The 72,089-nt window shown below is 34.8% G+C and overlaps 1 protein-coding gene across 1 annotated transcript; it reads right to left on the reverse strand.

The window, feature by feature from the left end:
• Positions 1–20,042: 20,042 nt before the first annotated feature.
• On the reverse strand, positions 20,043–48,202 carry LOC149567620 (RING/FYVE/PHD zinc finger superfamily protein). The gene is made up of 10 exons (XM_089820874.1): positions 47,240–48,202; positions 41,024–41,110; positions 40,772–40,903; positions 38,741–38,878; positions 34,879–34,944; positions 34,575–34,685; positions 34,258–34,350; positions 20,843–20,876; positions 20,643–20,755; positions 20,043–20,360 (listed from the first exon to the last, which is right to left on the reverse strand). The coding sequence occupies exons 1-10, from the start codon at positions 48,089–48,091 to the stop codon at positions 20,283–20,285; spliced, it is 1,704 nt and encodes a 567-aa protein (XP_089677000.1). The 5' UTR covers positions 48,092–48,202; the 3' UTR covers positions 20,043–20,282.
• Positions 48,203–72,089: the final 23,887 nt, after the last annotated feature.

The following is a 72,089-nucleotide window of genomic DNA, read 5'->3' on the forward strand; positions in this document are numbered from 1 at the left end:
CCCAAAACCTGACCTGCAGTCTTTTCAGAATGACTATGAGATCACTTTCTACCTTGATGCCATTGAACTCATGATATCTTCCACCAGCAAACCAATGATTAACATGATAGAAATAGATATCAAGTACCTTAGTCATAAAATCAAAAGAAAAAATAAGCGATCATATGGCAAAAACCAGTTTATGGCAATATCTGAACCCCAAAAAAGTAAAAATAAAGATGTATATAAAGGTGAAAACCTCTTTGAGGTGCCTATACATGAGGTACTTGGTAGTCTACCAAGCTATCTTTGGGATAGATATTCAGTTCTTAGCGAACCCGCCCAGCCTATCAACTTGGATATAGAGGAATCTCCCAAAATCGTTCATGTAGCTCAATCTCTATGAAGTAAAGAAAAGGAGAACTTCACTAAGTTCTTTCAAGAGAATAAAATCAACTTTTCCTAGACTTACTCAAATATGTTTGGTCTTGACACTAATCTGATTATGCATCATCTATATAATTATATTAGTGTCAAGCCTATTAAACAGGAGTTGAGAAAAATACATCCACATGTGGCCCTCTTGGTCAAGGAAGAACTAGAAAAGATGCTAAGTACAAATTTCATCAGAGCTATTGATTATAGAGAGTGGATCTTCAACATTGTAGTTGTTTCTAAACATGAAAAGTCCATTTGAGTGTGCATCGATTTTAGAGACCTAGAGAAAGCATGCCCTAAGGATGATATTCCACTACCAAACATAGACATGATAGTGGACATGACTGCGGGTTATGAAATGTAGCTTTTAATGGATGGATTCTCTGGGTACAACGAAATCAAAATTTCTCCTGTGGATTAAGAAAAAATAGCCTTTACATGTCCATGGGGTACCTTTTATTGGAATTTCATGCCCTTTGGACTAAAAAATGTAGGAGCTACCTACCAACGAGACATGACCACCATCTTCCATGACATGATGCATAGAAATATGGAAGACTATAATGATGACACATTAGCCAAATATTAAAAAAAAAGATACGCATTTGGATGACCTTAGTTTGATATTGGATCATATGGAACAATTTTACATTAGGCTAAATCCCAAAAAGTGTTCATTTGGTATCATGTTAGGAAAAATTTTATGCTATATCATATCATAAAGAGGCATTGAAGTTGATCTTGAAAAGGTGCAAGCCATCATGGACATGCGTCCTCGAAGGAATATCAACCAATTAAGGAGTCTTCAAGGACGTCTGCAATCCATTAGGGGGTTCATATCTCAATTGGTTGATAAAGCTCAAACTTCAATAAGAACTTGCATAAAGGCCTCACCTATCTCTACAACAAGATTTTCAACAAAGCTTAGATCAAATCAAAGGGTATTTGTCCAAACCTCCAGTATTGATGCCACCTATCCCAAGAAAACCTTTGATTCTATACATCTCCACTACAAATTGTTCCCTAAGAGCACTATTAGCACAAAGTGATGAAACTAGAAAAGAGTGTGTTATTTACTACATTAGTTGCACTTTTGTGGCTTATGAGATGAACTATAGAGACATTGAGAAGGCTTTCCTACTGGTCATATTTGCCTCCCAAAATCTTAGACACTATATGCTAGCTCACACAGTGCATCTTATTGCAAAAATGGATCTCCTCAAATATTTATTGAGTAAAGTTGTGCTTATCAGTCATTTGGCTAAATGAATGATGATTCTCTCCAAATTTGACATTCAATACGTCGAATACAAAGCTATCAACGAGAAAGCCATTGCTGATCAACTCGTTGATTTTCCACTACCAAATACAACTCCTATGTAGATCGAGTTTCTGGCTGCTTCCATTATGTATATCACTAAAAGAATGTGAAAGATGTTCTTTGATGGTTCTCACACCCAAAATGAGAATGGTACAGGCATCCTGTTTATCACACCTCATGATTACACAATCCCTAAGTCCTACAAACTTTTTTTTCCTTACACTATAGCAAAGTGTGAGGCCTTAACAAATGGGATTAAAATGGCTTTAGAATGGAGGATCACAGAGCTTCATATCTATGGAGATTTCTAGCTTGCTATTAACCAAGTTAATAATGATTATTAGACCACAGACAACAAGTTAGTACCCTATAAGAAATTGATTGATGCTCTACAGAACTACTTTACATTTTTGACATTTCAACAAATTCCTAGAGCAAAAAACAAGGTTGCAAATGCTATGGCCACCCTAGCATCTATTCTTCAATTACAAGAACATGAATTGTGTTTTGAGTTCTTGGTGGAAGAATTATGTCACCTTGCTTATGACTCTTATGACAATCATCTAATCTACACTTTTGTCAGCCATGACTCCTCATGTTACTCCACCATTTTCTCATATCTGTGTAATCAGATCACTCTTGAAAATCTCACACGAAACCAAAAATGTCAACTCATTCACAATGCCTCACACTAGACCCTAGTCTCTGGTGACTTGTATAAGAAGGGTCTAGATGGAATGCTCCTTACATGTCTAGAACTAGAAGATTTTGAAAAGGCATTAGTCAAAGCCCATGATGGCATTCGTGGGGCCACTCCAATGGCCCTGTACTTGCTTAGAAACTACTTAGGCAGGCTACTATTGGCCAACCATGTATGATAATGTTGTTCGATATGCTAAATCTTGTAAGAAATGTCAGCTTCATAATAACTTGATGCATGCTCTTGGATGAGAGCTCATACCTTATGTTATATATTGGCCATTTCAGAAATGGACCTTTGATTTGCTAGGCAAGATTCACCCAAGTTCATCCAGTGGTCACAAACTTATTATTATAGTGACTAACTTTACAAAATGGATTGAAGTTGTACCTTTATATGTTGCTACAAGAAAACATGTTTCATTATTTATTCTCAACCATATTATTTATCATTATGGCATCCCATCCTCCATCGTCACTGATAATGGAGGATAATTCAAAAATAAGAACCTAAAACAACTGTGTAAGAAATTCAAGATCAAACAACATTGGTCCTCAATTGATTATCCCCAAGGGAACATCCAAGTTGAGACCTCTAATAAGACATTGCTCAAAATCCTACATAGAAAGCTCACATGTCAGGAAGAGATTGGCACCTACAGATCAATCTAGCACTATGGGCCTATAGAACCATTATATGTACTCCTACAGGGGCTACACCTTTTTTTTTAGTCTATGGTTCTAAGGTTGTCTTATCCTTAGAAGTCTAGATTCCCTCACTACAAGTCTCCCTACATGGGTTGATAACTAATGAACACCATAGGGCTATGAGGATATAAGAGCTAGAAACCCTCCATGAGCACTACAAGGATGCTTTTGATCATATGAGGGCTTCTCAAAAATGGATGTCTACTACCTACAACAAAAAGGTTCATCCCTATGAGTTCCAAGTGGGTGAGCTTAGGCTTTGAGAAAATCTCAAAAATCAACAAAACAAAGAGTAGAAAGGGAAAATTTGAACCTAACTAGTTGGATCCTTACATTGTCGCAGTAGCATTTGGATCTGGTTCCTATCAACTTTCTGGTCTGTAAGGGGAACAACTTGTTGAGCCTACCAACATTTTACATCTAAAAAACTTATATGCTTAAGGCTCACAACTCAACTTTCTATATATATCTATTGATACTGAAAAAATCCTAAAAATCAGAAAATATCTTTAAAAAATGAGTATCTTAGTGAAACCCTAGCAATAAGCACTTTGATGTATCACAAAAAAAAATACAAAAAACATTGAAAAAAGTCCTGAAAAAATCTACCAAGTGGTGAAAACTTGGAAACATGCACTACTTGAGACCCTTGCACCTATGTATATCAGTCTCACTTCATGCTCCATTTCCTAGCTTGGAACTGTCTCGTTGTCCTCGTCTCGGGGGCACAACTACTTAGCTTATTAGGGTCTCCTTGTGCATTAAGGTTTCTTTGGAAAATTGCAAAATCGTGTTTCTCAACACTACCCCCCTCCCTTGACATCGAGTGTTTCTCAACACTTCTCAGATACTCTACCTGCATTCTAGGATGTTACGATACTTCTTATTATGCTCAAGTCTTACAAGAAATGGTCGTGTGACTTACACACACACACTTAAACATTAAACTTGTTGAGCTCTGATGAACTTTATCTTCTCTATGTGTTGTCTATGACAATTTTTTAAGTGTTTCCTTCTTAATAGTCTTCTGAGGATGTCATAGACTAGAAGACTAGGGACATGGGGCATATTTACTTGCTTTATGCTTGTGGGTATACTTTGTTAGTCTAAGGTGTTTAGAGCATTCATGCTTGTGCTACTTGAAACTTTGACTTACAATATATCATCCTTACCTATTTTTGGAACATCGCACTCGAAGGTTATCTTGGCACTGATGCCTTAATACAATTGTAATCTTGTTATACTAAAATTAAGGAATCTAACTACATTTTTGTCATCTTGGCGTACATGTCTTTGATGCTTATGTTGGATTCTCACATTGCTATCTGATATAGATCATATTCATATCCTCATAGTCATGCCAGTGATGATTGTATGATCTTACGATGCCCCTAAAAATGCTCAATGATGAAATTAGAGTCTAAATGTTTTGTGTCCCTTGCAAGTAAACCATTTTGCATACTAGTTTGCATCATAGGTACATTCTAACTTGGTTGTGCATTTTTCACATGGGGAGATCTCTCTCATCATCTTCCACGGACATTTCAACTAATTGCTTTCATCATTTCTTTATTTTCTTCTCGATCATGTCATTTCATCTTCTTGATCTTTTGCTTCGCCTCTTTGATATCATGTCATCACAAGGGGTTAATCTTTAAAAAAACACATCTAATCTATCCAACTATCACATTTTCAAAAGATGATTCTACATCATATACATGAGAGAGATCCATGAGCATATAAAAACAAACATAAAACTGAGCATACATAACCAACATAAACTCAAAATGTTGAAATATCCATATACAACATCAAACATAAAACTGAGCATACATAACCAACATAAACTCAGAATGCTGAAATATCCATATAAAACATCAAACGCATAAGCATAAATATGAGACAAATACACAAGTACATCGATTGAATCTAGTATCTCATCTATATCAAATGTGTCAAAGGTACATATACAATATGAGATCCAAAACCTAGAGATGTGTCTAAAAATACATATGGTACAGCAAAAATGCCACAAGGACATCACCCTAAACTACTCTTAACTCTAGGACTGACTCTCGCCCTCCTGGGATGGTGGTGGTCATGGAGGTGGAGCCTGTCTCCTATTTGGTGGTTGTATAGCACACTCTGATCTACCAACTTGCTCTAAATAATCATGCAACCCTTATCCCAACAGCACCTCACCTTTTTATGTCACATACTAGTAAGCATCTCATACTCCATGATGCTCTGACTCTCGCCTAGTAGCATCTCTCTCCCTATGGAGCTCCTCCCCCCATGCTCGTTCATCTATTAGTTGTTGATCTTGCATAGCTAGGGCAATCCGCGTTGTCTGCAACCCTGCCTCCAGGGCCTGAATCCTGGCATCTCAATCATCCTCCTCTTCATCTCCCTCGCAAAGCTACTCATGTCGTACCTCTACCCACTCTACCCTCTTACGTCTTAGTGACGCTCCTCCTCCTCCTCCTCGCTCTTCTCCTCCCTCGGGGCCTAGGCCTGCATTTGCCTCCTCCCACATGCTTGAGAACTACTCCTGACCTCCATGTGTCTACTACCCCTATCTTAGCCTCCTCCACCATCTCCCCCCTATCCTACTACCACATGTGGTGCATATGGCTGTGTGAATCTAGTTGGATTCACCCTTGCATCTGCTATATCTAGACGATAATCCTAAGGCTCCAGCATGAGTATTAATGTTTCTTTCAAGGTAGTCTGATAATCTAACATAGGTAACCAACCCTTCGCTTCCTCATCATGGAATCGAGAATAGAAGATGTAGGGTGTGGTCATGACGAAGCTACATCGCCTCTTGAAGATAAAGTGTCAAACATCTCTGATCTGTGTAACTAAAGGAGGTCAATAAGCTGCACTTTCTAAATAAACAATAAAATCTTCCTCTAATCTCTTAATAAATAGGGCAATGGAAAATGAAGTGTAAGTCAGTCTCAGCCTCAACCAATGTGCATCGCCTACAAATACAGTCCTCTTTATCAATGCAGTGGTTTGTCTGGGCTCGTAGATGGTGGGAACCAACCCTGAAAGATACTAGAGATAATAAGAATATTAGACTCACTATTTGGTGGATGTAGCCAAGAGATTGGGTGAGCCATGTTAAATTTGTGTCTTGTGTTCTGTTTTGTGCAATTTATTACTTTCTAATCTTGGTTATATTTGTATGTAATTGTTATTTATGTGTGGTTATCCTAGCATTAAATGCTTATGCAATTACCCTTAAGCACCACCTCACGAGCCAATGAAAAAATTACAATGCCTTCGTGGGTCAATAAGAAAATTTGAAGCCATAACAACTTGATAAGGACCAATGACACTTGGACCAATGAGAAGAAAGCACTTATAGAAGAAGCCACTGCTTCACAGGCCAATGGGAAAATTTGAAAGAAACCATGGACCAATGAAAATAATGCCATTGCACCATCTCATTATCTTAACCTACAAGGCAAACCACCATTTGTAAATTATTATAAAATTTTAAACAATAATTGCAATAAAATTAGAAAATTGTCACAAGCTTCCATTTTACTTTCTAAAAATATTTTAATGGGGAAATGAAATTTTGATTGGAAAATATTTAGTTTATTACCATTTCTGATTTATTTTTCATTATTTTAATTTTTCATTTATAAATTTAATGTCATTTGGATAATTTTAATGCAACTTGATGAATTAGTTAATTATTTTTTAAAGTCAATTCATATTTTGAAAACTTGAGGTAAATTTAATCTCCACCAAATTCAAAACGCAGCATTTGCAAACTCAAGGTAAATTTAATCTCCACCCAATTCAAAACCCACCATTTGAAAAGTCAAGTCAAATTTTGATCTCATCTTGATTTTATTTTATTTTATTACTTTAATTTTTGTTACTTTTTCTCACAAATTTTTTAAAAATTTTGGTTTTATTCATATCTTCGAAATTTGATCATGTTTCACCATCTCCCACTAAATTTTATAATTTCAAAGCATTTCATTAAACTAAGAATAGGTAAGGTGTTTTTGCAATTGAGATCTCTTATTAATCTTGGACTGGAAACCATCAGCTACTTAGGCAAAACCATCAAACATCAAGTGGAAACCACTACACACTTGAGTAAAACTATTGATCAATAAGTGTAAACTAGTACACACTTAGGAAAAAGCATCAACCATGAAGTGAAAACCACTAGGGACTTAGGTAAGTGCATGGTGGAAATCCAGGGTGATTTAAACAAATTCGTATAGCATGTGGTAGTCACCATGCACTTGGGCAAGTACATGTATAGTGAATAGCACCATGCACTTAGTCAAGTACATGTTAAGTGAAGTGCACACCACCATGTACTTAGGCAAGTACATATATTGTGCGGAAGCAACCACACTTGGACAAGTACGTGTAAATTTTTTTGCCTCTATTTAAATTTTAATTTCTCGTATTTTTATAGATTGGCAAATTCTACCAATTTTTTAGCCAAATTTTACCTTATTTTAAATTTTCTACACGTGTAGATTTTGCCCCTCATACCCCATTTTTGACACTTAGCCAAACTTTGTCAATTCTTTCCTGTTCAACCTGACTCATAGAAGGCTTGCAAAAATTTCTCTACCACCTAAACATAGAACAAAAGAGGGTGTCCTTGTTTGCAATAGGGAAATAGTGTGAAAACCTCCCAATACAACACAAAATAATTGGATTGGATTAAAATTGGTTATGTTAACATTCACTTCAAAAGCACGATAAGATGAACCTTCATTGCAATTTTTATTTTTATTTAATATATTGCATCACAAATTAGGGGGAAAAAATTAAAAAATTGAGCCGTACATTGTGTAGACCTTCACAAATTCATAATCTAGTAGTCCAATACAATAATATTATTTTCCTCTCCATTGTTCTCGTAACCCTAAATCTCTCTTGAATAATTTGGCAAACTTCTACAATGAGCATATCATCTTTAACAATTTGCCTAACTTCATATCCAAAGGAACTTGATGAGCTTCTATCCTAAATTGCCCAAAAAAAAATTGCTCCTTTAAACTTAGTTGTTGTATGCCAATCTTCTTAAGTTCATAGGCCTTGTTTTAAGGAACCAAGATCTAGTACCAATTATTGGACACTTAAAACAACTAAAAGAACAATGCATAAGGAACATTGTAACAACAAAAGATAAAAGATTTCACTTAATTTAAAAATAAGTGAACAACTTTACACAACAATCTCAACAAAGTAAATCTCACAGTAAGATATCTCATACCACAAAATAATTTACACTTGTTTGAAGTTTGCAACCCAAGGAAGTCAATAATCCCAGAAATAACAACCTGATGGTTACACAAGGACATTCAATAATCCTTGATTATGATAACATATAGAGAAGGAAGATGAATATGTATAATCAAAAGCCTTCAACACATTAATTCCAGAATGCTTCAAGCTCATTTGAATGTACCTTCTGTAATCACCTAAAAATGGTCATCTAGACTATTAGCCCCCTTTTCAACATTTTGGCTAAATTAATTTAATCACTTACCTAAGCCAAATTGCTAATAATCAATTTATTTGATTATAGCCTATAGTTTGACTATACTATCCTAAGTTCATTATTTGATTAAAAGAACATGTCCCCTTTTAATTAAATAAAAGACCCCATTCTTCTAACCCACTTAAAGTGCACACATAAAGTCCTTTTTCTATTTTGCAATTAAAAGAAAAGGCTTTGTGACTTTTGTCTTATATGACAAGTAAACTTATATTCTATTGGTTGACTTGTGTGTGCACATGGATCACTCCTATTTTCAAATTCCACCGTTGATCATCCACCATATTCATCTTGATCTCTACCATTCATACATCTTTAAAAGGGAGAGAGCTTTCCCCCTCAATCCATCCTCATTTTGAATATTGTTATACTGCAGGTTTTCTACTAGGTTTCTTTGGACCTTTGTGAAGAACTTCTATTTCTTGTCTACATTCTCTCATACCATAGCATTTTAGCTTAGATTCATGTTGCATGTTAGTTTAGCTTCAATTTTGCAATAATCTATCTCACATAGCTTAATAATGGTATTGTAACACTCTCATCCATGCTTAGAATAGCTACACTTTTCATATTCATTCTAGTTTAATCTTTAGTTGCATTGCATTCTTGGGGAACTCCTTGGGACATTTGCATTCTTGCATCTTGTCTTTGGAACCTCCCATTGCATGGTTTACTAGCAAGAAGAGTATCTCTAAGGCTCATCTAAGAGCCCTTGAACTTGAAATACACTCTCTTGCACTCCATGGATAGGGAGCTCTAAACCAGCATCCAAGCATTCCGAACTCATAGAATCGTTTGGATAGAACGGTTTAGAGTGGGACACTTTCGAGTGTACATTTTTGGCGCCCACCGTGGGGCTTGAATCAAGTTTCTAGCTCCATTTGCTTTTGTTTTTCATCTCTGGTTTTTTACAGCAGCATATTGGATCTAATCAATTACTTTTGTAGAATTATCACTTTGGTTTTAAAGCCAACCCATAAGTAGATTGGTTTGAAGGCCAAAAACTTAGTTGGTTTAAAGATTTGATTATATCTTTTAAACTGCTTGGAGTTTCGTTCTGAAATTTTTTTTGCAGGTTGGGTATGTACTCAAAATGTTTTAGTCTAATTTTTAGAGCATTTTGACATGATTTTCGAGAGTTATGAGTTTTTTTTTATTTTTCATAAATAGTCGTTTCTGATCGCAAATCAGCGCATTTTTCAAAAAAACTTACATTTTCGGAAAGGGTTTTCAATTCTAATGGGGGTTCTTTCTTTGTGTTTTGAATTTTGAGGTAGTATTAAGGATCAAAAACTCGATTTGATAAATTTGGCCTGTTTTGACAAAATCGATCTCTAGAGCGCAAATGAAGAGATTTTTTTAAATTTCTTGCATTTTTTGAAAGCTCTCTGATTTTTAACAGGGGTCTCTTCTTTTCATTTTTATTTTTAGATCCGAAATCATAGCAAACAAGTCCAATCTTGTTGACTAGGACAAAATCAAAGAGTAAAAATGAGAGCATTTGTGATTAACTTGCACTTTCTTTGCATGCACTTGGTTGGAAGATAAATTGGATTTTTGAGTCAACTAAGCACTTTTTATTGCAGTATTTTATGTTATTTTACACTAACTTGTGGTGCTAACAAGTTGTGATTGCAGGTTGCCATCTTTATGAAAAAAATTGAAGCATTGCATAAAAAGAACGCATGTCAAAGCTTCAAATGCGCAAGGGCTACTAAAATTGTTTGCAGGGCTGCCCAAAGCATAAAAACCCAAAATTTCTTGCTTTTTTGTTTTCATGTGTGGCATTGACTAATTGTTCATTTTTCATAAGCACATAAAACTTGTGATTGGAGTCTTTTGGTAATAGGAGAGTATGCTCTTCACCCTTGTGGTGAATCAGAAATCTTGACTTGCCATTTGGTTTCAAAAGCAAGGGGTAACTAAATATTCTTGGCGTGTTTGGGAGAAAATGATTGGAATAGGAGAGTATGCTCTTCACCCTTGTGGTGAACCAGAAATCTTGACTTCCAAAAGTTGATCCACTTTGTGTAGTTAGAATCCTTTAGAGGGTCTGCTCTCGGACAACCTGAGAGGAACAACCCAAGTGGGGACAAACAAATTACCCGGCTCTTCCAACCCACTATAAACTCAAGGCTATCAAGGACACAAAACCTTGGTAAACATAGTGTTTATCTTTGCCTAGTGTGATTGCTTATGGGATTTCGACCATAGGGAGATCACTAGGCAAGAATGCTTAAGGTACTCTTGTGGTCACGAGATCGGTTACTCACCGCAAGGTGAGGTGTCCCGTAATTGGGAGCAAGAGGAACACTATGAACGGAAGCCCTGTCTAAACACCCTAAGTTAGTAACTACCCTTTTTAGCCGCTCAACTTCTTGGTGCAAGGATTGATCCTAGTGGACTAATCGGATCACCCCAAGATTTACACTCACCATATGTGTTCCCTTGGTTATGCTTATGGCATTTCTATGACAAAGCCAATATCTCTTGTGGGCAACCACTTGGTGTGAGGCGAAGGAGCATCAAGCGTGGGCCAAGTTGTTGAGTAATGAACCATGTCCTTTAGGTAGATATTGCTTGATGTGTTCTCGAATGTGCTAGACCTATAAAAATCTTTGGAACATACACATGACGATAGTTCTAGGGATTTCTTTTAAGATGTCACATATGCTTGTATCATGCAAGGTTGCTTTGTCCCTTGCTTGATTGTTTGAATAATACTCCATGTGTCACTATCTTGCTTGGAAAGAAATTGCTTTTGAACATCAAATTTTCTATGCTATCAATTATGGTCAAACTTTGTCAACCAAGTCAAAATGTCAAGTGCAAACATTTTCTTGTGTTACTTACTAAGGGGGGTTTCATCATTTGGCTATGATTTGTTATGTCTCTAGTGCTTAAACATGCTTAAAGTGGTTCTTTGGTCTTAGTGCTCTAGGTCTTTTTGTCTTCATGGTCTATGCATGCTTGCTAGTTATCCTTTTGCTAAAATGGTTGCCTTGATTTCTTGACTACACTCTCGGGTTGGAGAGTTGTTCACTTGTCACCCTGCTTGCTCTATTTATTTGGCTATTTGGGCATCTTGCCTAGCTATTGACTTGAGTCATTCATGTCGTAAGTTTCTTGGACATATTGTTTGACAAGTCGCTTTAATCTCTCTCTACTATCTTGGCAAGTGAACACTCTACCTCCTATAGTTTCAACATCAAGTTATCTTCTAGGCTCTTTTATGCTTGGCTTTGCATCTAAAACTATGGGATCTAAACCTTGTGCTATCAAACCTTGGCCAAATCTAGATGATCATGATATCCTCCATGTCACTAAAGAGTTTCAAGATCTATATGCACAATACAAAGAACTAGAAGAGACAAATGATCTTTCTTACCTTCGTCTCTCTAAGCGCGTGATGGAAATGAAGTCTAAACTTGAGAAAAGGTTAGAGGAGAAGATTGCGTCATTAAATGAATCTTCCTTAAGGTCTTTACATGCATGTGAGTCACCTTCTTGGAGGTCATCCTCTTCTTCTAGGTCTACATGCTCTACTTCCAGACATCAAATGTCTTCATCTTCTAGATCTAAAGACCTCTTTAGAGAACAAGCAAGTGATACCTCCTTTGAGCCTATGCTAAAATTTCATGATGGAACTATCTTTGACCAAGCTAATGATGAAGACATGGATGCAAACCATTCACTTGAGAAACAACAAAAGGACTGTAGACATACTTTTGAGAGAAATTTTACTCCCTTGTGGAATTCTTATGATGATATTTTGAGAACACTTCTTGGCACCAAGCTCATCATGTTGCCTAAGTCTAGCTCCTATGGAAATCCATTCTTGGATACCTATTGTGCCTATCATCAATCTAATGACCATGCTACTTCTAATTGTATAGAGTTGAAACATAAAATCCAAGATCTCATTGATGATGAGATTGTTGATCTTGGAACCTCTAGTGACTCATGTGCTGAGGATACTTCTCTTGAACAAGATTACATTGATGAACCTATGTCTAGTAGTGGCTCCATTACATCTTCCACTTCCTCCAACACTCATGCATCTCCCAACACTTCAAAGCTTTCCAACATGCCTCTATCAAAAAAGGAACCTAATGCTTTCCACATCAACTACGTGTATCCTCAAGGGCTACCTCTAAAAGAAACTCAAGCTAACCTTCACTTGGTTGCAAACCTTTTCCATGCTACTAATCCTAAACATCCTCAACCTTCATGTAGTACTATGCCTAATCTAAACACTACTCCATTCACTTTTGATTCTCCCTTGTCCTTGGAAGTGGCTCCATGTCAAGAGGACTCTCAAAAAGAAAAAGCTATAAATGTCAAGAAAGATCAAGATCAAGCACCCTTTCATCTCTTTCAAGATATTTCCATTCCATATCCTATATCTTGTCCACCTCCTAAGTATGATGAAGATATCACTTCCACTATCTCCCTTGAGCTTACTAAAAATTATGAGAAAAGTTCTCTTCCTATGCTATCCAAAGCTACTTTTCAAGATCAAAGCATCCCCTCATGTTCTACTTCTCCACATCCACTTCAAAATTGTGCTCAAGCTTCAAGTGCTACTATTAAAAATGTTGTTCCTATCAAAGGTACTCATGAGTCTATTGATGGCTTTGACCATGTTGCTCATTCTAAAGATGTTGATATCCCTTCCCACTATCCCTTTGCATCTTCTAAATCTATCCTTGGTCCTTGTCTATCTAAGCTAAAGCATTCAAACCTTCCATCCATATTGGGGCCTTATGTTCCTCCATCTCCTACATTCACTCATAGCTCATTCCCTAACTCTCCTATATTACCTCAAGATCAACAAAGACACTCATCCTTGATGACTTTTCACCCATCTATACATCTAAACCAGTCATATCATCCTTATTCATCCACAAATCCCAAGTCCTTTGGAAGTGAGAATAAACATAAGAATCCATTGAAAAAGAAATATCACTATGTCCCATCTAATCGACATGTGAATGCTAAGAAGGAAAATGCACAAAAGAGACCACAAAGGTCCACTATTAAGAGAGCTAAATCAAAGCAAATGTGGGTTCCTAAATCCATCATTGAAGAAATGCACTCTCAAGCACCCAAAGAACAAGGAAAATCTAAAGCTATGTGGATTCCCAAGTCTCTTTTAAAAGACTTGAATATTAAAAATACTTCAAAGTTGACATTCAAGCTTCCAAAGGCTTCCATTCCATCTTCTTTCAAAAATCTTTCTAAAAATATTCCAAAGCCTTCCACTCCACTTTTTTCCAAATCTCTTCTACCACCTTATACATCTAAACCTCAAGCTACTTCATCCATGATTCCTCCATCATTCCAATACCCTTCAAGGTGTGTGTCAATGTTGATCTTGTCCAATATTTCAACTACCCTCATGAAATCCTCTAAACCTTACACCTCCTTTCTATACATGAACTCTTATCCTCCATATATTCTTCCTACTACCATTTCCCTTTCATCACCCTATCAACATCTTGAGCATACCAGTCTATGGTCTCGGCTTATCATGACTTATCTTTTCTATAGGAGCACTATCTACAAACAGCGTGAGCTCTTTCTAAAAATTCAAAAAAAAAATGAAAATGTACCTTGGTGAAAACCACTTCTTGTGGCACTTTGGTAGCAAAAGTAAACAGAAATAAATTTAACGTATGGTGAAAACTACTTCTTGTGGCACCTTGGATAAGTACCATGATGAAAACCTGGCAAACAGGGGTCATGCGTAATTCTTTCATTATCCATCTATCCCCTCTTCTCTCTTTGATCTTGACAATGTTGAGCTACCTTTGCATATTGGCTATCTTATCCACCAGATTTTCTATTGTGCTCTCTCATTCACTCATAGCCTCTATCTTGAGCTTTATTCTTATTGCTCTATCCCATTGCTATACTATCTAGTTGACCCCTTGGTCTTGATCATAATAAATGAAACATGGTTCTCATAGGTCTCTTGACATGGCTACTCTTTTGGACTACACACTTCATGCTATCTCACTCATTGGCTTCCATCTGTTATCTTCATGCTATCTCACTTGTTGGCTTCATTGCTTATCCTACATGCTATATTTCTCATTACTTCCATTGCTTATCCAAAACATGCTTCATATGACTATTTCACTTCTTTCCCTAGCTTGGGTACTCTTAAGGAGTCAATTCTTGAGGATCACTTTCACTTGCTTCGCATTCCTTTCTTATGCATCTTTGCTTATCCATCGGCTTGTTTCTCCATCATGTCCTATACCTTGCTAGACATTGGGAGAAAATGATGTGATCTTGCTTGAGAACTAGTGATCTCTAAAACCTTCTAAAACATCCAAAAAATCATATATGATGCTGAAAAAATCCTAAAAATCAAAAAATGTCCTTAAAAAATGATCATCTTAGTGAAAACCTAGCAATAGGCACTTTGATGTATCACCAAAAAAATTAAAAATACAAAAATACAAAAAAAATGAAAAAAGTCCTGAAAAAATCTGTCAAGTGGTGAAAATCTGGAAACAGGTGTTACTTGAGACCCTTGCACCTCTGTCTATCAATCTCAATCACACACTCTACTACACATTTCCTAGCTTGGAATTATTTCTTGTCCTTGTCTTGGGGGCACAACTGCTTAGCCTATTGAGGTATTCTTGTGCATTAGGGTTTCTTTGACAATTCACAAAATAGTGTTTCTCAACACTTCCCCCACCTTGACATCAAGTGTTTTTTAACACTTTACAGATAGTTTACCTATGGTCTCCGATGTCGCGATATTTCTCACTATCAGAATCAAGTCTTGAAGAAATGGCCAAGTGACTTGCACACACGCACTTTAACACTTAAACGACTGAGCTATGCTGATCTTTATCTACTTTGTGTGTTGTCTATGATGATTTCGTTGCCATGTGTTCCCTCCCTAATAGTCTTTCGAGGATGTCATTGACTAGAAGACTGGGGGCATGGGACATTTTTTCTTGATTTCTGCCTGTGGGTATACTTTTGTTTTTCTATAGTGTTGTAAGCATTTATGCTGGTCCTATTCAACACGTTGACTTACAAATGTATCATCCTTGACTGTTTTGCAAGACCACATTCAAGGTTTATCCTGGCATTTGTGCCTTGATACAGGTGTAATCTTACTAAATTAAACTTAGGGAATCTAATCGTGTAGTTATCTTGACTTACATGTCTCTGATGCTTAGATTGGATTTCCACATACCTATCTAATATCGATCATATTCATATCCTCATAGTTATACTAGTGATGGTTGTATGATCTCATGATGTCCCTAATAAATGCTCAATGATGAAATTAAGAGTCTAAATGTTATGTGCTTCTTGCTGGTAAACCACTTTGCATATTAGCTTGCATTTTAGGTTCATTTTCTAGCTTAGTCTTGCATTCTTGCATATGGGGAGAACTCTCTCTTCATCTTTTCATAGACATATCGGCTAACTCCTTTCACATATTTCTTTACTTTCTCCTTGTTCATGTCTTTTCACCTTAATCTTTCACTTCATCTCTTTTCTATCTTATCATCACATTATATAAAGTTTTGACCTCTTAAATAATTTCAACGTCCTAGATTCATTTTCGAGATCGAAATCCAAATTCGAGTTCATCTTGATGGTCAAAATTGTCTTTTAAAATTCTACTTTCTTTTTAGCAGTTAGCTGACCTTTTGAGGTCTAATCTCTGAATCATCACTAGGGCATCTTCATTTCTTCATCTCTTCATCATTTCCATACTTCATATCTACTTCAATTCACTGTTTCATGTCTAAAATCACCTTTCTACTCGTTTCGACTTAATTTTTATGCTATATCTTTCAAGGTCAACTCTAGTCAAACTGGGCATTTTATCAGTTTCTTATAGTCATTCTTGGATTCTAATCATCTATCTGTCATCTTGGACATTGCTATATTCTAATTTTTTCATGTCTAGCCAATTTTTGCATCCCCTTACCTCATTTCAATTTTGATCTCGAGGGGGCAAAAATACTCTATCACTGATCGCTACAGCTATCTATTTCTTCGGAGCATTTGTTTGATCTTTTCACTTGTTCTCGATCTATCTACTTTGCTAAGTGTTAGCATTCTTCTTGAATTCTAACATCATCTTTTCCTAGTGTTCAGTGCTACCACTATCAGGCTGTACATTTAGGACTTGCTATCTTTTTCTACATTTCATTCCTCAAAATCAGATATCTATATCTATCACCACCTACTTGGCTTTCTATTTTCTTTGACATAATGTGTTCTCAGATCGATCACGCATTAGTCAAAAAGGGGCAAATGTAATCACTTAAAAATGGTCATCTAGACTATTAGCCCCCTTTTCAACATTTTGGCTAAATTAATTTAATCACTTACCTAAGCCAAATTGCTAATAATCAATTTATTTGATTATAACCTATAGTTTGACTATACTATCCTAAGTTCATTATTTGATTAAAAGAACATGTCCCCTTTTAATTAAATAAAAGACCCCATTCTTCTAACCCACTTAAAGTGCACACATAAAGTCCTTTTTCTATTTTGCAATTAAAAAAAAAAGCTTTGTGACTTTTGTCTTATATGACAAGTCAACTTATATTCTATTGGTTGACTTGTGTGTGCACATGGATCACTCCTATTTTCAAATTCCACCGTTGATCATCCACCATCTTCATCTTGATCTCTACCATCCATACATCTTTAAAAGGAAGAGAGCTTTCCCCCTCAATCCATCCTCATTTTGAATATTGTTATGCTGCAGGTTTTCTAATAGGTTTCTTTGGAGCTTTGTGGAGAACTTCTATTTCTTGTCTACATTCTCTCATACCATAGCATTTTAGCTTAGATTCATGTTGCATGTTAGTTTGGCTTCTATTTTGCAATACTCTATCTCACATAGCTTAATAATGGTATTGTAACACTCTCATCCATGCTTAAAATAGTTGCACTTTTCATATTCATTCTAGTTTAATCTTTAGTTGCATTGCATTCTTGAGGAACTCCTTGGGACATTTGCATTCTTGCATATTGTCACCTCTCATTGCATGGTTTACTAGCAAGAAGAGTATCTCTAAAGCTCATCTGAGAGCCCTTGAACTTGAAATACACTCTCTTGCACTCCATGGATAGGGAGCTCTAAGCCGGCATCCAAGCATTCTGAACTCATGGAATCATTTGGATAGAAGGGTTTAGAGTGGGACACTTTCGAGTGTACAATCAAAAGCCTTTCATAAGCCTTCAACACATTAATTCTAGAATGCTTCAAGCTCATTTGAATGTACCTTCAATCCATTGTTTCTAATAATGCCTATGCACTTACTTTGCTTCCACATTTCACACATCAATACACTTAAAATCTTCCAAATGACTCTATCTTTCATTTATGCCCTAAAAGAGCTCAAACAAACATCTCTGAGTCAACCATGATGGAATATATCAACATGAAACATACTACAACAACAAAGGTTAGCAACATCAAACACCACCATGATAGAAGGAAAATGGAGGCGAACCAAATGGATAAATAAGTTTTAAATATTTTCGTGCCCTTTGGTCTCAAATCAAAGACAATGTGAAGACAACAAAGGAATATTACATTGAATTAATCCTTACTTTATCATCATCAAGACATTCTATATTATATCTAATTATACTAGTTCAAACATATTAAAAAGAAACAAAGCAAGCAATTTGTCAACTAGTTATTTAGATTTTGCAATTAGAATGATATTTGCTATAAAGCTAGAAAATTTAAAACATAAGGAAAGTTAGGTATAGAAAATATGAGAATATTATCCAAACCAAAAGAGAAAATATTGATAGACCCATAAGGAAAGTTAGGTATAGAAAATATGAGAATATTATCCAAACCAAAAGAGAAAATATTGATAGACCCATAAATGCGAAGTATTTTCATTTCTCCCTAAAACCCACTTCACCATCAAGAATACAATGTAATACTTAAGTCATTTCTAACTTTAGCTACATAATGAAAAATGATAAAAAATTGTATGCATCATAACCAAATATCTTTTAACTTAAGATGTTACTCACATAATATATCTTCAAGAATACATTCTTTTAACTTAAGATCTTACTCACATAATATATCTTCAAGAATAGAGGAATGTAGTAAAAATCCATGAGCAAGACACATAAATATTGGCATCATCAAGAATTAAATATTGGCATCATCAAGAATTAATAATCTATTACTTGTTACAATCAACTATGAATTTCAAAACTGTCAAATTTAAGAACTTTAGATTACCACATATTAAGATCATCATATTAGATATCCATTTTATCAAATAAAATATTTGACATCCAACCATGAACATTAGTCGTCTATACATAGATTATTATATTGGCACTTGCTCCATGACTATATAGAAAGCTAAGAACATGATTCATAGAGCATGATTTACTCTATTTGCACATGAGCATTTACATAAGACTTAATTTTATATCCTGTTATTTTATATCCCTCAATTTTATCACCGCTTCTTACTATTTAGTTATAATCTTTCAAAAAGGAAAATTAAAATTAAAAAATGATTTTTTATCATTTAGTGATAATATATAGTTATTTTATATATATGATTCACATTTTACAATATAAATGCCAATGACAATGTAAGATCTGAAAATTGGAGTCTAATTCTATGGCTGAAATTTTATTTGGGGCTAACTATAGTTGAATGGAATCCACTTTTTATTTGAGGCGAGTTATAGTTGAATGGAATCTAGTTTTTAAACTAGTAAAATAAGAGATTGAGATATTCAAACTTAAATCTTATTGATATTTTAATTAAGAAAGTTATTTGTGGGATTTAAGCAATAATTGAGTCACATACTTTTGATTTAACTTATAATTAATATAAATACCTTGGTGGATTGAGAAAATGCTCTCCAACACAAAATAATTGGACTAATTGGACTAGATCAAAATAGGTTTTATATTCACTTCGAAGGCAAGATCAGATGAAACTTTGTTGCAATTATTTTATTTAATATTTTAATTTGCACCACAAATTGAAAAATGAGTCTAATAAATAAAGTTTAAAACAATTTAAAATTTTGAAAAATGAATAAATTCAGGATTATAAATCCTCTTAATACATTAACGATTATTTAATAATTTCTAAAATTAAAATCTTAATAAAAGTTTCAAAAAGCCATTCCTATTTTTTCAAATTGTAACATATTTCTGATTGAACATAATGGAAACACTTGCCCGGCAAACCCCGGAATGACGTACAAACAGAGAAATGGCATTTTTAAAGTAATTTTACGGCATTCGAATTTTGCGACGAAAGTCTCGCGATCTCTAACATGGTCGTCGAGCAGAAAATATTTACTAATTTTATTTTATAAAGAAGAAACGGTAATATGAATTCAATGTATAATATGTTTAATAAACAAGTTTCTTTGACTTTTCAATGTTGAAAACAACTTATCATATGTACACAAAAAAATATGATATTAAATAATAATAACAATGAAGCCAAAAATACTTATCGCATAACGTGTGAGAAATTTATTCAAGCTCTATGCGTTGCCACCTTGACAAAGGCACTGATATTAACGTGCGCTTACAAGAAATGGGTGTTGGCAAACCCCACACTCTACTGTTTCTGTACCAGAACTTGGTACACGGACCTGTAAAAGAAATTTAATCATCTCAGTAAGGATGTAACGATTTATTAAAAGAGGCAACCTGATATTAGCATGATGCTTGTCACACACCATCATTTGTGTTTAAGAGTGAACATTACATATAAAAAAAGAAACTATTATGGTTAAAAGTCGACCAAAACTAAAACTGAGTAGGATGTAGTTCTCAGATGGTTGCTACTAGTGTGAAAAACCAAAAAATGCTAAATTATAACATGTAAATGCATTACCAAATGTCTTGCAAAATCAGCAGGTATAGAAAAACACCTGTAAGTGTACTGTACATGTTGGACAAGCAACCTCTTTCGTGCGTTTAGTAGATCCCTCTGAATTAGTCTGGCTGGACCAAATAGAAGATGGACCACTGCTGCCACCAGACTCTGCAATATAATGCTATAATTAGAACCTTATCACAAGTACCATTGGAAACAGAGTTTTGTGGCAGTAGATGGTCTTCAAGAACTCACCAGTGTTTGCCTTGCGATTTCTACCCATTTCCTCCTGTCATTCATAACAACAATTATACTGTCAAGTTTAGAACCCAATTACCAAACATAATGCCAGAAAAGTAAGAGTGAATATCTTTCTCTCTAACAAGGTGAAAAGTTCAGTACCATGGATATAAAGCTCTATATGTGATTTTTGAGTAAACATCTGAACACATGAATTTCATTTACATATCTGCTCTTATCTTAACTGCGAGATCCTTATGGCCTATGATAGGTGGTTACTGATCATATTACAAATTTTCTGTGTTACCTGATACACCCAGAAACCGCCCCCCATAATAGCTGTATCAAGGTATGGATTCACCATGGGTTATACCCGGATGCACCCAGGGGAGTTATGCCTGTTTGCGCCCAGGTTTACCCAAAGGCACTGAGCACCAAAAAGTAACCAAAAGGGATATTTTCCAACTTTTTGCATCCGATCATTCTAAAACACCCACTTAAAAGCATCATCCCATAGAGTTGGTCTTCTTTTTTTTAGCTCTCTTCAATCTCTCTTCTCATTTTGCCATTTTGAAGAGCAGATGATATATTTATATGGCATTTGAGATAACATTGAAGTTCCGAACTATCAATTGGCATTTAATATTATTTATCTTTATCGCTGTCATTTTGGAAGTTGGCATTGACAAATGATGGAGTAGCATACTATCCAATGGTTTTTAATGGACAACTCTGTATATTTCTTTAATTTTTTATGCTTTTGTATGTGTACAAATGTATATGTACATATATGTTTGTGTGTGTAACTATATACTACATTAACTGCACCCAGGAAAAATAATTGTCATACTGGCATCACTTGGGAGTTGCAACTCAGACAAGAGGATGCTGCCCCTCAAAAAAGGCTTTTCTAATAATCAACCATTCTGCTTATATTTGATATTTCATGATTGTTACATGGCTGTACGCTCCATGGTTGATCTTATACAAATTTATTCTTCTTCCATCGTTAGTATGAAGTCGTCAAAAGTACCTGTTATATTTCTACACTAGAATAATTTCATTACACACATTTGTTAAATATTTCCTTGGTGGTACTTTCAAATAGAAAAGATACCATAGTTTCAAGTTTCAACCACAAAGAAAACCATGAGACACTTCCAAATAGATCCAAAGCTATCTTTGTGGAACAAGGTTACCATGAAAGTTTGGCTGGATACAAAATCTTTCCAAACAGGAAAAAATAGCGGAACCAAACCCAAAAAGAAGTTGGGCAGCTGTTCTCTATTTCTTAGCATATAAGGAATTCAGATTTCTTTGTGTGTAATATCCCATTTTTGGGATTGCCCTAATTTTTGCCATAGAATCACAAATTCCATTAAAATAAAGAATTGTAAGATGGTTACAGATATAACTTAACCATTTAAAATACCTTTTAACAAGGTAAACCTTCATTTATGTTCAAATAATCACCAAATAAGGAGCAAGTATATGCAAACTGACTATATTGTTAGAGTAGTATAATTTACCCATATGATTATGGATTCAGACTATCCTTGTGATGTAACTCACACCCATTCCACCACAAGACTCTTGCCTTTGTATTATGTAGCATAAGCCCATTCCACTGCAGCCCTGTTGGTAAACAGATTTGTCACTGTGAAGTTACTTCTGAAAATGACCCCGTTAGCCCCGTGAACAGTGACAAGTGTGCCAACAATTGGAAAGATCGCAATTGATCACTATCAGATACAATCTTCCTCTGCGTTTGAGAGGGGCAATTCCCTCGTAAAAAATGGGTATTTGTGATTTTTCAATGAAAATGTATTCAAACTTAGAAGATCAAAAGAAAGCTATTGATGATGAATGCACCACATGACTTCAAAGCTTCCCTAAACTGATGTGAACTGTTTAACGAACACAACCACGAACTATGCTTGAAAGTTATCATTAACACAATGCAAATTCAATAATTCATGAATATTTACACAAAACTATGAAAATACTCATCACAAAGAATCAACACTTTGACCATTTAGAGGTATGGAAAAAGAACCAAAAATGCAAGTTCCTTTATTTCCTTGCACCAAGAACATAATGTCGATTACAAAGACAACCTCTGTGCACACTTTCAAAAAATTGTCTCATCACCGAAACATTGGTGTTTCCATATTCCAAATTCCAAAAAGCCCCCCATTACATGACAGGAGCCGTGTATTTATAGGCTCTAGAAGATAACTACCTATAAGCTACCCTTTCGAGTTCGCAACGACCTCAAAAGTTAAAGTTTGGGAAATTGGGATGAATTCAAAACTAACTCATGCAAACTTTGACCTCTAAAAGCTAACCTAAACTTAAGGAAAGCTAAGATCTTAACTTCAGTTATAATAAGTAACAAAGTCACTTTCACCTGCAAAGAAAGACCAAAATGCTGATTTCATTAAGGTATCCTTCCATCTTCATCTTTTTCCTTCATTTATCCTCACTTCACCACCTGAATAGTTGAAAGTGCTATAAGATAGTCGTAAAGCCAAGATGAGCTTAATATCTATTTTCCATCCATGAGTAACCTTAATAGCTATTATAGAAGAGTATTTTCCATTGGTAAACGCATCTCAACATAGTACACATGTTCTTTAACAATTTTGGATTCTTTTGACAAGTTACAATCTTACCAATCACACTAACTCATTCCTTTGTCACTTTCATTGAGTTCCCCAATGAAATATTATCATCACCCCTTCCTTGATTTGAATAATAATCGAAGTCCTATAATGTTTTGATGGCATTCAAGATTCTTTGGCATTTATGCAAACCCTTTGTGTTATCTATCATGACATCACAAGTCCTTGTTGGCATTACGTCAAAAGTAGCATAGTTCGTGCTTCCATCTTTTGAATGCATACTTGCCACATATAATTTTATCTATATTTCATAACAAGAAACCATATTCTGAAACTCTCATTTTGGTGCATGAAGGTTGCAAGGCATTATGCGTAATGATTACTTCAATCAGTACATCCTCTGTATATTGTGTTCATTTTACATCCTGATACAACATCTCACTATTCAACATTTCAAAAGTTCCTAATTTGGTGATATGGGCATAGAGGATCGACTTACTCTTTCCATTTGCATTTGCCTGAGAGTTTCTATAGTTCTTTCCAACACATCCATTTGGTGCATTTGTTGTGGTCATTGAGCTTCCTATGCTCTAATTGCTATCCATATTTTACTTGAAATTTTGGGTTGGGCATTGGCTTATGGATTCCATGTATTGCACCTTTTGTTTTTTAGTCCAAAAGATATCGGGCTCCTTTTGCCCTGATTTCAGATGGAGCATTGAGCATTTTGTAACACAATTCACATACCTGTTACATGGCACTAGGTGTGGCCAATACGAAGGGATTTCGATTAGCAATTACCAACAAATGTCCCTCTTCCTTTCTTGTGGATGATCGCTGCTTTAAATCGTTCAAACTGTTAAATCAATTACCATAGTTGCGAGTTGGGGAGTCAGGGCATTTGAAACATATTATGAGCTCTTACTTTGGTCGACGGTTATTTTGAACATCAATTTTTGTTCTCATTCCTGCAAATGCTTCCAACACTCGGATGAGACATTATTTCTCAAGACATTCTGTGAAACAGTTCATGCGCCTTGTCTAAGCTTCCATTGATGCGTGACTATGACCAAACTCGCACATTGAAGAGTGGGAAATGGTCAGTGGTTTTCTTGTTGCACCTATATTCAAGGATTCCAAACCTATTGCAATGTTCAGCTTTCAATCATTATCCAATGTGCCACATCTATGCTGGATGGGTGCCTTTGTGAGATTTATGTTTACACCTGCCGCCTGGATTTTCTTGAAATCATTATGTCAAACAGTCACGTGCCTTGCCTACACACCACAATTTAGCATATGGATTTGTAAGAAAAATGTGTGGTTTAGCAAGGCAATGCTATCGAAAGGGAAGGAAAAGCTTCCATTGCACTCGACCAAACTAATTCACCTGCCTAGTCTGCAATTGTTGACTGAACATATGCATACATGTAAAAACATCTCCAACTCCGCTTTAGGCATAATATCAAACAGTGTGTGCCTTTTGATTCTTTCAGTTGAAGCAAATAGAAGCTCCAATGAAAATTACTCGTTTTATGGCATGATAGTTTGGTTTTGATTTCCTCGCACTGAATACTTGCTACATCCTCCAGCTCACTTCAATATACCATCTTCATTATACCTCCCCTAACTTTATGTTCTGTATACACACACAACAAAACACATCTTCCATGGCATTACCGTGAATATTTCATGAGGTCAATCTCTATTACTGCAACTTGAATGTATGTCAAAATAGTGTGCCTGTCATTAGTTGAGTGTCTATCATTAGTTTTGAGCAACTTTAGTTTGTATTTCAAAGGTAGTTATACAAATTTGGGTTCAGGATTAGATTAGGGAAAAAACTTTTAGATGAAGTTCAAATTCAAACTCAAACCTCTTAACCTTTGTTAGTAAACAGATTGTCCTTCTAAGAAATAACGAAATAAACTGACTCTTAAATGCCCAGAGAGAAGAAAAAACAATTTAACAGTTGGATGAGTTATCCGAGGCTGATAACCCTCCTCTAAATTGATAGGCACAACTCCCTTGTTGAAGGATTTATAATAAATTGAATAATAGGATGTATCTTTAACCTGAAGATACCAAGGGTTTCTGACATTCATTCATAAACATGAATAAATGTGATTGTTGGATTTAGATTATAGCAAAGAGAGAAAGATCAGCAAATAGCCACACGACCATTCATCCAATCCTTCTTAACATTGCAAAGGAAATAAAAGAAAACATTATATATTCTACAAATTACGAGTAACCACAAGACTGCATTCAAAACATGAAAGATGTGACCACACGATCAACATCAATCCAAGAAAGATATATTCAGACACAAAATCAGATCAACATAACTTTCTCTTCATTTTATACACAAAACAAAGGAAATCACATAATATGCCTGTCCCTGATATAACAAACCACTTTTGCAAAAAAATAAAATATTCTTCAATTATTCCCATGAAATGTCTCTTTACTGATTTTATATGATATTTCAAGCCTCAAATCAGATCTTTAAAATCAAACAACCAATATTTCAAAGATCCACCAATTTCTCAATAAACCCCAAATCGGGTATGCCAGAAATAGTGCCAAAAGCTTCACAACTTCACCTATTATTAATAAATCTGAAAGTGGACATTTTTACAGAAATTTGAGCAACATAACAACTTATAAAATGACATTTCCAGATTGTATAACATGCACACAATAGCTCCCAAACAAAGGACAAAAACAATGCTCATCGAGCTCCCGAAAATAGCACAAAATAGCCCAGAATCACCACAAAGACTTAATAATCTATCACAGAAGTATAATCATATCCAAATACATATATTCAGCTCTATTTTAACATTTAAAAGTCTGATATACAGAAGCAACCCAAACTGATATGAAATACTCAACCAGAAACACCAAACTCTTACAAAAAATACACCCGAAAACTCACAAATTTGTACTGTTCAGCACAAAGGCAAACTTTGCATGAGCATGCACATGGAATGGCTTCAAACTCCCGTCCGTAGCCTTCCTGGAAACCTGCAAACTCCCGTTCTTGGGCCTCCTTCTTCACAGGTTTGGTAGCCTCTGAAGAACAACAAAGCAATGCGCAAAAATCAAGTTCTAGAATGAGCCCAAAATGCCTCCAAACTCCTTAAAAAAGGGCATAACCCTAACTCACGTCCAAGAGGGGTTAATAAAACATATTTTAATAATAATTTTCATTTATTAGTCCATTAGCTTCCAAAGATTATCCCCTTTTTCCGAAACTTCACATTTTTGGGCCTGCCTGCCTTAGAAAAGATTATTATTTTTAATTATTTGAAAAGAGGACATGACATCCCATGTTACAAAACAAAGCATATGACCCCCCTTTAGCAGCCACACAACATGCAAAAGAACCCTTATTTTACTATTTTGCAACATATTTATCCTCTTATCTTTCAGGTGACTTCTTAGTTATCATAACTGATTCTTGGAAAACCTCTTATTTGTCTGCCCTCTTCTTTTCAACTTCCTCTCCTTTTTCTGCTTTATAAAGTACATCTATCAAAATATGCAATTTGGTGATGAGATGCTGTCATGATTTCATAATTTTCATTTCCAATTTTGATAATTCATGCCAATGCTCATAACTTTTAATCTGTAAGTTATCTTGCAAAACCGTTTGGAGAGGATTTACAAAACTAGGATTGAAAAACATATCCGAAAATCAGCTCAATCCAACAGTTGGATTAAAAATTATGATGCCTGCATTGGTACCCTGCTTTTCCTGTCAGAAAATATGTAATTACAGGTTGCTGCTGTTAAAAATTGAACAGCTTGAACCTGCGAACTTGAACTTTGAACTTGAACTTGTTGGTTCAAGGTTCAAGTTCAATATGACAACTTTCCAACCTAAGATTTCGAACCAAGATGATTCTGAACTATCTGAACACGTGAATTGGTTGAACCTTTTGATCTGCTTTACCCTTGAACCATTGGACTACTTGTGACCTCATATCTGAATCTAAACCAACACCTTGAACTTTGCACTTTAACTTGGTTCAAGGTTCAAGTTCAACATGAACTTGCCAATCTAAACCTTGGTGATTCTGAACTATTTAAACACTTGAACTGGTTGAACCATTTGAACTAGTTTCTCTTAAGAAATCAAACCACTAGGTTGCATGCAACTCTGAACCACCACATTTCAAAACAACGAACTTGAACTTGAACTTGGTTGTTCAAGGTTCAAGTTCAACATGAACTTCAGGCTATCCGTTTTGATAGGCTTGAAATAAAACATCAATATCTTTTACATCTGATGGAATTTTGCCAATCGCTCCAGTAAGAAGTTGGAAATTTTGTCTCTTAACAACATATCCAAAATGGAGAAAAATCCGATTGTTGAATTTGGAGATATTGCCCCCAAAACAGGATTGACAATTTGAGGTTTGTACTTTAAACCTTGAACTTCTGCAACTGCACCTAAACTTTGAATCTGAAATCTGAACCACTGATTTATTGTGTTTGAACCTCAGACCTTGATCTTTGAGCTCCAAACCATGCATTTAAAACTTTCAAACTTCAAACTTTAAAGTTTGAACTGAACTCTCAAACTAAAGAATCTGCCTTTCGAACGTTGAACCTTGAACCTCCCAGTTCAAAGTTCAAGTTCAACACACTCTTGGAACACTATCTCTTTTACAAACCAAGCCTTACAAAAGCACCATTAGCAATAAGAATTCATGAGAAAATAAATAATCCAAGACTCGCCTCTATAGGACTGGTTCTCACAACTTTAAAACTCATGTGCTAAAAACATGGCAATAGCTGGCTCTGAGTAGGGATGTGGGCCTCAAGGGACATAAAGAATCCAGCAATCTTTGGTAAAGACCAATGTCATATCCATTTGGAAATAGAGTCATGGGAAACAGAGATCGAGAGGACTACTTGTAGAGATAGGAAGAGCAAGAGGATAAAGAAAGCCAAAACACTTAAACTACCACCACCACAAAAGCGACAAACCAAACCGGCAAAGCAAACAAAACCAACCAACAAAACTAAACACCACCAAAAGCTAAGAGAGCAACAAGCTATTTACAAGCATATACAAGTGAGAAAAACTCAACACAGGAACCAGAGCTGAGGAAAACTTACGCAAAACCATTTACGGGCTGAGAGAAGAAAGAACCCTTTCAGAACAATAGACAGCTTCCGAATGAGATAGCTTGGCATAACCTACACATGACGACCTCCTTACTGCTGCAAGCTGAATGGAATACGTGGAAAAGCCTCGTGAACCAACGCTCAACTCCAAATAACTATTGCTCATCATAGACCTCTGCCTTTGCTTGAGTCTCCAGTATAGAACTCTCCAGACCACCTTCAATTGGTGGCTGAAAAAATTTGGCTCAAATATTTTCACAAAGAAATTCATTTCATCTATATTGTTAGCATCCATGAAAACCTTACTTTTGGAAAGACTTTCAGCATTAGCAACATGCTCTGAATGGGGAAATGCTTCATCTAGCATAGGATCAAGCATGAAATAGGTAGGTTTCATCAAATTTTGCTGCTACTACTGCAGAAAATATTTCATTACAGCCAAATGTATTAATCAAATCAGCATTTAAATTTTTACCTATGAAATCTTCATACTTGATCGCTGGTAGGAGTTCTTCAATAATTTCTTCCTTATTCAAAGAATCATTATCACTTGCAGCTGCTAGATTTGGAAATTCTCCTCACGTGCTATTTCTCTCAGCACTCGCTATCCCAAGAGAAAAGAGATAGTCTTCCTCATCCAAACATGATATCTGGAATAGAGGGTTCTCTGTGTGTCCATAAGATTCTATTGGCAGGTATAAAGTATGAGGCCTGCTCCAGGTAACCTTATCCTTTAGTTCTATGAACAATTCCTCTACCTTGCTTGCTGCTGCATTTGGACTTGAAAATTCCTTGATCAAGCGGGTTGCATCATTATTATCCAAGCATTTACCTTTGGAATCTACTTTCTTGATTGCTAACAGGAACTCTTCAATAATCTTGTTTTTATTCAAAGAATCACCCCCCAGCTGAATCGTAAATGCTTGAGCATGCGCAACCTTCTTTCTACCACACAATGCTGCATACATCGCATCTTTTTCTTTTGCTATTAAACTTATGGAATCCAAAGGACTAATCTTTTCAGATTGCATGAGTGGCTGAAAATATTCATTTTTGAGTTGGTGAGAGGAAGAAGAAATACCAGTACTTTTATCCTTAGAAAGAAGAATGGACTCAGGAAGATTTCCTCCACTTATGCATTCAAGACCATGCTGATTTGGATTCACCAATGCTTGTTCTTCATGAGGTCCAGAGATTTCTTGTTGGACCTCTTTCTTATCCATAATAAGGTAGTTGTATGAGAGGGATGAGACTTGAATAACTGGGGCCTCAATGTCGTCTGTTTCTAGCTCATTTTGAAGCAGCTGTACTCTTTTCTTATATTCTTCCAAATCTTTCAGTTTGTGGAACCTGTGACACAAGCTCCTCCATAGCAGGGTAGAAGTATGATCATCTTCAAGGCTAAGATTGGTTTTCACAGCATGTGAAATACTCTCTTTGCAGTGCTTCCACAAATCTTGCAGCACTTCGTCATTGATCTTGTTGATGTCCAAGATGGTAGGTTCGGGTCTTTTCTTCTTTAAGAACCTTCTTTCAAGCATGGTCATTATACAAAGTCACCAGTGTCCTATACACAGAGACGAAATGAAGACCAAGAAACCAAAAGGCGGGCACTAGATCCTCATTTTCGGTCCCCAGCAGAGTCGCCAAATATCTGTACGTAAACAGACTGTCCTTCAAAGAAATAATGAAATAAACTGACTCTTAAATGCCTAGAGAGAAGAACAAACAAAACTAACAATTGGATAAGTTATCATAGGCTGATAACCCTCCTCTAGATTGATAGGTACAGCTCCCTTGTTGAAGGATTTACAACGAATTGAATAATAGGATGTATCTTTAACCTGAAGATACCAAGGGTTTCTAATATTCATTCATAAACATGAATAAATGTGATTGCTGGATTTAGATTATAATGAAAGGAGAAAGATCAGCAAATAGCCACACAACCATTCATCCAATCCTTCTTTACATTGCTGAGGAAATTAAGAGAACATTATTTATTCTACTAATTACAAGTAACCACAGGACTGCATTCAAAAGACAAAAGACGTGACCACATGATCAACATCAATCCAAAAAAGATATATTCAGACACAAAATCAGATCAACATAACCTTCTCTTCATTTTATACACAAAACAAAGGAAATCACAAAATTTCCCTGTCCTTGAGATTACAAACCACTTTTGCAGAAAAATAAAATATTCTTCCCTTATTCCCCTGTTACAAAATAGAACATATGCCCCCCTTTTAGCAGACACATATGTAGAAAAAGAAGAACCCTTATTATGATATTTTGTTGCATATTTATCCTCTTATCTTTCAGATGACTTCTCAGTTATCATAACTGATTCTTGGAAAACCTCTTATTTATCTACCCTCTTCTTTTCAACTTCCTCTCCTTTTTTTGCTTTATAAAGTACATCTGTCAAAATATGCAATTTGGTGATGAGATGCTGTCATGATTTCATAATTTTCATTTCTAGTTTTGATAGTTCAAGCCTATGCTCATAACTTTTAATCTGTAATTTATCTTGCAAAACCGTTTGGAGAGGATTTACAAAACTAGGATTTATAGAACATATCCAAAATCAGCTCAATCCAACAGTTGGATTAAAAGTTATGATGCCCACACTGAGACCCTACTTTTCCTATCAAAAAATATGTAATTACAAGTTGCTTCTGTTAAAAACTGGACAGCTTGAGCCTACAAACTTGAACTTTGAACTTGAACATGGTGGTTCAAGGTTCAAGTTCAATATGACAACTTTCCAACCTGCAATTTCAAACCAAGATGATTCTGAACTCTCTGAACAGGTGAATTGGCTGAACCTTTTGCTCCGGTTTACCCTTGAGCCATTGGACTACTTGTGACCTCATATCTAAATCTACACCAACACCTTGAACTTTGAACTTGAACATGAACTTGGTTCAAGGTTCAAGTTCAATATGAACTTGCCAATCTGAACCTTGGTGATTCTGAACTATTTAAACACTTGAACTGGTTGAACCATTTGAACTAGTTTCTCCTATGAAATCAAACTACTGAGCTGCATGCAACTCTGAACCACCACATTTCAAAACAACGAACTTGAACTTGGTTGTTCAAGGTTCAAGTTAAATATGAACTTCATGCTATCCATTTTGATAGGCTTGTACTAAAACATCAATATCTTTTACATCTAATAGAATTTTGCCACTCCCTCCGATGAGAAGTTGGAAAATTTGTCTCTTAACAACATATCCAAAATGGAGAAAAATCCGACGGTTGAATTTGGAGATATTGCCCCCAAACCAAGATTGACAATTTGAGGTTCGAACTTTGAACCTTGAACTTCTGCAACTGAACCTGAACTTTGAATTTGTACTCTGAACCACTGATTTAGTGTGTTTGAACCTCAGAACTTGATCTTTGAGCTCCAAACCATGGATTATAACTTTCAAACTTCAAACTTTGAAGCATTGAAACTCACAGTTCAAAGGTCAAGCTCAACACACTCTTAGAACACTCTCTCTTTTACAAACCAAGCCTTACACAAGCAACATTACCAATAAGAATTCATGAGAAAATAAATAATCCAAGACTTGCCTCTATAGGACTGATTCTCACAAGTTTAAAACTCGTGCTAAAAACATGGCAACAACCTTAACCTTTGAAAAGGTTTTAGTACGTAGAGAGAGAGGGGTTTGAGTTCGTAGAGGGAAAGTAGTTTTAGGATGCGGGGAGAGAGTAATATGTAGAGAGAGAGAACTTCTAGTAAGTAGAGAGAGAGATAAGTTGGAGTACATGGAGAGAGAAAGTTTTGTCATTTGCTCTCATTCCAGAATTAAACTCTCTTTAACTTATAGGGTAAATTATCCAAGTAACAAGGCCTTATTCCCTTCTTTGTATGATGTAGCTCATGTCAACTCTACTGCAAGACTCTTGCCTTTGTATGATGTAGCATGGCCCATTTCACCGCAAAACTTATCCCTTGCCTTTGTATAATGTAGCATGGTCCATTCCACGGCAAAAGTTGCCTATCTTGCAAGGTATTAATAGTATTTTTTTAAGTTCTTCAAATGGAACCTCCTCAATATCTTGAGTGTAGCAAATTGCACACTTTCATTTATTGTGCCCTTATGAAAGGGTCACAAAAGATATATCTCCTCCTTAATTCTCATGCTCCACATTTTCGTCTTCTCTCCCCTTTATTATCTTCAAATGAAGTTCCCATCTCTCCCTTTTATACCTCATTTAAGGGACACACCTTTTCCAGTCATGCCTTTTGACCTTTTGTTTAAATTAACTAATACCTTATAATTATTAATAAATTCCTTTATATTACTCCTTCCCTTTTTTCCACAAATGAAGGCTCTCGTCTCTCCCTCATACTCTCATTTGAGGGACAGAACTTTTTCCAATCATGCCTTTTGACCTTTTGTTTAACTTAAATAATATTTTATTATTTTTTAATATTATTCTTTTACATTTTAAATTTAATTACTATTGTTTATTATTTAATCTTATTTCAAGAAGGGGACATGATATAATGGCACATTAGTTCATCCTTGGCATAGATATAAAGATTTTAACTACAAATTAGAGCATTCAAGTGTGCGCAAACACAGCCAAGAGAGGTCTGAAGGAGTTATCGTGGTTGACAGCAACCAAGCATGTTAAACATGCAAGGCATATGTAGTAATAAGGCAAGCTAGGAGCTCAACATGGAGGTTGGCCAAGCACTACCTGCAAAGGCTCCAATGCATGTCAAGGTCAAGTTGAGCAAGCATCTTCAAATAATTTAAGAAATGTGAACAGAATTAAAGAAGTGCGGCTTTAATCATCTGCAGTTTTCTCACACTGTGTTCTCCACATTGGAAGAACTTGTGTTTCTCTTTTTCCATGTATGCTTTATTAGTTTGCTTGCTGGTTTTCATTCCACACTGCTAATTACAGACTGAAGTACTTAGGAAACATATAAATTTATTATTGATCTGTTTATCTGCTTATAATCATTATATTTGTTCAGAACTGTCAGCATATTCATTGTTCTGCTTCAGTTATAAAGCTATTGTTAACATAGATTACAAACTTGGGTTGTTTCAAAGAATATGCCTTGATAACAACAGATACAGATCATGAATCAATATGACAAAACTTGGATACTAAAATTGATCTGTTTACAACAATCTATTTCTAACATTATCGTTCTTTTTGTTTATCGTACAAGCAGTGTTTTTTTATATACAAGCATAAATTCGTTGTTAGATTTTGGTTACTCTGTACTAATACCCAGCATAACCCCATCTGACAAACGCATGCAATCTTATAACATTAAAGGTGCATTTTATTGCTTAAATGATTATATTAGGCATTAGCATCTGCATGAATGTTTTTTCATATTCACTGCTTCGAAAAAAATTGAGCCAGTCAATTCATCCAGAATTTATCTAAGCATCAGTCTATACTGGTCATTAACAACTACCTATTTATAATGGTTTCAAGTGATCAAAGAACGTTCTCTTAAGGCAATTCTTGGTAGTCACCAAAACCTGCTCTGATTGCACACACAACTCATTCCTTTCAGTTAAAGTCTACATAAGTTAGCATGCTTAGATTGAATGTTTATTTGTAAGATAAAATATTGAAAAAAAAAGGCCAGGGAAAATTCCACTGCACCAGAAGTCTTTTTGCTAAATCGTCATGTGTCCGTTGGGTTGTATCCTTGTGGCTCTTTTCCTTTGTACCAGCCAGTCTTTGTGTAACTTCTGCCTGGCAATGCAAAATAGAGTGATTCAGCAACACATAAATACTGCCTGTGTTTCTATCTTGTTTATTTCAAGGGAAGAATTAGTTCGCCATTCATTATCAACTTAAATTCTGGCTCAGCCTTAAATGGACTCACACACTAGCCTTATGACTTAGTCTTTTCAATTACTTATAAAGATTAAAAATACCAAAGAAAACATGCTAGGTACAACAGTATATCAACACACCAGACATCGGTCACAAACTCGCACAGGTTGAGCATCCTTGTCTGCAGTAAGTGCAACCCTCCCTTGTGTACACTTGTCACAAAATATGTCACCGCAATTTCTACAATGATGCTGCAAAAGACAGATAACCAAATAGGCTAATCAAAAATCAAGCCTACACTTACGTCCTTCAAGGTTCAAACGGACACTGTCCAACTATACATTAAAATGGACATTTTGAAAACCCAAAGTGATCCAATTAAACTAAATCCTAAAATCAGGATACCAAAGAAGCCAGAAACTAACAAATAAATAAAAACATTACCCTTCGGCAAAATGCTCCAAAGTCTGTTCCACATGCTGTACACTTTGTCACAGCCTCGTCAGGTACCTGAAAAGGACAAGTATGATGGGAGAAATACAAGCTACTTTAATCAATATTCAGAATGAAAAGAAATCAACCATTAACAATACATGATTTGTTAATAGGTTTATATGGAAATGCAATTTTTGCAAAACCCAATATAAAAGCTATTATCACCAAGTTAAACATCATTTTCTAGGCCCTGGGGGTAAAGGGATCAATATGTGTGGGGGCTCGAAGACAGAGAAGAAGGGGTTGCCAGCTGCTCAAATAGCAGCCATGTTAAAAGAACAAGATGCTGATAGGTTAGTGTCAAGGGGGAAACAAGAAAAATCGAAGGCACAAACCACCAACACCACCCTCTCAAACAACCATTAGACATCATCCCTTCTCCCATATCCCTTCTTCAGATGAAGAAGATGTCAAAACACCCCAAACCACCACTCGCGAGAGAGGCCTGTTAGATAGGGCATTTCAAAAATGAATTGAGAGAAATTGCTGATGTAAAGGTTGGGTGTTGCATCTTTGTGAATGGTCTTCCATTCAATCTAATTAGATCATCATATTGGAGAGAGATGGTGCAAGCAATAAATGAAGCGCCTCATGGTTACCAACGTCCTAGATATGAAAAGATGAGAACCACCTTATTGCATAGTGAGAGAAAAAATGTAGACAACCTCCTCAAACCAATAAGAGATTCTTGGATCCAAACAGAAGTGATTATTGTCTCTGATGGATGGACAGATCACAAAAATCATCCATTAATGAATGTGATTGCTATCTACCCCAAGGAGGCAATGTCATTGAAGGCAATTGATCATGAAAAGATGATGCAGAATTTATTGCCCGGATTCTCATTGAATCCATAGAGTCCATTGGAGTTGACAATGCAGTCCAAGTAGCGACGGCAATGCAAAATCTTAAAAGGCTGTGAGTGCTTTGTTAAAAGCACGATATGATCATATTTTTTGGACACCATGCACCATCCGTTCCTTGAATTTGGTGATGAAAGCAATTGGCACCCAAATTGATTGGATGAAAAAAATATGAGGGCGAGGAAATCCAAATATTTATGACAAACCACCATGTAAGAAGGAATTTTCAGAACTTTCTCCAACTTCAAATTATTGAAGGTAAATTTTAATATTTTATTTAAACTTTATTTAGATTTATTTATCATTTTGTCATACTTTACATTACTGAATAAAATGATGTGTTGTTTACATAATAGAATTGTGTTATTAACTTACAATTAACATGTTATTAGGTGGCTGAACTCTGTTTGCTTCACGCACAATTAGAATTAGTGGGGTCGGGTGGATTTTGAATTAGAATCCATTGAGCCCATTTTGTATATGATTCAGTTTACTGACACCAATGAGCCTTGTTTGGGGGACATCTATGATGCAATGGACTCCATGCTAGAGAGAGTGAAAACAGTAAGTTTAAACTTTTAAAATACAATAATCTATCCTTGTTTATTGAGAGATTTTTATTTTAAATTTTAATTAACACTACGTCAAGATAACTTACATGAACATCATTTGACATCCCAGGTCATTCATAAGAGAGAGCATGATCCTGAAGACACCTTGTATAAAAAAGTAGTCAATTGTTCTTCATCGCTTGAACAAGATAACTACACCTTTACACCTCCTACTGCATACACTATCTCCCAAGTATTACAGCATGGAGATACTTGATATTCCTAGTAAATTACTACCATACAAAGATCCTAAGGTTGCTAGTAGGTATAAGAAGGCATTCAGTAAGCTCTTTAGCAATCCTGAGGTGGCATCAAATGTTAGAAGAAAGTTTGCAGAAATTGTCTCAGGAAAAAAAATGTAGACCCTAATGCAATCAATGACCAAGGTAGAATGGATGGGCATTAGATTGCAATACCTACATGAGCAAGATTATACGTACCTCCAGCCTCTTGCCATTAAGATCCTGTCACAAGTAAGTGTTTAAGTATTTTTTTCCTATTTTTATGAATACTTAGCTTGTAGAATTAGCACTCTTAAATTTATGTTATATTACAATTTCTAATATTTTTTTAATTTTGTTGGTTTTCTCCACTCAATGAAGCGTACTCAATTGGGTTCCAAGAAAGCAGAGGACTTAGTATAAATTCACAACAACTGGCACCTCTTGTCACACAAGGATCCAAGATACAAGAAAAGGCCAAAGAAGTTGTGGGCTAGAGCTCCCTTGCTAGATGTTAAGGATGGTGAGGATGATATAACAACATCTGACATTAGTGGAACTAGTTTGAGATCCAATGATAAGAATCTAGATATAGTTATAATCGAGGATGAAGCCATAGAAACCTCATTTTTTGAGGCCTCACTTGACCCTTGATGATCTACTAAACACTTCTAGTTATGATTTTCAATTTCATTTATCATTATGTTTCAAACTTTATTATTTGACGAAATAGCCTATGTTTTGAAATTTCATCTTGCAATTCAATAATTCAAGGTATGATTTTCTTTACAATCATGAACATAGATTAATGAGCGAATATTTCTGTTATATTACAATTTCTAATTTTGTTGGTTTTCTCCACTCAATGAAGTGTACTCGGTTGGGTTCCAAAAAAGCAGAGGACTTAGTATAAATTCACAACAACTGGCACTTCTTGTCACAACAACTGGCACTTCTTGTCACACAAGGATTAAAGATACAAGAAGGGGCCAAAGAAGTTGTGGGCTAGAGCTCCCTTGCTAGATGTTAAGGATGGTGATGATGATACAGCAACATCTGAGGTTAGCGGAACCAGTTTGAGATCCAATGATAAGAATCTAGATATAGTTATAATCGAGGATGAAGCCATAGATCCCTCATTTTTTGAGGCCTCATTTGACCCTTTGATAATCTACTAAACATTTGTAATTATGATTTTCAATTTCATTTATCATTATGTTTCAAACTTTATTATTTGACGAACTAGTCTATGTTTTGAAATTTCATTTTGCAATTCAGTAATTCAATGTTTGATTTTCTTTACGAGCATGAACATAGATTAATGAGCAAGTATTTAATGTTTATCTTTGACATTTGGCATTGATCAATGATCAATGCAACATATATTCATTATATGAAATGACATAGTTTTGCGATTATGCATGTTTCTCTTAGAGAAAGAGCATTGACCATGGTTTCATCAATCGAGTGTGAGCATCAGCAAGAGTGAAAGCCGCGTCAATAGCATGTCCCAACTTTTCATAGAACATGTAAAACTACATTGCCCTCATCCTTTAGATTGGTGAGATTCTTTAGCTTCATTTTTTGTTGTCCAGAGAATGAAGATTGGTTAAAACTTTAAAATAATAAGTCATGGGTGTTGCAGAAAACATAATGATAAAACTGTGAAAATGGCATGCTCCATGAAGGTTAGTGTAGTTTTATGGCTCTACCACCACTGTCCTCAAATCTAGACCCTCAATCCCCCCATCCAAAGAATCCATGGAACATTGATTATAGCTTTGTAGATTGTATACCACACACTCAAATCATAGTTGAGCTAAGCTTTTACTTTCTACTCGGTTCCATATATATATACTATGATTAAGATTTGGTTTTCACAGTATATCTCTACAGCATTGAATTAACCATAAGTGGGCAACATCCAAACCCAACATTGTTGTGGCTCGTGTTTTAAATTCAACCAGCTTGAAATTTCTCAAGGATTTCAGGGATGGTTTTCTTAATAGAAATTTTCTGAGTTAGCATTAGTTGAGATTCAGTGCAATGAAAAGGAAGAGGGAACTTATAATCCTCGAGTTTAGCAGCACACCAGATAATTTTAATAGCAACTTACCCAATGTTGTTTTTCTTCCGCAGGCTTTTTCAATATCATCCAATCTGCAATTGAAGCTTTCTTTCTCTCCATAAGCTGCTCTGATGATTTATTTGTGTCGGTGTGACTATTATTTTTGTCCTCAGCCATTTCTCGAATCTGTCAAGGAACAAACATTGGATCCATCATAAAAAAATGCAACCAGAAACATGTGGCAAATGGCAATAAACCTGTTAAAATGGTAATGACCAAAATTGAAGATGATAATAAAAAAATAATCTAAATTCAGACAACCTTGACCTGAGCACGGATATACATGTCCTGCCATAAAGCACTTGGGAACTCCTAGGAAAATTTAAATTAAACCTGCCATATTTGTACTAGCAAATGGCATACCTCAATATCCTATAGAAGCATTACCAGTCATAGGAGGTTAGCTTTGTGTGTATATCATGAAAATTTAAAGGTGATACACAGATATAAGTGTTAAGTCAAAGTACTCAATATTCCAGAAATAGGAAAGGTTTGCGAACAGTAATAATTTCAGCTTTGAGGACAAAAAAGTCAAGATAGAGGGAGGAGTACCAGATTCCCCAACTTCCTTGAGCAAGGATAACAGATTCCCCGTCATCCTTGAGGCAAAAATGGTTGCTGTCTGTGGACTTAAAAACTGTGGGATGATGAGGATGACTTGCACTATGATTTTATAAGGTGAATCCATTCCATGGGTAAGATTCCACAATCAAGTTGTGGACAACAAGCCATGAGATGATGGAGATATGAGTTTTAAGTGCAAAACAAGTAAGAACACCACAAACATAGGCGTAAATACATAGTGGGCCAAAAAAAGGCAATGCAATTAGTGCAGCTCAAAAACTAAAAAGGCATTTTAACTTAGAGAATCATATATAGCAGATTATAGGATTACATAAACAAACCAAAGTTTGTCAAGAGACTTGCATAGAACAAGATAACCATGGCAAGAAAAGAGAGTGAGCTAGTTTGATGATGAAGTGTTTCCATGAATTCAATGTTTTGAACAAAAAATACAAAACATTGAAACGGGAAAGAGCATTCTTACTTACATCCAAATGAGAGATGACAAATTAATTGTGAAAATTTGCAATATAGGGGATATTGAGAAAACTGGATTTGACTAATGGGAAAGATTTTATCAATTGTAACTTAGTAAACCTTCTTTGGTAAGAGCATTCCTACCGGACACATGACAATGCATTTATAAAGATGTTAAGAAAGGTCTACATAAAAAAGAAAGCCTTAAAAGATAATTGGATTGAAACACATCAAGTTCAATTGGCAGCTAGGAATGACAGTCATGGAGGAGGATATATATCACTTGGGCCCTATAAGGAGGAGTAATAAGATATTATTCTTCAGTAAGAAACTAATGTAACAGTGACTCATTGATTTTATATAATTGTTCTTTAATTTGACTGCTTCCTATTTAAAATCTACAGTGGCATAAAACTGCTTGTCTGGGTTAATCAAGAGTAACTCCATTTCCAGATAACAACTTGACTATTAATTTCCAGTCTAAGTTGCATGTTATTTCAGAAGAGAGTAAAACTAAATTACTTGATTAGGTGGTTGTAATTAACTGGTATAACAATACCTTAAAGATTTTATATAACCGTTCTTTAATTTCACTGCTAGCTAGTCAAAATCTTGTCTGCTGTGGGATGAAACTTGCTGTTCAAGGTAGTCAACAGTGACTTCACTCACAGATAATTATTGGCAGATTATTATCAGCATCTTAAATCTCAGTCTGATTATGCATGCTACTTCAGAAGAGGTTAAATGCAGTTCTACAAAAGAAGAGAACTTACTATTTGACGAGATGAAATGGCAAATCAACCTGAGACTACAATTCTAAATTACCATATGATTTTATTCTAACAACCATGTAGTAAGAAAATTTTGACACCTTTGCTCAGTGAAAGGTAAAATATCCGTGTCATTTTTCCATATATATACTTAAATGAGCATATAGGAACCGGCATGCAATATCAAATTGAAATACTAGGATGTCACCTGAACACAAGCAGCAGCCACTGTATCAAGAATTGTACTTGTCGTGTACCGGTTTGATTGTAATCTTATACGCCTTGGTTCAATATCAACTGAACTTTTTGCCCAGAACGTGTACACTGAGGGATCTGTCACCTGAGAAAAAGAACTGCTAGATCAATATATTATGTACACATTTGTAAAGATTACCAACCTGACAAAAAACACAAAAATAATTAGTCAACTATTCTAACTTAAGAGTGTATAGATTATCACCTCCCATCTTGTTATAGTGTCAAGTGGGTAGATTCTCAATGTTTTAAAGGTATTGGGGTCCAACATCCGAAGTCCATCCAAACCAATCTGTAGAAAGACATAATTCAGATAAGCCTTTGTAATCAATATGACTAAAGAAAGGATACAGAATATATATGGATTACTCGAGTAAACTCTGAACTGCAATTCCACACTACAGCAATTACTGGAAATAGGGTAGTGACGATTAATGCAAACACTTAAACACTAATAGAAGCAAGTCTCAGAGAGTTTGATAGGTGCATATAATAAACACACCACAAACAGCTGCAATTACAGGATCACACACAATATTTTATTATAACACTGAATGATGTCATTCCAGGTGACTTGACTCAGACTTCTGCAAGTCATATTAGTATTTACTTAATACGTGCAATTTGTTGAACAGGCTGCAAATGCAGCTTCCAAATTCAAAAGTCCAGAAGTCGTATCCATTCAGTGTCGTGTCCTCTAATATCCCCAAGCTAGCTACAGCTGGCATTGTGTCATGTTCTGTAATATCCCTTTCCGGGAAATTTTTTATTTTTGCCATAAAACAATAATCCTTCCACAAACGATAATTGCATTAAATTTATAAATATGGCTGCCTAAAATTGAGAATTTATTATTATATTTAGATTCATTAACTTAAGACATAATTCTGAAAATATCTTGATTAGCTATATTTCTCCTTGATTTGCTATATTTCTCCTTGAAACTTGCATGATATCCTCTTCTATGTCTACTTTAGAAGTGCTCTCAGATCTGCCTGAATCAAAAATTTGTGTCCCTAGCTCAGCAATAATGATGAATCGTTGTCCCTAAAACCCTCAATTTACCTCCAAAGTGTTTTCGTCCACTTTCACTGCAGTTCACTGGTAAACAGTCATAATATTTATTCTAAAATTCTAAGTTACCAGGTTCTTCCGGTTTATGCCCAGGTCACAGTTCAGTTGTGCTAAAAGATGGGTCCAGGTGTAGTACATTGTGGGTTCAGACAAGATCAGGCACACACCCTGTGAGTTCACTCTGTCGAATCTGGGCGAATTTGCAAGGAATTTGTTTGCCAAATTTGACAGAAATTTCAGCTCTTTTGGAATTTCTGCAAGAATTTGTACCAAAACTCTACTTTGCTACATTACTTAAACAGAATTTCTGCAGGATTGAATAAATGTATCATGTTGGCAGCTGAAAGGCATGCTTGGCTCAGAAAATTGGTGAAAAGACTTTGTGATATCAAGCAGGCAAGTAATTTGCAACTGCCATGTTTATATGGGAATATCTCGTTTAGGGAATTCTATATTATATTATTATCATCTTCAAAAAAAATTGTTCAGGTAATTGCATTAACTTATTCATGAATATTCAAGGTATATATAGTGAATTACATGATGGTGTTCTAAAAATATTGTAATAAATGTTAATTCTATAACTTAAAATCATACTGGTCTGATTACAGATCAGACTGATCTGTTCTTGCATAAGATCCCTTCTGAGGTCTATATATACTTGTCTTCCCTTCTTGATAGGTATCAGCATCTCTCTTAGATAACTTGTTTTTTTATCTAACTAATCTATTTAGTTAGTTTATGCATTAAACTAATATTGTTCTTTGGAAAGTCGCTGGTTTTGAGAAGAGCATTCCAGGCCGACTTTGGAAGGGACATGTCCTTTGTAAGGACATACCCCTTGATCTCTATATTTAATAAGGATGTGGTTGAAGTTTAAGGACACGCAAGAATAACAAGTCTGCTCCTTAATCAATACTGCCCTAAGACAACTTGCAGAAGATAAAAACATTTCCAGAATTATATTTCTCCATTCATTCAAGACTGTATATTGAAGATCATCTACAGCAAGCATAAAGAAGGTACAATCTAAGCCTGATTCATAACAGAATTTTGCAGAAACTTTACAATAAAAGAAGCCTAAGATGACCATTAAAGAACTAAACATAACAGACTAAATATAATTAAAATTCTAATAAAATTGTCTACATTTTTATTATTTAATTATTATATTATAAAGACTACCATTATATCTATAAATATGAGATCCACACCTCCTTTCAACATGTTGACCCAATACAATTTCAAATGTGTTGGCCCAAATTGGACCAGGCCCAAAAACATTAAATAATTCCCCTTAAAACAGACATGACAGACACTGTCTGCTCTACTATGGGCATTATATGCAGGTGGCTTTTTGTTTCAGGTGTGCAAGTGTTTAACAAAGGGTTGCAGCAGTAAGGCATGTCAATTCAGCCTATCTGGTAGGGAATCACACTACAAAGGTGCAGTGTCTGACAGGCATCTCACATGTATCTTCAATATTACAGACTTTACTACTTTTAAGTTTTGCAAAGGTAACATTGGGAGAGGACAGACTCTGCAACACCAAGCTACAGACAACGAGAGACTCAATTGCTTAAAATTGAGTTCCAGAGGATGCATTTATAGTAGCAAAACGCTCCGATGAAGGGTTGCATGGTCCAAGTTAAAGATAATGCTATTGGTAAACTGACAATTTGGAACCCCTTAAGCATTCTACTCAGTTGATCTCTGTAAAGCATGAGAATTGAGCTTTATGTATGATGATAACATTTGAAGAATTCCACACAATGTATATCTGCAAATTTTCAGCCTCCATAATGATCTTTTCGAGCAGGGGATGAAGGTGGAGAAGAAAAAGATGGTAAATTGATACTGCAACTCTAATTGTTAAAGGGTGGGAGTAGATGCTTCCTTTTATAAGTATCCTTTATATCCCAATATTGTGGGGTGTTTTGTTTTGTCAATATCATGTAATATTCATCCTGGCTTTTTTCACTCCTTAGATGTAGTATGTTTTACTTTTGTTTGGCGTGGGCAGAACAGCACCCACAATTAATCTATAAAAAATGTATTTTGAGTTTCACATCTAGAATTTAAAACACTTATTTCGGGATTTTAAAATTTGCTTGAAAATTAAGTATAGCGATCATATCGAATTCCATGTCTCAGATTTGAAAAACTTGGCGTGTTGGAATTTGAAAGATTTGACCGTTGGGATGGTGTCTTGGAGGAGTTTGTTTTTAATGTTTTTTAATTCAGCCCTTGTTTAGATATGTTTTATTTTATCAAATGAAGGTGGTAGGGTGGTGCAGTAAATGTTTTTATTTGAATGATTGAAAGATGAACAATGACAGCGCTGTTTTGGTAATGTTAAAGGACATTTATTAGGTGGAGTCAGATTTGACACGGCTGAATGTGTGAGGTGGTTTTAACCATGTGATGGGAATAGCATTTGCGCGGTGTTCTTCAGAAGTTGTTCCTATGGAGAAACTTGAAAAGAAAGAAACGGGACTTGCAATGAAGCCGACCTTTATCTTTCATACTTGGATTCAGCAGAGGGCGTTGTTCAGCCCTGTGGTTGATCACCACTTGAAACTCTTGCTAAAGTGCCTTTCACCTGGTGTCATTTGAGCTGTCCAGTCGACCCTGGGAAAATTATTCCAGCAAGTGAAACACCACTAGAAAGTGAACATGGACATAAAAGCCATGATCATGGCCTGGGGTTTGGAATTGAACGAGTCGAAGGAGGTGGTTAAATGGGTTATGGAATCCCTTTTTCCAAAAGGATTTGATTGTGGGACTGGATTCTCTGTTGGAATGGGCTGCTCCAGGGTTTGGGTTTGATTAAAGTAAAATGTTTTTCAGACATTGAAGAAAGGCTTGAGGTGGGATGCTACTCTTTCTGGTGGTAGCCAGCGCATTCTAATCAGGAGACCTATAAGGAAAAAAATTCTGTGGAATGGGATAAGCTGAAAAGGGAGATTCATGGGTTTTAGGAAGCTAAGCGTTGAAGGGTAGTAAAGGTTTCCCAGTGGCACATCCTCGTCGACATAGGTCTGCTATCCCTCCATGCAAAAGAATAGTGGTGTGGGTGGGTTCCTGAATGTGTGAAGGGTTGGCAGGGTGCTGGTCTTTTTTGCTTTTTGGAAAGGATTCCTTGCTGAAGGTGGTGGTTGAAGATGTAAATGTTTTGTGGAAAAGGTGGCTTTGATCGGGCCGAAAACAACAATGCAGACTGCAGAGGGCCTTTGTTTTCTGATATGAGGAGGGAAAAGGTTTTGTGAGGGGAAGGGTACTGTTTTGTTTCAGCGGCCTCTACTGCTATAAGGATGTTAACGGAGATGATGATTAGGGGAAGGGGTCTGAGCCTGCATGGTAATGTGAAGCCGAGCAATGTGTAGTGGCTGAAGATGGTTGAAATGGTTGCAGTCAAGGCAAAGCAATTTGGAGCCAGCCAGCGGATTTGATTCCCAATTTTGAATGATGACGGTTCAGTGACATCAGGATTATAATTGTTTTTACTATAAGCAGTGATCATTGTAAAAAGTGTCTTCTGTTTCATGTGTGTCCTTAAGGCCTTATGAAAGACAGCCGATATGGCTAGGTGTCTGTTTATTCTAATGTCGATAGAGAGTGTTAGCAGGTAGTTTAAGTGGATCTGTGTGTTAACCTTTTGTAAAGGGGGTGTAGCAGTTTGATTTTCTTGATGTAAATACTTTATATAATCTCTTTATATTAATATAATAATATATTACCAACCCAAAAAAAATCTATGGCTCAGATTCAGATTTGCCAATTTCAGATATTACAGCCTTCTATTTCCAAGGACAAACATAGCATTCACATTATTCTCTCAAGCAGTGCTTTCATAATGTTAGATGGTCCACTTGTGCTCTTTGTTTCAGAGTCTGCAAGATAGGAATGTAACATTTTTTTTTTCAATACAGATAACGGCACTAATTATGCAGCAGCTTCTAAACTATCAAAAGTAAAGCAGCTTACCTCATTTTATGGTTCAATGTGAAAACTAGAAATTCCAAAGGATCTCAATCACCTTATTGATTTTGCTTTGTTTGCAGTTTTGCAACTGGACAACCTAATTATTATATCTAATGTCATAAATACAATGATAACTCCATTTTCATAATTCCCAACTTGCACTTTCAAATAATTTTAAATGCATTTTTTATAGATTAGGTGTGATTCAATGTTAAAACTATAAACTCTGAATGATCGATCTCAATCACCTTATTAATTTTACTTTGTTTGCAGTTTTGCAACTAGATGTGTCTAATTATTATATCTAATGTCATAAATGCAATGATAACTTCCCTTTCTAATAATTCCCAACTTACACTTTCAAATAATTTTAAATGCAGTTTTTATAGATTAGGTGTGGTTGAATGTGAAAACTAGAAATTCTGAAGGATCTCAATCACCTTCTCAATTATGCTTTTTCTGCAGTTTTGCAACTAGACGTGTCTAATTATTATATCTAATGTCATAAATATAATGATAAGTTCCATTTCTATTAATTCCCAACTTGCACTTTCAAATAATTTTAACGCATTTTTTATAGATTAGGTGTTAATCATGTAGAAAGTCATTTGTGTTGTTTATTCTCGTATATTCCAGCCCTCGATCAACAGATATTTTCCTGTTAGACTGGAACTGAAAAGATAATAATTTTCACTAATCAATATAATATTTAGATATAAAGGTTTAGACAGGAAGCATGTTTTTGTGAAGATTGATAATTATAAGCAATGTAAGGTAGATCAATGTAAGGCCTTCAATTGATAGTTTTAAATTTTAAGCTATGAAAATTCTACTTTGTTTATTGCCATAAATTGATTTCTAATTTGTTTATGGCAGTCAATGAAATATAAGCCATATGAAGTAGATCAATGTAAGAACATCGATTGATTTCTAATTGGGGGATATCAAAGTCACAAGCCCCATAGAGTATTTCATACAGCGTAACTTATGGACGGAAAAAAAGAATTCTACAGAAAAAAATATATATATGTTTTACATACTCAAAAAAATAATTATACTTATTCAAAACTAAATGTAAATGTTTTTTTAGATAAAATTAGAATGTTGATATTAAAGAGCATATAACGATGAGTGGGAAGATTCAGTGTTCAAAATTTTCGCCAAGCAAGCAATTTAATTTATTGTAAATCTGCGTAAGTAGATTAACTACGTGTTTAATTACTAGGTGCACGCAAATCATTTCCAAATATTACGAGTTTCAAAATAGTCAAAATACCAGTCAGTGTCACAATCCCAGAGCCTATATTGCAGATGGGAAGATATGAAATGTATTTGGTAACCTTGAGTAAAATGTAAGGCATACCTGACACAGGACATCCATGGAAGCGTGAGAGGCAGAACCAGAGGCGGAAGAGGAATCAGGGAGGATCTTAACTCTAAATTTTTGTACTCCGTTGCCCTCATCACGTGCTTCAGTCTTGGGAACAGCCTTGGTTATCTTTGTCAAATTGCCATAGTCATCAAAGGCCATTGATGACCCCGTTCCTCGAGCACCATACGGCTCATTGGACGATCCAGTTCCTCGGGCACCATACGTCTCCAAAGACGATCCAGTTCCTCGTGCGCCATATGGCTCCAGGCGTCCCCCGTCGTAGGCATAAACCTCCCCACCGAAACCACCGTCGTCCACCTCAAAACTGCTGTTCGAGGGCGGAGTTGTGTCATAGAAGCCCTGTGGATATTCAAAGGGATAACCCCGGCTCTCAGGTGGTTGAGCGTAGGATAACCCATTAGGGTTTGGACTAGGGCTAGGGTTAGGAATAGGATTAGGGAGCGAGGGCGAGGTGTAAAAGAGGGCTGAGGGATTGGTGTAGCCGTAGCTAGACGATTGCGGTTGCGAGGCGAATTGGGGAGGAGGAGGAGGCGCTGCTGCCGTTGCAGTGGCGCTGGGCGTTGATAACTGATACGGGGAAAAAGAATTTGGGTAAGCAGGTGCGGGTGCGGGTGCGGGTGCCGGTGCCGGTGCCGGTGCAGGATTGTAACCGTAATTGGAATTGGCGAGATCGGCAGCGTGATAGTCCCCCGGGGGATGATAATATGGAGCGTTGCCGTGAGCAGCTACTTCCCCATAGGGAGGGGCAGAGGCCCAATTGTATGCAGGTGCATGGCCCTGCCCTTCTGCTTGCCCCTCAGAATAATAGCTCGGATGTTGCATTCTCTCTCAATTCCCAATTCGTCTTCTCTCGGACCAATTACGCCAGGGGGGAAGAAGGAAGACCAGAATATGAATCTAAAACCCGGTTAGCGAAAAAACGCAGGCGAATTTATTGCTAAATATCGCAGGCACTACTTTATACAAGAAATATCCTTCAATGAACAAATTGATCTGATTCTTTGGCATATCAAAAATAGTTTTTCAAAGGATAGATAGTAAAAATAAATTAATATATAATTGGTAGAATTGAATTTTTGATGGAAAAGGAAAAATTGTCAATTTAGTTCGAAAATTGTAAATCTTTCTTGTTAATTATTTATCGGTCAATTTTTATCTACTTCACTTTTAACTCTTGCTTTGATATTTATTAGTTGTTATCCTCACTTCTATCTATTCTTTTTCTTTTTCTTTTATTTAAAAAAAAAACTAGTTGTTTGTTAGAGAGTAAGTTGTTATTTTTTCATATTATATTTTTTAATTTCTCTTATTAATTTTTCATAATTGATTTTTTTATAACTTTTTTTAAATGATTTTTTTTCATATTGGATGGATTGAATTTAAATAAATAATATTCATTAATCTATTTAAAAGATTTTAATAAATATTATGTTAATTAAATTGAAAATTATTAATAATCTAATTTGTTTATATAAGATTATATTTTAAATCTCCACTTTCAACTCTTTTTTTTCCTTTTTTTTTTTTAATAATTACTTGTGATCTTTACATTAGCTCATGTTGTGATCTCTGTTATTTAATTTTTTATTTTAAAAAGTTGGTTTAAATTTTAGTTTTTTAATTATTTTAATTTATTTTTAACATTAGTTTAGTTTTTATTTAAATATTATTTTTTAGTTTCTATAATTTATTTAGTCAATACAATATTTGTGATATTACTATCAGGATTTTAACTATGAGATTTTCGAGTCAAACTCATTGACCCATATTTCATGAGTAGTGATTCAACACGAATCCATCTCTCATGAAAATAAATAGAACACTTAGCACTCATTGGATCTAGGTGATGCTCACAGGGGTGAAACACCAAGACTTCCTGGAAGGTCACCCATCCCAGTACTACTCCAGCCTTAGCGCGCTTAACTACAGAGTTTCCTCCATGGTTAAACCCAAAGCTTGCAACCCCATTTGCAAAACTTTCACCAAGTGTTGTGCCTTATGAACCATTCATTAGGAAAGCCCCTTAAGCTCATCAATTGATAAGTAGGAGATAATTTCCACAGCAAGTCAAATTGTAATATTGCTCAAGATTTAACTATGTGATTTTTGAGTCAAACCCATTGACCCATGTGTTCATGAGTAGTGATTCAACATGAATCCATCTTTCATGAGAATATGTAACGCCCCGCCAAGGGATCCAAAAGAATTAACTTAAAGTTTCACTAAGTTTGCTAAACATTTTTTTTTTTTTTAAAGTAAGAAAGTATGACATACACATCAAACACATAGTAGCGGAAGCAATAACATGAAATCATCGACAAACATACATTGTAAGTTACATTTCTTAAAGATCTCAAGACGTTGAGTCACGTTTAAATTTAATTAATTCTAAGTCTAACAACTATCACATACATATGAAAGAATAATCAAAAACTCCAATGTCCATAATATACATTTGTTCCGAATGCTCCTTGGCAAATTAATTCGGAATGCTCAATCATCCACTGTACATGTCACAGGGTATGAAAGGCTTAAAAGAATATACATATGTAATGATCAAGATACAACATCCTCAAATCCATGATATAAAGTACAGTGAAAATATATATGAAATTATTCCCATACATGATACATCCATACATCCATAATGATAACGCATCTACCATAAAATCTAACCATCCATCATAATAATCCAAGAAAATAGTGAAGGTAAATGCCAGTCACGAAAACTCCAGCCACAGTGACCACGGAACGGACCTCAATGGTAAGAGTAAAAGCACTACCACCCGACCGCGTGGAACCTAAATGGTCCATTCCCACCGCGCTGAGGAGATAGTCTCAAGTCCCAAATAGGATAACAAAATCTATAATCATAAATGCTCTCTAAGTCCAGGAAATCCTACAAGTATGCTAACTCAAGGGTTCCTAAAAAGATCGACATCTAAATCCCAGAGGTACTACAAGACACGTAGGAAACCTAATATGCAAGCGGGAAAGTGTCATCGCAAAAGTCACGTAGAAGTTACCCGAGCAATCCCTTAGGAATCCCGGGTCCCTACTGATCCCTGCGGCCATTAGTATCCTCTCGTACTGACGAGGCATACTATGGAATGCAAGGTCGTAACCAAGCGTTCTCTCTACCCCATCCTAGTCTGTACTAGCACTCAAGGCATGGGAGAGAACATACAATTATCTTATTAGGTTCATTTTCCCTTATTTAGTGTAAATGTTTTCACTTATTAAAACAACTTACAATGGGTTACTCCAGGCAGCCTCTTAGGGCCCTGATCCCCATTGCAAGCCACTTCCCGACTCTACACATAGATAACCTACCCTAGGCTCATGAAATCACAAATCAAGAATCATAATAAAATCACCTCAGTCCTATACAAGCAACTGAAAAACATCATAAAAGATAAGCCACAAAATTACATCAGTTCTTCATGAGCAACAGATAAGCATCCAATAATAATCATATGATCACGACAGTTCTCTATCAGCAACTGAAGGCATCAATGATAAATCACAAAATCCAATGGTTCTCCAATGAGCAACCAGAAAGTATCCCAATAGTAAATTACAATACTGATCGAAGACTCCAAAATGGTCAAGTCAAAACATGACATCATCAAGAACATAACAAACACTTCAGTCCTCTCAAACGACCGAAAAGCAATCCAAGTATAACTGATCGAGACTCAAAAATGGTTATCAATATAACTGATCGAGACTCGAAAATGGTTAAGTCAGGTATCTCAAATACATACACCTCAGCTTCACACAAGGAAATAGAAAGCAACAACCAACAGTAAAACATCTGTATCATAGAGCATACCATCACATCACTAGGGTTGGGTTTAAAAGATCGAGATCAAAACCAACATAACATCACATTCACATGATCCCCGAGCCTCTGGTAACAACCTGAACTGGTCAAGCTAAAACAAACCTCAAAACCCCAAAACACAAACAACATACATAAAGCAGACCGTAGGTATCAAGTTTGGTTTGATTGATAATATACTATTGAATTAAGGTAACATTTTAGTTTTTTTTTTTTTTTTTTAATGTATGATTCTAATTCAAAAGATTTCTAGATTACCCTACAGGTTGACCCATTTACTTGTTCGAATGAAACTAGAATTACCCTCCCATCATATTTTAAAAGCAATAATTCCACAATTTAATCACTTAGTATTCATCATTAATTACCTTTAATTAAATTTAATTTTTAATTAAATTAATTAATAATTATAGATCTAAACACTCATATTAATATCTTCGTTAATTATCAATTTATTAATATTAACCAAAAACTTATTAATAAATTAATATTTACAAACTATATTTAAAATGCATTAATAGTTAAATTATTAAGTGTTAATAAAACTATTAATAAAACATTATTAAATATTTAAAAAGTTAATATATTAAAAATGATATATATATATATATATATATATATATATATATATATATAATATTAAAAACTTTTTATTAATCATTAACTAAAACTTTTATTAAATCTATTAATAATTAAATATAAAATAAACTACATTTAATACATATAAAAAAAACTTTAATATGCTTCACAAAGCATATGCGATTTAATAGAATCGCAGGTCGCCAGCTTATTAATATAGCCGTGCGACCACATCATGATTCGCAGGTACTGCGCTCTGCGATTTCGCAGGCAGCGCTCTGCATAGTAAAGAAAGGTAAGTGGGGAGTGGGGGTTGGTGGCCCTGCCCACCCCAAATTTTATATTATAATTTTTATTTTATAATAATAAAAAAAAATGTGTTATTACATTTTTATTTGAAGTTTATGAAATATATATATAATAATTCACTTAAGAGTTATCAAATATGTTTTAAAATAATTTATTTAAGAATTATATTATATGTTTTAAAACAATTCTCTTCTAACCAGGATATAATGTTTTTAACTTTTATTTTATTTATTATTATTATTTTTTTTTTTTAATTATTTTTTTTTTAATTTTTTTTATTTTTTTACATTCTCAAATATACTCTGATAGAAAAAATAATATTAACCATTCAAAATTTCAATCTACAATTTTAATTTTTTTAAATTTAAAATTCAACCCTTCCCTGTTTAAATCTAGATTTAATTACAATTCTAATTCGACTGAGGGAGAATTGCAACGATATATATATAATCTCGTAACCAGATGAAAACAACATACATGCCCGGATTTAAGTTAACAAGATTAAAAGATTCGTTGTAATGAAGTACAAACAATCAGATGCACAGTCACGAAGAAGACAAGAGTATCAAATTACATAATTCAATCAGTGATCACAACACAAGATCCTACCTCAATCTGATGCTAACACGTAACCAATCGAGAATTGTGAGAAGATTCGCTTCCACCAATTTGCATCCAGATTCGTCCCTAAAAATTTCTCTCCCCAAAATTCGTGTCCAATCTTCATGTCCCCAGAAATGAACCTTCCATGTTGTGATGAGGAGTTTTCTCCTCAAATTGGGGCACTAATTGTGCGTTCACCCGAGAAGACTCTTTGCACAACTGAGTTAACTCCAAATTAACTTTTCTTATCTTTTCTTTTAATTTGCATTCATCTTTTATGCACATTAAGTTGAATTATTAAATAACTTTATTTAATATTCTACTTGACTTCTATTTTTAATCCTTATTACTTTTAATCCCATGCGCACTTTATGAAATTAAGGTAACATTATTATTTTCACTTATTTTATCTTTTAATAAATTTCTTTTATTTAATCTTATGCATAAGTCACGCGAACTAGAATCTTTTATTAAATAATTATATTTTCACTTTTTAAATTATTTTAGAAACTAAATTGATAAAAATATTTATTAACTCAAATAATAATAATATTTAGCATTTATTTAAAAGTGAACTCTAAATATATTATTATTAAATTAACTAAATATTATCAGGTTCTAAATTTAGACTTAAAGCTTTTATCTCCAAATTTAATTCCTTTCATTTAATTAATTTCTCAATTTAAATAAAAATAATAATTAAATATTAAAATGTCATAATAATCTTATATTAAATTAAATCATTAATTAATCATTTTAATTAATTTCTTTTATATTTAAACTCATGCTTAGATCATGCGATCTAGAAACCTTTAATAATTTAATATCTTTTCCACTTTTAATTTATTTAAGAAACTTTAATTGATAAAATATTTATTAATTCAATTAATAATAATATTTAGCATTTATTTAAAAATGAACTCTAAATATATATTATTATTAAATTAAATAAATATTATCACATTCTAAAATTATACTTAAAACTTTTATTTCCAAATTTAATACTTTTTATTTAATTAATTTCTCAATTAATTAAATATAATTAAATATTAAAATATCATAATAATTTTCTATTAAATTAAATCATTAATTAATCCTTTTAATTAAACTTAATTAATAGAAAATACATCAAGGACGCATAAAGCAACATATGAAAACCCATCATAGAAGAACACATACTAAATCAAACAAAAAGGGTTATAATCATGAAATAACATCATTTGATGCATTCGGAGGGTACTTAACTCAGATACTTGTCCTAATTATCAATTAGAACAATTGGCTAAAGGGTTTAGGATTTGGACTTAAGAGTTTATCTCCCCTCTCTTACCATTGAGATAATGCGATAGGGTACGCTCATCCTGGCAATTTAGGGAAGTCGATACCCGGTACCTGCAACCTGCATAAAATTCACGCATGTACAGACACAATATTCTAAGCTAAACAGACAATGGCAGGAAGTGGTGCATCGTGTAGATCTCGACTAGCAAGTGACTACGACTCCCTTCCTTAACCACATCAGAAACACCATACATAAAGAAAACAAACACGCACACCATACACATGCAGTATGGGGTAAGTATCCATAAGAAAGCATGTGTGATAATAAACCATATAACTAATCATCATTGATAATTGAAAACATTGAATAATCATCATACATGCATGAAATATAGAGTACCAAGTCATCTCATCATATAATAAATTGAGTGTAAAACAACATCTGATAATCTCTAAAATAATAATACTAATCATCAAACATAAATTGGCCTAAAAGAGTTTGGCAATGATGACAGAAATGCGACTTAGGGGCAGGCACTACAGAATAAATGGAACACTTAGCACTCATTGGATCTAGGTGATGCTCAGAGGGGTGAAGCACCAAGACTTCTCGGGAGGTCACCAATCCCAATACTACTCCAACCTAAACTCGCTTAACTATGGAGTTTCCTCCATGGTTAAACCCAAAGCTTGCAACCCCATTTGCAAAACCTTCACCAAGTGTTGTGCCTTATGAACCATTCATTAGAAAGCCCCTTAAGCTCATTAATTGATAAATAGGAGATAATTTCCACAGCAAGTCAAATTGTGATATTGCTATCACGATTTAACTATGTGATTTTTGAGTCAAACTCATTGACCCATGTTTCATGAGTAATGGTTCAACACGAATCCATCTCTCATGAGAATAAATGGAAAACCCTTAGCACTCATTGGATCTAGGTGATGCTCACAGGGGTGAAAAACTAGGACTTCCCGGGAGGTCACCCATCCTAGTACTACTCCAACTTGAGAACGCTTAACTACAAAGTTACCTCCATGGTTGAACCCAAAGGTTGTAACCTTCACCAAGTGTTATGCCTTACGAACCATTCATTAGAAGATGTTATTTTTTCATATTATTTTTTTATATTTCTCTTATTAATTTTTCATAATAGATTTTTTGATGGGGTTTTTTTTCATATTTGATAAATTGAATTTAAATAAATAATATTTATTAATCTATTTAAAAGATTTTAGTAAATATTATGTTATTTAAATTGAAAATTATTAATAATTTAATTTGTTCACATAAGATTATATTTTTAAAAATAATTTTATTATCGAGGACCTATCGGCTTATCGTTGCAAGCACAAAAAGCATGCAACTGCTAGTTGTTATTATAAAATATCATATCGTTGTAGTGTATGATATGATATGATAACTTTTAATGATGGTCCACGAGGCTAAAGAGTTTATGGGACCCACACGATCACCCCGCTAAGGTAGGAGTGAAACTAATCTAACTGGAGAGTTTTGGTTAACTTAAGAAGCATCACATAAATAGCTTTAGTTTAGTATTGTCTTTAGTATAAATCTATTTTTTATTTAATAAATTTATTATAATATATAGAATATTTTGGTTAATAAAATATTATATACAATAGTATATTATATCATATGTACTATTATAATATCAAAATAATAATATTGTGAAGACAATAATATATAAAAGTATTTCTTAATATAGGTATATATAATATGTTGTTAATCTATGAAAAAATAATATTAAAAGTATAAACATCTAAACTAACTTACTAAAATATAAAAATATTAAATATTAATAAATAACATTACTAAAAAGATTGGCTCAGTAATAAAATTACTAAAAAGATTGGCTCAATAATAACTTTGCTGAGTCAATTGATAAAATTCAAAGAAACTTCTTATGGACTGGCTTAGAGGATAAAAGGAGAATGCCTTTAATTGCTTGGGATCAAGTTTGTAAACCTCGCAGTGAAGGGGGTTTAGGAATTCAGAAAATTAGTAGTTTGAATAAAGCCCTTCTTGCCAAACAGGGGTGGAGAGTGTACCATGACAATAAAGAGTGGAGTTCCATTTGGAAACATAAGTATCTCTTCAACACTTATTCCCTTCCAGATTTCCTCGAATCTCCTGATGTTATTCACTCTTCCTCCATATGGGGAGCTGTTCAGGGGACCAAGAAAACTTTTTTAAAAAAGAAGGTCCCTAGAAAATTGGTAATGGACTTAAAGTGAAATTTTGGGAAGATATCTGGCTTATGGACCACCCTTTGATTGAAGATTTTAATGACAAGGCCTTAATTGATAGATGCAAGCAGAGATTTGGCCTTCTTGTTTGTCATTACTGGCAGAATGATTCATGGGTGAATTTAACTGATGTCAGTCATGGCTTCAGTAATATCCAATTATCCCTTAATGTTGTTTCTCTTTACGCTTATCTAGAGGATGAGATTGTCTGGTATGCAGATCCTAGTGGGAAATTTAAAGTCTCTTCTATCTTTGTTCCTAAGGATAAGAGTAATCAACCTCTCTGGTCTCAAACTTGGATTAAGGGTCTCATTCCCAAAATAAACATTTTCTTTTGGACTCTTCTCCAAAACAAAATTCTAACTCTTGATAACTTGCAAAAAAGAGGTATAAATTTGGTTAACATGTGTTCTTTATGCAGAAAGGGTCTTGAAGATAGAGATCATATGTTTTTAAGTTGCTCTTATACCCAGGAAGTCTAGACTGAGATATTGAATTTTTGGGGCATGACGTAGGTTCATCAAAACAATGTGGATCTTTCTTTCAAGAGTTGGAGATGCCCCTCAAAGGATCTTGATGCTCAATTTCTTTGGAAACTAACCCTCCCCCACCTTTGGTGGGGCATATGGAAAGAAAGAAATAACAGGATATTCAGAAATAAAGATCTTCTAGGATGGGTGCTTGGTCAGAATATCATCAGAGCCTTCAAGGAGAATTTTATGTCCCAGAGGGAGACTTCTCAAACCTTCCAACTTGATTACCCTTTAAGATCTCAAGGATCTAAGCTAAAAATTGATAATCCTAGATCGATTATAAAGTGGCTTGTTCCTCCTAGTGGATGGATCAAAGGAAATTTTGACGAAGCAGCTAAGGGTAACTCAGGAAGAGTAGGATGTGGAGGTGTTCTTAGAGATCATATGGGAAATGTAATTGATGCTATTGCTATCCCTATTGGTCACTCGAATAGTCATATTGATGAAGCTACTATTGCCCTTTATACCACTATTTTAGCTGTTGATTTGGGGTACTCCAAATTATGGTTGGAAGGTGATTCTCTGAATATTATAAATATTCTTAATAATAAAAATTCTATCTCTTGGTCTATAGAGGCAACGATTATGAAAATCAAAACCTTTTTTCAAAATTTTGAAAAGGCGGTCATCTCCCATACTTATATAGAAGCCAACGGGATCACTAATTGGATAGCAAATCACGCAGTTCAAATGGGGCAAAAGATGAGGTGGCTCAATGACTTAAACAAATAAGTGGATCTTAAAGAAATTATTAATTATGATGTTATTCATTTCAGAGAGGGAAAGATTTTCTTGGATTAGAAATTTTATGATTTGCGAGAGTGGCTTTACAACTGTCAGATTACCATTCCCAAGGAGGTACATTCATGTGAAGGCTATGTGTTCTCTGCACGTATCCTCAAAAAGGCATCCTCGATATCGTGTCACAAAAAACTGGTCTTACTTCTACCTCTCTGCTATCAATATCTGGGTGTCTCTGGTTTTTTGTTTGCTCTGCAATATGGGAGGTTAACCGAGGAAACAAGAACCCAAAAAATGTGATGATTGGAAGGCTAGGCAAGATGTTTGGAAGATTCTCCAAAAAGGGAAGGTGGTTAGCTACCTGGAGCAGTTGCATGGATTCAAACCCCATGTCACCACTGCCTTCTTCAAAAACTGGGTGGACGATAAAGTTACTTTACATGGAGTGTCTGTAAAGCTTACGAAGGAATTCATTGCCGAGGTCACTGGTCTCCCCATGAAAGGTATCAAGTTTTCGAAGCAGACTAGTATATCCAATGTGGCCTACAAAAAATTCCTGAAAACAGAAGAAGAGGAGATGCAATTGGAAAAGAATGGCGACTTCTTTGATGTGCAACAGATAAAAGGTATTTGGCATGATGTGCTTGGTTGTATTCGCGAGTATTTCATCCTTGATGGAAGAAATAAAAGGGTGCACAAATTCCACTTTGTCTTCCTTAACCATTTCAGGTACAAGGACAAAATTTCCTTCCCTTTCTATTTGCAGTTTTCTTTGCTCCAAAGTTTGAATGCCCATAAAAAGAAACAGTCTCGTCCCATATCACATGAAGGTCTAATTTTACTCATTGAGGGTTTTTGTAAAAATAAATCCATTGCTTCGTCTCTGTCCACTGGCAAGCAAAAGAGTCCTAAACCCTTAAAAGGTAAAACGGATGAGAGTGCTAAAGAGAAAATTAAGGCTAAATTGAAACCCTCCAGCTCTCGAAGACAAATCGAGGTAGAGGATACAGAGGTGGAGAGCACTGAAGGCTCAGATAAGGATTCTCCTAAGGAGGAGGAGGAGACGGATGCTGGGGAGTTTAGTTCTAACCCAGATGGTTACCTGGATTCGAAAGACAAAAATGAGGAAGGGAGAGAGGAAGATACTACTGAGGTGAATTTGAAACAGAGCAAGTCTAATAATGAGTATACTCACATCGCGTCTGGGGGAGGTGATAAAGAGAAAGAAAATTTAATTGATGATCTAGCCATTTTGAGTGAGGAGGAAAACATGGGGAAAGATTCCACTCCTGTCAAGGAGATTGAGGGACATGATAAGGAGGGCCAGAGCCACCATATTCAAGCAGAGTCTGGTGAGGAGGAGTCGTTGGATGGGGGGATTCATATTGATAAAGTTGGCCTCTTACCACACACCACTGCCGATGACGCGGGTGACTCCCCAGTGAGGGAAACCAAACTTTCCTTCCTTCACTCTACTAAACAAAAAGTTGACTCTTTCCTTTAGGTCGACTCCTAGTTATATAATGAAATAATGGGACTAAAGAAGAAAGTGGATACCTTGCAACAAAACCAGGAGGTTGACCGGGCTATTATTCAACACATGGAGGTGCAAATGGGAGATACCCCAAAAAACTAAAGGATTATTAGCAGAATCTTAGAGTGCTCATCAGGGAAAGTAGAACAAAAATGGAGCAAGTTACCTCAAGCATTTGTGCAGCTGCGGCAACATTGGGCAAAAGAGTTAATGAAGGAACCATATCTTCACATGGCCCAAGCAAGAGGACAAGACAGAGTTTGAGGAAGAAAGCTTTGATTGATGTTGCTTCTTCAGCTGCTAACTCCATCCAAGACATAGCTAAGATTGGTAAGGAGGCTATGAAGATGATTACAGAACTGCAATAGTTTCTTGGGTCTTCTTTTCTGGTCAGGTTCCTGTTTGCTGGATGTTACTTCTAGTTCCTATGTTTGGTCCTATTTTCTGGCTTTTAGTTTTAATTTGTACTGACGATTCCAGGTCCTCGTAAAACCTGGGTACTTTAGCTGGACATTATTAGTGGTTTTAGGTCCCTATAAAACTTGATTTTGGTTCTACTTTTCAGTAGGTTTTTGGGCTCTTTCCTATTGGATGGCTTGTTTTTTCCTTTTTTGAGGATGTGAAAGGGTTTTGGGTTCCCTTCAAAACCTGTTTTTACCATAATCTAAAACATTACTACAAAGATAATCTTAAATCCATGAAATATTGCTCATATAAGAGTTAAAATGATTCATCCAATCAAAACATAGAAAAGTATTTTATGTAAATTATTAAGTTAAAATTCTTGCACATAATGTATTGATAATTAAATTTAAAAATATAAATTTAAACTAGTACAAACAAATGCAAAAAGTATCACAAGAGTACTTAGCCTACAACACATACTAATAACTAATATTACTAGTAGTTGCATATCTTTGTGAATGTTTGTTGAGTGAACTTTAGTGTTTGTCGAGTGAACTAGTGTTGGCTGAGTGAAAGAACAATGGAGAATCTGAGTGACAACATGTTGATGTTGAGTGTCGGTATCTATGATGAATTGTAGATTTGACGAATCTGAGCCGATTATTTTGTTTTCTTGAATTGTGTGAAGCATGTGAAAGATAAATATGATGAGTTGGTGGCATGGAATTCAAGGTAAACTATTTTGAAGGAAATTTAGGGAAGATTGTAGAAGAAAGTTCTAGAGGAACCAAATGGAAAAGTGGGTAGATTCATTGTATCCTACCTAACCCTAAAATGGGCGATTGTGATTAAGTGAAAAAAGATCTTGATTCTCTATATATAGAGAGAGCTAGCCAAAAGAAAAGGTTGTCATATGTGAGAACCTAAGGAAGACATGGAGTCTAGGGTATTGCTTCATTCAGTGACCGAACAAAAGAGAATGTAATTGGCATGCAAAGCAAGAAGGCTTAAGAGTATGAATGCTTGAATGGTGAACAAGTTATTAGAGCTTAAGTGTGTGAAAGCCAAATAGAATGGAGGACTAAAACAAAGACTTGTAATCTGCAAGTGAGTTTTAATTTGTTATTAGATCAAGCCTTACTATTACTTTCTAATCATTGTGTCAGTCTAGGGTAAATCCTTTGGATTAAGGTTCACCAAACAATCATTTGTAAATCCTTTAACCAGATGACGTTCCAAGTGAATGGTCTAAAGTCCTCTAATAAGGCTCACTCCTAACAAGGTGATTGAAATCCTTTAGCCAGGTCACATTTAATAGTGTGTATTGTAACATTTAACAGAGTTGGCCTTTCACAAGGCATCACTTCAAAAGAGTGAGAATTAGTAGCATGTTACTAGTGTTTTTTCTCAAATTGGGTTTCCACATAAAATCCTTGTGTCAAATGTGTTATTGAATTATGTTATATTTCATATTTACATTTTTGCAAAGTTGTTTTGACCTAGGATAGTAATCTACAAAGTTTTAGTATTGTATGATCTAATGGATGCATATATGACAAGGTTTTATGAATATGGGTCTACTAAGCATTGAAAAGTTTTATTTATACATCTAGCCCTTGGATAATTGATTCACCCCCCCACCCCCTCTTAATTATTCTAAAGAATTCCAACAATTGGTATCAGAGTGCCATAGTGCTTAAAAGGACTAGTTTGAAGGTACTAAAAGCAAAAGATCAAGATGTCAAAAGGAAAGGCACCCAAGCTCAATGCGGAGAACTTCCCAATATGGAAAAATCTAATGAAGCCACACCTAGGAGGTTTTGCAAACCATGCATAATCTACCATCATCACTAAGCATATCAATCATGTTGGAACCATAACTGTTGATGATTTGAAAAAGAAGAAAGAACACAATCAGACAATGTTGGAGATTGTCTTTACCCTAGGTTATTCTGAATTTGATGACATCAAGGGTTGTGATACTGCAAAGAAGATGTGGGATGCTCTTCACACCATGTATGGAGGAGATTCAAATGTTTTGAGAGCCAAATCTGAAAGTCTTAGATGTAAGTTCGATGATATGAGGGTTCAAGAAGGTGAGAACGTTGCTCAATATTGCTCTAAAATAAAAGACAGTAATGTTATAAGAGGAGCCACTGGTAAGATAGATGATGATATTGTATTAAGCAAAGTATTAAGAATATCGATGCCCATCTATACTATTAGAGTTTATACCATACAAGAATTAAGATGTATACTAGGTTCTAATCTAACTCTTGAAGGTTTGGTAGGTAGGCTCATTGCCTTTGAACTCTCTAATTTTTATAACTTCAAATCTAAGAATGTTGAATCCACTTTCAAAGCTAAATCATCATTAAAGGAACCTAAAGAGAAGAAGGAAAAGGTAAAATGTGTTTCTAGTGATAGTGATACAAATGAGGAGGATATAGAACAACTTGAAGCACTGCTAACAAGGATATTTGATAGAGGCAAAGGAAAATTCAAAGGTAAGCTACCTATCATATGTTTGAATTGCAATGAGGTTAGTCATATTGCTATTAGATGTCTAGAGAAGAACAATAGAAGTAGAGACAAATACATAAGTAAAAGAGATGAGGACAATAAAGATTACAAAGACAAAGGCAAGAAGTCTTGCTACATTGTAGAAGAGAAAACCAAAGATGAATCTAACGACCATGATGATGTAGTGGTGTATGTTGCAATGAAGAGTGATTCTGACAAAGATAAGGAAACTGCATCGGTGTCTTATGTGAACAAGAGTGACAGATGGATCATTGATAGTGGGTGTTCACATCACATGACTGGAGATAAAAGTAAGTTCATTACCCTAAATTATTATGATGGAAATAGTGTAAGGTTTGGTAATGATGCACCCTGTCTGATAAAAGGAAAAGGATCTATCAAACTCACATAACAGATCATGTGTGATAATACTTATTATGTTGAACAACTGGTGCAGGAGCACCTAGGAAATATGCCAAGTTTCCTAAATCGTTTTTGGCTTGTAGTGGTCTTGGCTAGACCACATGAATAAGGGCTATGGGATAAAGGCCCAAGTGTGTGAGTTGTGTTTGTAAATAGGTTTTTGTTGTGTTTGAGTTTCCAAGTTGCTTCTATGTTGACAAAATTGCTTAAATTGCTTGTTAGAGCCTAGAATGGTCAAACACTAACCAAGACCCCAAGAGGATGGGAAACATGGAAAATATGTTAAAAGTTGTAATTACATGGAAATAGGTTCATTTAACCATGTTTTAGGTCATGGAGCCATTAAATGCACAATAGTGCAAAAGTTGCACTTGGCAACTTTGCAACTTTGCAAAGTTGCTTGACAACATTGACAAAAAGTGCTAAAACTTTATAAGGGCTTCAAGAATCAGTTGGAAACCTATGGGATCTGTTGATTCACATGGGTAAGAGGTATTTAAGACCAATCCAAGTTATTTTGAGGGTGGGCATATGCTTTTGTACGAATTTTGGCATTGGAATGAAGAGAAAACTGAGCATTTTGATGACAGTTTTCTGATTTCACCCTTCATCCACACCTTTAATGGATTGATAGGGTTGCTGTTTTCATGTGATTTTATAGTGTATGGAATGTAGATGCTTTGGTAAAGATTATGAGTTTTTTTTATCAGTTTCATTACTAGTTTGAAAAATCTTTTTAAAGTTGCCAGTTCGCTGGTCTGTACACAACAATCAGCAAAGAAATCTCTATAACTTGAATTCCAATGGTGGAACCATGATGGCCTTTTGGAATCAAGTACTAGACTATATAAACAATGTAAATATGTATTTTTGTCTTGTTTTGCAGAGGTTTGTTGTTTTTTCAAAGAGGCCCTAGGCGAGTTTGCATACCCGGCTAGGCAATGAAATCAGCAAATAAGTGTTTGAAAGGGGCATAGAATGGGGTGTTGGGTGCAATAAAAATTCATGGAAGGAAAGAGTGGTGATTGAAGGAAGTTAATTCCAGGAGTTCAGTCATTTAGAGTCCATTTGAGTGGTGGAAGGAAGAACTCTCTATATTCCTGTTCATACAAACAAGAAACCCTTGTAAATAGACATATTTTTGGAAATCCCTTGTACGGATGACCTGGGTGTTGCAGACCTGAAAAATATTCAAGGGGAGCCAAAAGGGTATCCAAATCATAAATTTTTTTGAGTACTTCTTAAGGTTTTGAGGAGATATAAGCCAAAAATCAGTTTTGGAGGCCTAATTTTGTTATTAGTCTTGGTAGCCCTCTTAACTATGCAATCTTCAAATCGATTGGAAACCCAATACTCCAATTCACTTAGTGATCCTAAAAACTATTGAATGAGACCTAATACAAGCCTTGGAATTCAATATAGCCAAGAATGCACTCCTGGAAGCCAGTTGTCAAGAACGGTGCAATGAGAGCACTAGGGAGACCCCATGGTGAAATAGAGTTTTGAGTTGATTGGTGAGGATTAGTGTAATAAGGGAATAGAGAGAAGATTCCTTTGGAGTAGGGTATAGGATAAATACCCTAAGAGGCTAGGAGAAAGCCTAAAGTGAGTTCTAGTAGTTGAGGCTAGAACCTTGTTCAAGATCCTCCCCATCAACAACTTAACTATAATTTGTTGAGTGTGTCACAACTGAATAGATCAGGGTGCAAAGTTGAGTTTGAGAACAAGATAGCTAAGATCTATGACAAACTACTTTGGAAAGGTGGTCAGACTAGAGGTAATTTATTTTATCTTGATACGAATGATGTTGCTTGTCTTGTTGTAAGATTTGATGATGTGTGGTTATGGCACAAGAGATTATGTCATGTTAACTTTGATAACTTAGTGAGTATCAATAACATGAAAAGAGTCAAAGGTTTGCCTAAATTGAAGAAACCTGATAATATAATTTGCAAACAATACCAGTTAGGCAAAGTGGCAAAATATAGTTTTATGAGTAAGACTCACATCAAAGAAATAATAGAAATTGTTCATACTGATCTATGTGAACCAATTGATGTGCAAAGCTACAAAGGTGACAAGTAAATTATCCTCTTTATTGATGATTATTCTAAGATGATGACAGATTTATTTATGAAACAGAAATATGATGCTTTCCAAATGTTTAAGTGATACTTAGCTAGAGTTGAGAAGGAGACAAGAAAAATCTTGAAATGTCTGAGATCTAAAATAGGTGGAGAATTTACATAAAATGAGTTTGAGATGTTATGTAATGATAGAAGAATCAAAAGATAGACATTTGAACATAGGACCCCTCCACAAAATGTGATTGTTGAAAGGAGGAATAGATTTGTAATGGATTGTGCTAGGACACTCATGATGGAGAAGAATGTTGCTTTGAAATACTGGAAAGAGGTTGTAAGTACATCTATCTATACCTTAAACCATATGCAAGTCAATAAAGGTACTCATTCAACACCTTTTGAATTATGGTATGGATACTCACCCAATGTAAAATATTTTAAGTTATTTGGAAGCAAGTGCTACATTCTTAACGATTTTAGGAATGGTTAATTAGATGTTAAAAGTGAAGGAGGTATATTCTCTTGCTATTCCACAAGAAGTAAAGCTTATAAGTATTTAAATACTAACACTAACAAAGCTACAAAAAGTGCAAATGTGAAGTTTGATGAATATACAAAGGTACATGGGGCTAAACTTGTGAAGGAACCTGAGGAGTAAAAATATTTTCTATAATTTTATGAAGTTATTCTTGCTAATGAAGATGTTGTTGAGTTTCATTCAGGACTCAAGTTATAGTCAGGAGCCGAGTTGCAGATAGAAGCTGAGGCACATTCTAATTCTGAGATAAGTACACATGAAAGAGATGTTGAACTACCTGATAGAGAAGTACATAATGATTCAAAAGTTGACAAACCTAATGAAGAAAGTAGAGTAGAACCAAGATTGTTAAAGTATGTCAAAAGACATCACCCTACTACACAAATTATTGGAGATAAAGATGCTAGACCAATGACATGAAACAGGCTAAAAAGTGATACATGTTTGTTGAGCATGCATGAGCCTAAGATAGTGAAAGATGTCTTAGAAAATGAGGACTAGATTAAAGCCATGAAAGAAGAGATTGAGCATATTGAGAAGAATAAGATATGGACTCTAGTTCCCAAACCAGAGGATAAGAATGTGATTGGAACCAAGTGGGTGTACAAAAATAAGTTAGATGAAAATAGTGAAGTCACAAGGAATAAGGCAAGATTAGTTTGTAGGGGGTATGTACAAGAAGAAGGAATAGACTATGGAGAAACATTTGCCCCTATTGCAAGATTGGAAGGAATAAGAACTTTTCTTCCTCACTCTACATACAAAGGTTTCAAAGTTTATCAGATGGATGTGAAGTCAACATTTTTTAATGGCATATTAGAAGAAGAGGTTTATATGGAACAACCAAAAGGATTTGTTGATACTAACAACAAGAACATGGTATGTAGAATACACAAAGTTTTATATGGTTTTAAAAAACCCCTAATAGCACGATGTAAAAGGCTTCACAATTATCTTGTGAAGATTGGTTTTGAGAAGACTAATGATAACAACAATCTATACTTGAAGACAAAAGGAGGTAAAGGTATTTTACTAGATAATTTTTTGTGTGGATGATATCATATTTGGAGGTCAATATGGATTATGTAAGGCATTTGCAAATGAAATGAAGAAATAATTTGAGATGTCTATGTTTGGAGAGATCAAGTTCTTTGTTGGTTTGCAAGTATATCAGATGAAATATGGTATATACATCGCTCAGTCTAAGTATGTGAAGGAAATATTGAAATTTTTGGACTAGAAGATTCCAAACTAGTTAGCACACCTATGGTGATAGGATACAAGTTGTCAAAGAATGATGATTCAGCTGATGTGAATCAAACACTGTACAGGTCTATGAATGGAAAATTGCAATATGTAGTGTATAGTAGACCCAACATTGCATTATCTATTGGGATAGTTGCAAGATTCTTTGCTAATTCTAAGGAGAATCATTTGATGGTTGTTAAGAGAATAATGAGATATTTGAAAGGATTAGAAGACTATGGTCTATACTACAAGAAAAATGAAAATTTTCAGTTGAGAGCCTATACTGATGCTGATTGGGTTGGAAACATTGATGACAAAAAGAGCACAAGTGGAAAAGCATTTTTCCTAGGAAAGAGATTGGTCACCTGGACCAACAAGAAACAAAATTACATATCTCAATCTACTACTGAAGCTGAATATATGGCTGCTATAGTAAATTGTACAAACATTGTATGGATCAAATAGCTACTCAAAGGTATGAAGGAGAAAATCATTGAACCTATGGTACTTTATTGTGATAATACAAGTGTTATAAATATATCAAAGAACCTTGTGATGCACACAAAGACTAAGCATGTTACAATCAAGTATCATTACTTGAGATAGTTACACTAGTAGAATTTTGGCAAATAAATGACCACGTGACTAAAACTTTTAGTCACAACACTAACAAGTTTAGTCACATGACCAAAATTGATCAAATTCTAGTAATTTTTTGTAATTTATAAGTAACTAAATAGATAACGAATTTGGTCATCAGGTAAAATCACAAGGTTACACAAGGATAAGTGACTAGGTAAATGATTAAAAAAATGACCAAATAATTGGTCACTTATAATTAGTCACCTAAACAAATAACTAAATGAATGACTAATGATTTTTTTATCATATTAACTTATTCTTTTTACTTTTTAATAATTTTTATTGTTCAGTAATGAAGTTTTTGTTCTGTAGATACATCATTATTAGTTAACTTCCTCAAATGTCCTATCCATTTAATATTTCCCTTTCATGATCATCCATTTCCCTTAGTAGTGGTTATCCATTAATACAATAAAAATAGAGGAATGTCAAATTGAAGTTGGCAGTGATGGATCAACCACATCAACATGACATAGAAATTGTACCACATGTGATGTAAAACAAGAGTAAAGGAAAGACACCGACTATGGTGAAACATATTTGCACTTATTCAAGTCAAATGCTCAATGCCACATTTGATGCAATGACATGCATAATGTTTTCCTATCTTTTATATAATGCTTAAGGGGAGTACCATCGCTATGACTAAGAATAATACATTTTAGAATAACTTTTTATTAATTTTAATTTTTCTTTTTAAAATTTTCAACCTTTTATACTATGTAAAATTATATTGAAAGATAGAAATAAGATATTTACATGCTTTAGTTTTTTAAAAAGTTTTTAGACATATTATAATTATATTAAAAGATAGAAATGAGATAAGTTGTGTCCTCTATAAAAGTTGGATTTTTTTAAAAGTTGAATTGAATGTTTCTTTGACATTAAAAAGTTTGAATGCATGTAGAGTGGCTAATATTATGATATGAAATAGTTATATTTTAAAGGTTTTATAAGTTTGTTTGTGAAATAAACTATCTATCAAGATTAATCAAATTTAATTTTGAAATGTCAAAATGAGTTTATTTGGAATGCGATATATAACAAAAAAGATAAACATGTTATTTTAATAATACATTCTAAGATCATTAAATATATATTATATGTTATTCTATAATAATTATTAAATTAAATAAGAATTTTTTTTTTGAAAGATTATATAATGCATTCTCCAATCATTTTATTATATGTTATATATTTTATAATATAATTTTATTTATTTATTATCGGTAAGAGGTCGAAGCCAAGATTAATTATTATGTGTTGTAATTTATTATTATTATTTATTAAGTGTGATTGTGAGTAGATCTGAACCCAAGACTTCTTCATTAAGAGGCTCACAATTTTACCATTGTGTTGTAGGCTCTTGCCTATAATATAATTATTATTACAATAAATAATAATTTTTTAAAAATTAAATAGATAAAAATTGTTAATAAAATTTTAAATATACATTTAACTATTAATATACTGAGATATTATATTTTTGAAATATATAAGTAAAACATAAATATCATAGACTATCTATTTTTTGAAGTAAAAATTATAATAAATTTAGTTGATTTTTTAAATTTAATTAAAAATAAAACTATTAATTAATTATAATATTAATATAAAGTAGGACATGCAATAAAGTTATAGAAGAATGCAAATAGAGTAAAAATCCTTTTTGAAACATCAGAGAGACTAGTTTGAATAAAAAAGAGGAATAATAATCTACACAACAATTAAAATGGGGGTAAATATTTGACAAATTAAATATCTATTGATCATGAAATAAGGATAATGTAAATTCAAAAAGGTAGTAGTCTTAATATTGCACCATCAAATGATTCTTTAATAGTGCTCATTAGTGACTTTTGTCATTTCATAACTCTGTTTCATTTTACTTTGAGATGATAAAATTTTGTTTGTGATACTATTATTGTATATGATTTAAGTTCTTTTAAAAATCTATTTTTATTTGATTTAAGTTCTTTTAAAGTTACATTATACATTCTTATAATATTGATTTTTTAAAATTATATTTTAAAATGGTCATTCTGAAAAATAGTATATCTCTTAAAATATTATTATAGTGATATGTAGCAAACAATTTAGTTAATGATTATTAAAATTTGACATGATAAAATTTTGTTTGTGATAGTATTATTGTCAAATAAGAGATAAATTCCACATGAAGAGAAATAGTAATATCGTTATTTGATTTTAATTGTGGAGCTTTTGAGTCAAACTCATTTACCCATTTTTTATGAGTAGTGATTCACACAAATCCATCTCTCATGAGAATAAATGGAACACTTAGCACTCATTAGATCAAGGGGATGCTGACAGAGGTAAAGCATCGAGACTTTTTGGGAGGTCACCCATCCCACTATTGCTCCATTTTGAGGACACTTAACTGTGGATTTTCCTTCATGGTTAAACTCACTCTTCTTGCAACCCCATTTCCAAAACCTCCACCAAGTTTTGTGCCTTCTGAACCATTAATTAGAAATCCCCTCAAGCTTAGTAATTGATAAGTAAGAGATATTCTCCATAGCAAGTCAAATTATAATAATGTTATATATTAGGATTTAACTACATAGTTTTTGAGTCAAACTCATTGACCCATGTTTCATGAGTAGTTATTCACACAAATACATCTCTCATGAGAATAAATGGAACACTTAGCACTCATTGGATCTCGGTGATGTTCACAAAGGTAAAGCATTAGGAATTCTTATGAGGTCACCTATCCAAGTACTACTGCAACTTGAGCACATTTAACTACATAGTTTTGTCCATGGTTAAAACTAGTCTACTTGCAACTCCATTTTAAAAATCTTCACCAACCGTTGTGCCGTATAAACCATTCATTAGAAAGCCCCTTAAGCTAATCTATTGATAGGTGAGAGATATTTTCCACAGAAAGTTAAATTATGATATTACAACAAGGATTTACCTATGTCGATTCATAGAAATCCATCTCTCATAAGAATAAATGGATCACTTGGCACTCATTGGATCTAGGTGATGCCAACATAGGTGAAGCATAAAGAATTTGAGGAGGTCTGCTCATTTATAAGATTTGTGTTCTTTTAAAAGTTTGTTTTATTTGATTTAATAATAATAATAATATTTACAAATAATTAAAAATACATTATACATCTATTTAATATTGATTATTGTATTTTTGTTGATATTTTAAAATGATTATTTTGAAAAATAGCATATCTCTTAAATTGTTTTAGATTACGGTAAAAACAGGTTTTGAAGGGACCTCGAAACCCTTTCACATCCTCAAAAAAGGAGAAAACAAGCCATCCAACATGAAAGAGTCCTTAAACCTACTAGAAGCAGTACCAAAATTAGGTTTTACAAGGACCTGAAACCACTAACAAAGTCCAAATAAAGTACCCAGGTTTTACAAGGACCTGGAACCAATAGTACAGTTTAAAAACTAAAAGCCAAAAAATAGGACCAAACACAGGAACCAGAAGTAACAACCAGCAAATAGGACCTGAACAGGAACCCAACCAGAAAAGAAGATCCAAGAAACTATTGCAGTTTTGTAATCATCTTAACAGCCTCCTTACCAATCTTAGTCATGTCCTGGATGGAGTTAGGAGCCAAAGAAGCAACAACAATCAAAGCTTTCTTCCTCGAACTCTGTCTTGTCCTCTTGCTAGGGCCCTCTAAAGATATGGTTCCTTCATTTGCTCTTTTGCCTAATGTCGCCGCAGCAACACAGATGCTTGAAGTTACCTGCTCCATTTTTGTTCTACTTTCCTTGATAAGCATTCTAAGATTCTGCTCGTAATCCTTAAGTTTTTTTGAGATATCTCCCATTTGCACCTCCATGTGTTGAATAATAGCCCAGTCAGCCTCCGGTTATGTTGCAAGGTTTCCACTTTCTTCTTTAGCTCGATTATTTCATTATAAATTCAGGAGTCGACTTGAAGGAAAGAGTCAACTTTTTGTTTGGCAGAGTGTAGGAAGGAAAGTTTGGTTTCCCTCTCCGGGGAGTCACCTGCGTCATCAGCAGTGGTGTGTGGCAAGTGGCCAACTTTATCAATTTGTACTTCCTCATCCAACGGCTCCTCCTCACCAGACTGCGTAGGGACATGTTGACTTAGCACCTCCTTATCTTGTCCCTTAGTCTCCTTTATAGGAGTGGAAGCTATCGCCATGTTTTCCTCCTCACTCAAAATGGTTGGATCATCGATTAAATTTTCTTTCTCTTTATCACCTCCCCCAGACATAATATGAGTACCCTCATTATCAGACTTTCTCTGTTTCAAGTTATTCTCAGTAGTATCTTCCTCTCTCCCTTCCTCATTTTTGTCTTTCGTATCCAGATAACCTTCCAGGTTAGAGCTAAACTCCCCAGCATCCGTCCCTTCCTCTTCCTCAGGGACATCCTTATCTGAGCCTTCAGTACTCTCCACCTTCGTATCCTCTTCCAGAATTTGTCTTTGAGAGCTGGAGGGTTTCAGTTTAGCCTTAACTTTCTCTTTAACATTCTCTTCAATTTTACCTTTTAAGGGTTTAGGATTCTTATGCTTGCCAATGGAAGGAGACGAAGCAGTGGATTTATTTTTACAAAAACCCTCAATGAGCAAAATCAGACCTTCATGTAAGATGGGTTGAGACTTTTTCTTTCTATGGGCATTCAAACTTTGGAGCAAAGAAAACTGCAAATAGAAAGGGAAGGAAATTTTGTCCTTGTACCTAAAATGGTTAAGAAAGACAAAGTGGAATTTGTGCACCCTTTTATTCCTTTCATCAAGGATAAAATACTCACGAATACAACCAAGCACATCATGCCAAATACCTTTAATCTGTTGCACATCAAAGAAGTCTCCATTCTTCTCCAATTGCATCTCCTCTTCATTTGTCTTCGAGGATTTTTTGTAGGCCACATTGGAAATACTTGTCTGCTTCGAGAATTTGATACCTTTCATGGGGAGACCAGTGACCTTGGTAATGAATTCCTCAGTAAGCTTTATAGAGACTCCATGTAAAGTAACTTTGTCGTCCACCCAATTTTTGAAGAGGTGACATGGGGTTTGAATCCATAGAACTGCTCCAGGTAGCTGACCACCTTCCCTTTTTGGAGAATCTTCCAAACGTCCTACCTAGCCTTCCAAACATCACATTTTTTGGGCTCCTGCTTCCTCGGTTCACCCCCCATATTACAGAGTGAACAAAAAACCAGAGACACCCAGATACCAATAGTAGAGAGGTTGAAGTGAGACTATTTTTTGTGACACAATGTTG

The sequence above is a fragment of the Cupressus sempervirens genome, chromosome 3, assembly GCF_028749045.1.
Source record: "Cupressus sempervirens isolate cs-2001-9-10 chromosome 3, ASM2874904v1, whole genome shotgun sequence".
Lineage (NCBI taxonomy): Eukaryota > Viridiplantae > Streptophyta > Pinopsida > Cupressales > Cupressaceae > Cupressus > Cupressus sempervirens.

Excerpts from the sequence above, each read along its gene's own strand:
- LOC149567620 (XM_089820874.1), bottom strand. The coding sequence starts at position 48,091 with ATGCAACATCCGAGCTATTATTCTGAGGGGCAAGCAGAAGGGCAGGGC. Across the intron at positions 34,945-38,740 it reads CGGAAGAAAAACAACATTGG|GTACCTGACGAGGCTGTGAC; the intron begins GTAAGTTGCTAT and ends TGTCCTTTTCAG. Across the intron at positions 20,877-34,257 it reads ATTTAGCAAAAAGACTTCTG|GAGGAAATGGGTAGAAATCG; the intron begins GTGCAGTGGAAT and ends TATGAATGACAG.